Raw genomic sequence first — 72,089 nt, 5'->3', positions numbered from 1 at the left:
GATCTAGTTGAAACAAATAGGAAGAACAGAACATTAAAGGCATTTTTATAATCTCAGGGTTTCCCACAACTGAAAACTTAATCCAATTTTGGACTTTTGTCTCATTTTCTAAACAGGAGCTTTTCAAAGGTGACTGTACTGGGTGTGGTAAGCCAGCAGCATTAGTCTTTCTAATCACCTTTTGCTTCTGAGAAGACATGCTTTGGGGGAAACTGATAGAGGAATAATCAGATATCAGCTTCTAAAACAGTCTCATTACAGGAATTTGAGGGAAAAGGTGGAAAGGCTGTAAAATCTGGCTGAAGTCCTTGCCAAAACACTTAAATGATAATGAAACAAAGCAGCATTTAGTTTTTACAGATTAAATGGAGAAAAGAGATTGCAAAGACCCACTGATGCCTCACTAAACTGCTGCAGATATTTAGTCTGGCAATACGCTACACCTAATGATTAAATCAATTCCCTACTCCAAAATTTTTAATCTTGATCTAAATTGTGAAGAAAATGTAAAAAGAAAGAAGTGAATATTTGAATGGGGCCATTTGGTTTGTCCTGCTATAAGAAATAAGATTTCCCTAGTTGTATTAATTCAATTAAGCTTAAAAACTGCCCTGGGAGGAATACAAAAAAATTAGAAAATCTTCTTATCCATATGTAAACTAAGGTATTTCTATGGATTTAACAAAACCAAAAAAACGTGCTGTCCACCATATGGACAGAGATGATCCTTCATTGGTTTTGATGTGACACAGGAAAATTATTAAAAGCTGAAATAAATCTTTAAAAGCTGTTTCTGACAGTACAAAGGTATTTGAAGAGCTTTGGAACTTTACATTTGCTATTCATGGTTTACAATGGATCATTCAAGTACCTAAGTCCGAAATCCTTAATTAGTGGACATAGCCATCAGTTCTTATGCGGAAAAAATATTACTATAATGAAGAACTACAGAAGAACCACCTTTCACTAGCGCTTTCTAACTTCAGACATTTCGTGGGTAGCTGTAGGCAGGGTCACTTGCCAATGAAGTACATGTCTTACAATTGGCCCTGCAAGCAGGAAACAAATAACCCAGTTTTCACGCCTGATGGCAATTCAGTATCTGCTCGGCAGAAAGGGAATTCCAGCGGCTGCTTTATCCTCTTTTGTTCTAATATAGGAGCTGCCACGAAAACCCTCCCTACCACCCTCCACCACCTTGATGGTGCACGAAAAGTACAACTTCAAGTCACAGAGACCTAAGGAAAGCTGGATCCAGAGTTAATATATTGGTGGGAAGTGAGTAAAAACAAGTGGAGTCCTTAGGGGCATGGGCAATGTCCCCTTCCGCTAATGGAAAACTATATTCTGTAGCAGATGTCAGTTCCTCAGAGCTCTGTGGCATACCCATCCCACGGCAGTAGCTGAAAGTTACACCTAAAATCTGGAGGTCATAATGTCAGAGACTAAAATGCTAAGTCACACATCAGAGAGAAACACTAAAAATGGGTAAAAATTAATACTTCTTGCTTGATGCAAATAAACCCAGCGAGATTCTGGATTGGCTGACACACTACGCTGTTCAGGTGGTACCACTGGGCTACTTTCATAGCATTCAACAGAAGCTACTATCACCACACTGTTCTGCATATACGCCCCTCAACCCTCCAGCTACATCTTTGACTTGCTTTCATTCCATTTTAACTAACTGGAAAAAAAAAGTGTTAACATTCCAGTGCCTCCAAAGTGGAAAGGAAGATCACAGCTGTGACCTCTGGAATAGGACTTAGAAAAGCTGGCATCAGAGTCCCTTCCTCAGAGCTAGACTTCAACCTTCAGCAGAGGCACTGAAAACAGTGATTCTACATGAAAAACTAGTGCAGAAATGTATACACTTTATATACACGTGGAGCAAGGAGACAAACAGCATGAGCCTTCCTCTAGCCATCCCAGAACCGCACCTCACTTTCAGAAAGGCATTGGTCACTGGAAGGAAAGATTTGTAGCACAGGATACAACTCATCATGAGCAAAAGTGGGAATCCGAGCCATGACATTTTAATTTCAGACAGATTCAAAGGTAGTAGAGTCACTCTGTGCTGACTGAACTTTAGATAAGCACATCCTGTGCCATAGTTTTCTACTCATAACATTCCTCAGATTTTCACTGCAGTAGGAGGAAAGACAGAAAGAGAGAGGCGGGGGGAAAGAAGGAAAGAGAAGGGAGAGAGAAAGAGTTTGGTTTACAGGAGGTGTTTTATTGTGTCGATACCCAAAGGCTGGATTCAATAAAAGCTCCGTCTGGCTCTCACACAGAGCAGCCTCCTCTAAGACCTCGCAGCAGCCCTCCTCACCTCCAGAGCCAATTTTTAGAGGCTTGGGAGCGTTTGCACGGGCTTCCATCCTGCACTGCAGGGCAGGGCTTTGTATTCAGTCAGACCCATAGAAAGCATCTCTCTGACTTACACTTACTTTGGAGATTGAGGGCGACTTCAAACCCAGAGGACATGCCAAGTGTGCTTTAAGAACTTGGCTTCAGAGGACCAACTATTCCCCGTGTGCCGGAGCACAAATAAAGCCGAAGGAGTTGCTGAAACACTGCATGTGGAGTTTGCTGAGCCAGGCTCCCCGGCTTCACTTATGGAGAGGCCAGACAAGCTGTTTACGAGGGTCTCTTACGGCCTTACCGTCTACAAACATACTTCCATCCACCCAACTGAAGCTTCAGTCAACAGCTTTTTTTTTGTGGCCGAAATAGAACATAGCGTCGAAAATGCTCAGAAACACATAAAGCTCTGTCCCGCTGCCCTTATTTTCTGATCTATCACGTACTCGGGTACCAGGAATATAAGCACAAAATAAGAGCCTGGAAAGACAGTGAGATAAATGATACACTCATCAATAGACAGAACCAATTAATTAGATCTGGTAGATGTTTAGTCCTTTCTCAAGTAAAACAAATACCAGCTCCCAGGGACTTGGTTATTTCCTTGTATTGTAAGATTTGATCAATAAATCTTAGTTAAAATACTTTTTTTATTTTACAATCAAGCAGAATTTTAATTTTGGGGTAAGATAATTCCTTCTTCATTAATTCCCACATAGTCTTTTATCCTCCTGAAAGTTCATTTTATAGCTGGCATTTTGGCTTCCATTTTGTTTCACAGCAAAGACACACAGACAGACAATAACAGAAAAACCTATTCCTTTCTTAACAGATAACACTCGTGTCTTGTTACAGAATTTTCAGGCTGTAAATCAACTTGAAAAGCTAATTTAAGGATATTCACTTGCACTATTCAGAGCTGTATAAACATTCCAAATTCCAATTTTTCATAAAGACATATGCGAACATTTAAAAGGGATTTAAAGAGCCATTTTGCAGTTAAGAAGATCTAGATCTAGCATTTTATTTTTCTTCAATGAGATTATCATTTAATATTAATATACAGGAAAAATATTTCCAGTGCCTCTATGTATTTATGAGGTCCTAAGGGACAGCAGAATTCCTTTAGCCGAGAGGAAGGCTGGAAGAAACTGCAAGAATAAGACTGACTGTTGAAACATCAAATACAGGACAGAATTCGTTCATACACTGCAATTTCTGCGAAAGTGCTGTGGTGTTGGTTTTCACTGTATCTGCTAGTTTAATTGTTTCTGCCTGTTCATTTCTTTGTCCGCCGAAACCACTAGCCTAAGGGAGGTTTAAAAATCAAAAGGTAGGGCCGAGGTTGAACAGGAAATGAACACTGGTGTTGCGGCGTTATTAAAGTAAAAAGTTCAGAAGTGGCTCTAGGAACCGGCGCATTAATACACGCTTTAAGTGCCACCTCCCTCTCTCCCCGCTCTTTTTGTTGTTAGGCTGCTGCCGCAAATAAAACCGAGAAATCCGCGCGGCAAAGCGCCCTGGGTGCGTGACTCTGAAACGGTAAGGATGTGTCCTCGGGAGCCTTTCCCAGCCCGCCCGCGCCGAGGACCCCGCTACGGAAAAGATCTGCCTTTGATTTGGTGCCATCACAACCGCCTATTTCCCCTCGTATCCCTTACCCATGTGGGAGTCTGTGTAGACAGAAAACTCCAGCGGAGACAGAGAGCAACACGGGGATTTCTGCTTTCGGTGGGGGGGGGGGCGCAAAGTGAACTTCCAAAGTTCAGCGCTGCTCACCCTTGCAGGCTGGGTGCAACGCCAATGACACACTTAATGAAAATAAACAGAGCTGGCATTAGAATCCGTGCGAGGAATTTTTTTTTCCCCCCTTTTTTAAGTGCACTCTATCTTTCTTCTCCGCTATCTCTCTTTCCTTTTTCTCTGATCTCCAGGACAAAAGATTCAACAATCAGAGATTCAAACCCCAAGCAAGGAGGATATGTACTTAAAATACCACATGGCCAATAAAACCTATTTTACTACATCTCTCACCTTTAACAAGCAAATTGACCAATGTAAGCAAACCTGACCCAAAATCCTTTTATAAAATAGCCAGAAAAACCCAACCCTCAATTACAGCTATTTAAACAGCCATACAATTACCAGAAAAATACTCAGATTTTTTTTTAAAAATCGCAATACTGGGAGTTTCATTGCATAAACGTGCTCACTAACCAAAAGGTACGAGGCCAGAGATTTCAGGAATTAATTTGGGTTAATTCAAATGGCAAAGATGAGGTAGGCAAAATAACAAGCAATTACCTTTTCCTGCCTTTGAAGAACAATGAATTTGGGACTGGTCCAACTTCAGAAGGAGTGATTACAGATTTTATGCTCAGACTAACCCCTACCTTTTTAATACATATAACATATATATGTGTACACGCACTTTTTATGTACATACACTTATCTGTGTTCTATAACACTCTGCACTTGAAGGATTAAAGATAAAATTCAATTATTTATTACATACCCTGCTAATTATTTTTGAAGCTCTATAAAGAGAGCAGGAAAGCTACCCAACACAAGACATAATTAAGCAGAAAGGCAGCATTTGTGTGGTCACTTGGTGAATTCAACATGCAAAACGTTTATCGTTTAACCATTTCCTCTATATTGTGCATCAGGGTGGAAGGGTTTGAAAGCAAAGCAGAATTACAAATTTGACTTAAATATATTTTTAAGGAGGAAATATCTATTTCTATGAGTATCGACAATGACTTCAGTGGATAATAAGCAATGCTAAATAAAACATGTAGCTAAATAGGCATTAAAGGCCTTTTACATACTTGGAAGAAAAGAAAACAGTTTTTTCTTTTTTTTTTTTCCTCCTTTCTTTTTTTTTTTTTTTTTCATGCTGCAGACTGCAGGCATTTTGGTCTATCTCTGTCAAGTGCAATTCTTTCTTGATGAATGACAAGGTACGATAATAGGCTGCCGTTACCAGGGCAACCAGACAGCAGAGCTGTGTGCCTTGAATTTTGTCATCTGAAAATGAAACCAGAAGCAAAAGAAAAGCTGAGAATCTAGCGACAGATTAACTCGCGGGGGGGGGACGACTGGCAGGGGGAGAGAGCACAGGAGGAGGAAGGAGAGAGCAAGGGGGAGAGAGGGGGCTAGATTACAAGCAATTAAAATTACTGTAATATGTGGTAAATGTGTATCTGTGTGTGTCTGTATTGCCATTTCAGACATCATTTCTCAATACTCTTTTATCCCTCTTTTCCCCACAACTCGCTTTGTTCCAAAAATACACAAAAAGCTTTAAAAAAGTACCTTTCAGAGAGACTTCTCCAGGGCATCCACCTTTGCCGTAAGTGTCTTTGCGATAGCTCTTCACCCTGCTCCCCACCCAGTTCCTCCCAGTCCCACTCAGCCCCTAAGAGGCTGCAGCTGAGGGCAGGGAGCCAGGGCTCCTTTCTGCCCTTTATGCTGAGCAGCTGGCATAGGACCTTGCCGTACGTGAAGTTGTTCAGCCTGTGGCTAAATAAGACCCCCTCAACACAAGGATTCCCCAGGGATTTGTCCCATGTCTTCACCTTGGCCTAGGAAAGTCTCTGCCATGGTCTGTGAAGTCCTCCCAGGTCAGACCTGGACATACAGGGACTGGTTTTGGTTCATGGTGAGGTTCACAGAGGCAAAGTTAGGGGACATTCAACAACAGGTTGAAAGCAGAAAGAATGAAGAGGAGCCAGTTGCTAAATGCCAACCTGTGATCAAATTTTAAACACCAGGATGTCTGCATCTGGGCTTAGTTCAGATGTGGACCTTTCGGAGCTGAGCTAAAACTGTAGCAGTCTATCTTCTCCTTTGTACCCCCAAATTTGAATATAATAGAATCAAAACATATAGAATTCTTAGGTTTAGAAAAAATACCTAACCTGAAAAGCTCAAACTCCTGATGCACCGTAGAACATATTCACTGGCCTTCATAAGCACAACAATATTCATAGCTGAGACAAAAACTCTGCCTGCTCAAGCCGTATTAACTAAACCTGTAGCACATTTCCTCAGCAACATAACCCAAACCTTCATAATCTTCATGTTTAGAGCCACCATCTTCCATATCCTTCACAGATTTTTACAGATGTCTACTCTTACTAACCTCTTGGGTTACCAGACAGAACCTCGCTCCTACCATTTTGTGGAAGAACTGTCAAAAAATAAGCCTTCTGTAATTCCTCTGCTGCCCCTTAGGCAAAACTCCCCGCGATCCTTGCACAGTGTGGGTGAATCTTTAGGCTCCCTTACCTAAGAAGTAGGCATTTCTGCCAACTTTAAAGATGAGGACACTGAGGCAGAGGAAAGCTGCCTGAGTCAGACCCTCTGAAGTCAATGGGACTCTTTCATTGCACTTCAGCTGCTTTTGGACCGAGCTTTAACGGCCTCCCACGGCACTGTGAAATAGCACCTAGTACTCCTGGCTCACAACTTCAGGCCTCAAGAAGCCAAATTTCTTCCCAACAAGCTTTCTCTCAACATACTGATTTAAAATGTAGTTAATTCAATTAAACAAGAACGCAAAGCAATAAATGTTGCTTAACCAAAATTACTCCACCTTTGCACAGGGAAATTATACTCTAAGCATGCCAGTCGTAAAGCTGACATTCTTGAATAAAAATTCACAACTTATGCATGTCTTCACATGGGGAAATCAGTTACCTGATTTTTTAAGGTATCTAAAGTACGTGATCACCCCTAATGTTTCTCCATAGACATCCAGTATAATGGATTGTAGAAGAATGACTTAATTTTTTGGCATCTTGACTGTCTTTGAATATTTTCCATGGAAAAACGAAGTGATTTTTCTCAATATCATCACTTGCATGATTGACTTTTTTTTGCCATGACAAGTCCAGGACATTTCAGTTATCCTGATTTATTTTTGCTTGACTCGTATCTTATTACTGTGTCTACATGGCACTGAGGAGAAGAACCCCTGCTAGCTCTGGCATCAGCAGCAGTCTAGTTGCATCAGCAGCTTTGTTCCACATGGACTAATTAGCTTTGGTTTTCAGGCAAGAATGTTGCATTAAGTACAGTTATGCTAAGTTTTGAAGCCAGATTAATATCATCCACGTGTTAACACGTAGCTTTAGCTGACATCCTGCACAGGTACCAGGAAGCCAGCGACTGCATTTCAGGCTGAAGGAGTGATCTGGTTACTTCACTTGCCAGTCTCCATTCGAGAAAGTTATCACTAGCAAAATTACAAACTTGCCTTTATTGCAAGTTGCTTTCCAAACCCTTCATTTGAAAGCTGGCTTATTCCTTCTGCACATCTTTTCCATTCAGTTTTCAAGAGGTAACAGGAATCTTCATTAGAATTTGTCTGTTACCAACTGAATTTATAAAATCTGAAGGTCTTACTCTTGATGGTATCTTGCAACTCCTAAATAAATTTTGTCCAATGCAAAAAGCATTTAGATCTTTAAATTTCCTGTTTTTTCCACACTTTCTGCATTGTGAGAAAGAAAGAAAAGAAATTCTGCTTTATCTGCCTCACTAATTCCCAAAAATCAGGAGATTTGGAGAATATGGTAAAGTACAGCACTTCTCCAGTTGCGACATGTCAATTCTGTTTCTCCTCTATCTCATACTGTCATGTAGCATAGGTGTCTTTTGCTATATGGAAGATCCCACAGCCGAACGGCAGAACCATGAAAACCAAACTTTGGGAAATGCTCCTTTAAGCTTTGGGCATTCCTTATACCTGCCTTGGCTAAATGGAAAAGCAATCATAGTAAAAGAAAATATCTACATATTTGTCATCTTGACTAATTCTAAACTGCTTTTCCTAGCTCTGCCTAATCCCACAGCTGGGCAAGGCAGTATAGAGTATAGCCATCATGACTGTGCATCGTTTTAAAGATGGGGATGGAATTAAGAGATGACTCCTCAGTTTTGGAGCCACGTCTTAACCACTAGACTGTCCTACTGCTGCTTTACAGTCTTCCTTCTGTGCACCTCTGTGTTAACTCCAGCTAAAGCTGAATTATGGCCCTTCTTACGCCAGATAAGCCGAGGGAGCTGTGGAAGAGCAAGCAGGAGTTTACTCAGCCTCGTGCATCCATCAGCAACATGTCAGCTAGTTTCCAGTTGTGGAATCCTTATTAGCAGTGATGATGGAAGAGGCACATGGAAAAGGGCGGGGATTTCAAAACCCTCCATTGAGCACCGAGAGGTGACAGCTCAACAAATCACCTTTAGATTTGTGAACTCAGCAGATTGTTTCTGGAAGTTGTTGAGAGAAAATAAATATGGAAAACCACAATGTCATTTCTAAGAGTCACTTTTCAGAGCCTGACCACATTTTAAGTATCTGCTAAGTGATGTCCTTTCTCCTACCATGCTTCTCGCCAAAACCAACATTGTATCAATCTCCTGACAAAGACAAGTTTGATGTTGGGGTTCCAGACACCAAAACAAATAATACCACCTACAGCTCTTGTGAGTCACAGAACTCATGTGATTGTAGAAAAAAAAAAAAAAAAGAAATCCCAACTAATTCTTAGCATAAGAGGCTCAAAAAAGGAAATAACTCAGTTAACAAGGCTTTCCCCTTTGTGAATGATCTTGTATTTGAAGGAGAATGATTTATAAATATCCTGAAATACCACAAAGAACACATCTTTATATACTTAATGGATTTTGTATCTGGACCCAAAACCACCCAGCATGGTTTGACCTCATGGACAGTCTGTGGGAGAACTATCTGCTTGTGGCAAGGTGCACAGCTTCCCTTCATTTCCATGGAGTCAGCTCCTGCATGGTCCTGCATGTCTATGCTGTGGATGTGAACCAGCTCCAGCCCTAGTTCATATTTCCTGATACATTAACACGGCTGCACGGCTTCCAGACCACAGTCAGCTCAATTTGACCAGCTCTGGACATAGGCAAGAGGAGCTTTGGTCTCTTTGCACCTGCCTGTGTAGGTAAGTCCTTCTCTGCTGCTTAGTCTTTGTGGAGAGCCAACTCAGCTATTTCCCAGCAAGCTTCTCCGGCAGTCCTGCCTGAAAACACGCAGGGACAAACGCAGCATTTATAAAAGAAGACTGGGGAAAACAGTTCTGTTGGAGAGATGCAATGCTGCACTTACACACATAGCATCTGGGTATTCTGGTTACAGGTACATTAAAATGTATTTAAATGATGGTGTTGAATGAGAACCTTCCTAGTGCTTCTTACTCAGAGTGCAGTTGTCCAATGAATTATTTTGAAATTTGCTTTAGACTTCTGCTATAATAGGTTTTTGGCAAGCAACAGGACTCTTAAAAGAATCACTTTATCATTATGAGAAGATCATAAATGAGAGTTAACTCGTAGATACGGTCGCTTGCTAACCATCAGAGGTAATAACAAAATATAAGCCACTTTTAGATGGACTGCCAAGGAGGAAGCTACAGGGAAGAAAAAAAAACCACCCACCTGTCACCAATCCACAGTAGACCAACAAATGCAGGCAAAAGGCAAAATGTATTACACCCTGCAATCCAGCAGATCCTTTTTCTGTCAGATTGTATTGGCACAATAATTTTTTTTTTCTTTGAGAAAAATCAGAGAACTGTCTTGTGGGCCTCATCTCCAGTGGACATGGAGAACAATGTATTCCCTTCTCTGCTTCTTTTTTTTTTAATGTATTTGAAGGCAATTTTCAAGTTTCACTTTCAGCCTTCTCTTCTCTTGCATAAAAACCCCAATCTCTCAGATATTTTTTCCCAAAAAAAAAAGTCATTACTCATAAACCTCTAACCACTCTTGCTGTTTCTCCTGCAGAGTGGTTGCTTCAAGTCATTACTGAAGCACAGACCCAAGAGAAGACATTGTCCTACACCCAAGGCTCTGCTTGGTAGAGGGGCACATTTATTACTCACACACAACACACCAATATGATGACATTGCTGACTCACGCTGAGATAGCTGGTACTACATACGCACATCAAGAATATAGTAATTGTTAGTCTTTGCACGTGACAACGTGGCCCTTCCAGAAAAAAAACCAATGTCCAGCAAAGTAGTGAGCAAAAAAATGAATCAGTTGCTCATGGAAACATGCTAGTCTGAAAAAAACCTCTCAGATGCTATGGAGATGGGGACTATATTGATAGAGAATTGAGGGACTCAAGCTCAGTGACAAAGGAGACCAAATATTTGGAATGTGACAAGAAACAGCCTAGTCAATTAACTTATCTGTTTTCATAACACTTGGAGAGTCTGCTACATCTACACTGGCAAGTGGGTGGGGGGTTAAGATAGCTGTCACACTTTGATAAGTAGGCCACTCAGTTATGAAAGATTAAGGCCAGAGATGCGGATGCAGCTGGGTGTAAATGAGACTCCCAAGAGTGAAGATCAAAGTTAGTAGGGAAACCATAGTAAAGCACGAAAAACCAAACTTCCTACTAGGAATTTAAGCATGAAAGGGCCATGGTAACTTTCAGCTTCAGGGCCAGAGGCTGAAGACCTTATTGAAAGCTGTTGGAGGGCCTCTGTGCCAAGCTTAGATAGTTCTCACTGGAAACAGACAGGAAAAGAGGGGTTTCTTCATGTCCAATAAAAAGGATCAACTTTGCAGGCTGGGGAACTGTGCTAACAAACTAAGACAAGATACAGCTTTGATATTTCTTGGCATTTTTCTCCTATAAATATGAAGACCACAAGACTTTAAAAAAAGCCCAGAGGGTTCTTGTCTGCTTGTAGTCATGTAAACTGCTGCTCATCAGAGAGTCTTTCTGGCCAAAGAACTAAAGCCGTTTCCTTCCTGGCCCCATTTGTTAAAGATTTTGTCTCCGCTGCTTCGATGTATTACAACAGGCTGGGAGTTCGCAGGATGTAAGAGGTGTTGGGAATGTCTTCCACAAGAGGATGATATCTACGCTCTCTCATCTGGTGCAGCAGAACAAGGTGCACCAGTCTAAGTTTCATATCCTCTTTATTGCAGTAACGCTGCACACGCACTACTCGACAGTTAGAGCCTATAGCCTGGCACTGCTGTCAATACAGCCATGTTATTACCTCAGTCATTTCCCTCACTCCGCAAATGGCTCAATGTGAAATTTGGGGCAAATTGTTCCATTTCCCCATGCCTGTAAAGTGAGGGGTTTAATAATTATTGTATTTTTTCCCCTAAAACTGTACCATGGCCAGTAGATCCATCTTATCTGAACATCTGATAATCTATTGCTCTTTACCACATTGTAATGATTAAGTTTGTGGAAGTATGGTATGCAAGTAGTAGGAATGAGGTCTGTGCTGATGTTCTGGTCAGAGGGAACAATAAAGGGAACACTGAAGAGCTGGTTTGGCAGCGATACTTCTGACTTTTCAAATCCCAGCCTCCTTTAATTAACTTTTATAAAGCATGTGAAGAAAGAAGAGTGGAACATTAAGCTCTGCTCATGGATGCTCATGTGCTCTGATTGCAGCAGAGCTTCACTCCACTGCTATTTCCAGCAGCTACTGCTCACTGCAGCTTTCAGTGGAAGGGGAGTACAGGAGGCATCTCCCACTAGAAACGCCAGCACAATTGCACACGCTATCACCTCTTAATCTGGGTTTAAAAGCCCTGCTTAAAAAAAAAAAAAAAAAAAAAAAGACAGTTTAATGCGCAGTGGAGGATTTTGCACAGGCTAAGGGAAGGCACGGCTGCACCCTGCATCGGTGCTGCCAGGGTTGGTTAGCTGGAGGCAAGGACGATCCTGCCTTCCCTTGTAGTAGCACTACAGGGAGTTCTGCTGTCCCCACAGACACTCCAAGTGCCTCACCAGTGACCCTGCACTCTGAGGGAGCTGCACACAACGAGCTAATGCCGTCCAGCACCTACCCTTTTACAGCTGGAGTCAGAGTTTATTCCTGGTTTACTTTCCCCCTTTCCCGCATTTTTCTCCTCAGATTTCCCATTTCACTCGCATCTTTCTTATCAAGTCACTATGTCTTTTCATCTCCTATTATACCTCTCTTGTTTTGGGGAAAATGAGCCAGATGCAATAGTCCCCCTTCTCACACCTCAGCTCTACCCACTGGAAGTTACAGCAGCCTCACGCTCACAAGGGGTTTCAGCCTTGTCATTGTAACTCCGCAGCAATAAATTGAGCAGAACTAGATGGGGGCTTAAGTGCCACAGCAATTGAGATCAGGACACTTAGCTAGGCCTGAGCTAGTTAACCTCAGTAACATTTCAGCCAACATACATCGCAGGCACTTCACCATGATCTAGCTCAGTAAGAGCTCTGCACACTTACTCAGGTAACTAGGTCAGTCTAATTTCTGTGTCACTGCATTTCCACCCCAGAATTACCTGGCACTGTTAGCAGGGACATTGGCCCTGGCAGCCCAAGCCATCACCTCATCACAGCTTCACCTCTGGCAGCAGAGCCCAGCTCTATGATGCCTTTCCAGCACACTGGGCATCCACAGGCATCATCACAGGTGGCACGAGTTTGTTCCTGTCAGTTTTATTCAGTGCTCTCCCTCCTCCCATTCCTGCAGAAAGCAATCCCTAACTGGGTGCTCAAAAACATTTCAGCAGCAACTTCCAGGAGAGCTAGAATGATTTACATCAGCTGGGGACTGAACCAGATAATGTTTAGCTTTAGTCCTCTGTTTCAGAAACAATAATGTATGGATAATCCTTTTATCTTCATACATCTTGTATAAATATCTGAAATGTGTACAAAACCAAGAAGAGGAGGGAATTCATTAAGGTGGTCCAGGAGAATATCACTCTGAGAAATAAGAGACTGCTTAGGAGAGGTAAAATTATTGTACCTCATTACTTCTACTTCAGAAAGGGAGCGAGGGGAAACTAAACGTAAGGAAATTTTTCCAAACCATGGTAGTTCATGGAATTAGTATTAGTTTGTGGAAGCACAAACTTCCTCCCCAAGGAACTTGTCGGAGCATGTTAGCCCAGCTGTCCTAGAAATGCACTATAGTGTTTTTCTATATTCTACTGCACAATTCCTGATCGGACAGGTCCAAAGTCTGGAATCAATAGTAATCTTTTAATAGAGTTCAATGGACTTAAGGGCAGGCCCCATGTGCTCATTATTTAAACTAAATGAAGGGCAGAAATAGAGAGTCAAAATGTGACACTGGCAGTGATTTTAAGAAAATCCCCCTAATTTTTAAGAAACCTAATTAAGCCAACTTTTAAAGACAAAACAGTGCATGCATTGAATTTTCAGTTCAATTACATCATGTCACACTGATTTCATCTGGTTACCGCATGTTATTGGTGGGAATGTAACTTGATGCAGCTCAATACAGCTTGTGGCATACTGTGATTTATTACAATTTAAATTATAAAGCACCCAATGCTCCATTGACTGAATGTTCAGACATCTTTCGAAAAGATGGCAGTTTGTGCAATATTAGATGGACTGACCCATTGTTACTGAAGGGGCAGGGGAATTTCCCTTATCACATAATAATGCTTAATATTACCTCTGTGTTTCATTCTTTTTAAGTGGTTTGTGTAGACCTGGATGCGACAGGATTTTATTCATCAAAGGTGGGACTAAGTTCTCAACACACTTTGCTGGGTCTTCTTCCAAAGGAAAAGAAAGGCTGACTGGCAGGATAAATCAAGTCCAGGTCCCAATTTTGCCTGCAGTTTAAGGAAACTCAGGACATGAGTTCTGGTTTTGCTACGTTTTTCTAGGGACAGGTCACTAATAATCACTGCTGAGGAGCAGGAGGTGGACTAGAACTTGCCTAGAACACGCGCAAGTCTATGGATGCCAAGCTCTTAGTTCACACCATCCCATACTCTCATTAACTACCAGTGAGATTCTCAAAGCTGGAAAGTGTTTGGCCCCACATCTCTAGACAGACAGACAGGAAGTGGAGAAACTATGTTCCTTTCTTTTGTTTTACAAATATTTTAAAACAGGCTATAGGCCAAAACAAAAATAACCATGAAACTGGAATAATTCATGAATAACATGGCACAACAATAAAAGGTTGGGCATTACTGCAGTGGATTCTTTAATTCAGCCAAGAAGAGAAAGTGCTAAAATCAACACAAAGGGATCCCATTAGACCATTAGTAGATGAAAGGCTGGTTCCAATCGCTTTGGTTTACTCAGCTGGATCTCTTTAGGAACACTGAATGGTGAGGTGGGGCCTAATTCTCCATTTTTTGTGTTCCTAAGCATGGGACAGGGGCTGTGGGTGTGTGAAGGTAGGAAAGGAATTTGATGTGTGTGTTTGGAGAGATAGTAATAACTATTATGGCCCTCATATATCAAATTAGTCCATCTCTTCGGTACACCAATCAGAGGAAGTCTTGTGATGGCTCCAAAAATTTGTTCCTGTCTTGAGAACAAACTCCTCATCTTACATGAAAGCATCAGCAACTTCTGAGAAATAGATTAAATCTAGTTCCAAACTTCCTCTTGATATGGATAAAAAATGTCTAGGAGAATGGGCTTGACTCATCTCAGCAGGAACAAGATCTCCTGCTGATGAGTTCAGTGTTTTAACATCTGATCTTACTGTCTCTGAATCAAAATTATTCCTGGTGCAATTCTGACAATAACATTAGAGGCAGCTTAAGAAAGCATTTGTCCCATTGCATGTGTGGTTTTTCCATCAACCAAAGTCCAGCTCTTAGGAAAGAGGCAAGGCTCTGAAGGTAGCAGATATAGAGAAAAAGCCAAACCTCAGAAATAAACTCATAAAAAGAAAAAAAAAAGTGCATGTTTAAGTGCTCAGTCTTTTAAACATCTCTACTTTTGCATCTCCTCTAGCAGTAACAATGTTTGGTTTCATTGAAGAAACATAGAGCCACCAACAATGTCAAAGATTTCAAGAACTAATTCCCTTGACAAAGTCAGGGGGAGGGCCACTGGAAAGCCTATTACTTTTGTCTTCTGTTAAGCAGCAAACAAGGAAAAGCTGAGGTCCATATGAAAAGTTATTCTGGCCCAGATGATGCAAAAAGTAGGGGCAGGCTGCTACCAAAATCAAAGCTACGTTCCCTAACGGAACACCCCTCCCACTTTATCCCCTGGTCACAGCCTCCAAACCTCTCTGGGCTAGGCTGTTCTGGACCACGCGGTAGGACTTACATTAATGTACCTCCGCAGTCACTCCATTGACCCCAGTAGAACTGGAGCTCATGAAGTGCAAGGGATCCCAGTGTCCCATCTAAACTAATGCTTCACATGGCAAAAACCATGCTTTATTTTTCAGCTACTGCTTAGCTAGGGTATTCCTGCATACTTCTCCCAGATTTACTTCATTGCTGTTATATTTATCTGAAAAGAGCTGTGGCTATCAATCTATCCTGTAAGGCAAAATTTAGTGATAGAGGAGAATATGTGCAGAGTCAGTGAGGGTTTTGTTAGCTATTTAAAACAAAACAAAACAAAACCCCAGGATTTCCCACATATGCAGATCGGAGCTTTTTAGTCTTAAGGTCAAAACAAACTTGGCATCTGAAGAAGTCAGGGTCTAAATTTCACAAAAATTTGTATGTGCACCTTTTCCATATGACTTGCCTTGTTCAGGCTAATGTGAACTGGAACTTTTCTTTTTTTGGGGGGAAATCATAACCTCAGACACTACCCATATAATGAGAGCTGATTGGCATTGCAAACCTGGCTCTTAGTTCAGTTCACTGGGCCTCACAAGCTTAAGCCCAGGCCCGAGTTCAGATGCTGGAGTGGTGTAGCCTCAGAGGCTGTGAGCACTCAGCTGGCACCTGGACTTCCCGGTGCGGAGAACAAATCTTTTTTTTCCCCAAGTCTCAAGCTAAAGAGCAAGCAAATGGTGCAGATGATTAGGGAGATTGTGTTGAAATTAGCCTAACGTGACCCAGTAAGTGTAAGAAAGCAGATTCCCTGACTAGGACATAAAATCCTTACAGATGTAAAAGCTGTTCAAGCTGCCAAATGTAGTGTACTCAGGTCTGAACATCCGAAACTGCTTTACGGAGAGAGAGAATGGGGGGTAGGAGTCAGCAGGTTACAGTGCCCGCACTAAGCTGCTGAAGGCACAGCTTTACCCCTCCACCGCTGAATTACCTGCATTTGAGGGGTCCTCATAGGTACAGATGGAAACGGCTGTCAAGGAAACATTTTAAACTAAGGGTGCATTGGGCAAGTGATTGCAGGCACTGTGATTTACAGCTGTAGTAACGGACTGGATCTCAGAAAACTGAAATGCAATTATCAGCTCCGCCATCTCAGGCAAAATGCTGAAGCCAAACTTTCTCACCAGTGCTTTTCGGTTAGGTTGATTTTCAGAGGTGTTCGGCACCTTCCCGTCCCACAAACTCTGCGGAGAATAAGAGAACGTCAGCCTTCTGAAAAACAATCTGTCTGTACTGAAAGCCAGTCTCCCCTGCCCTGCTTCAGGAAAACAAACAAACAAACAAACAAACAACAGAAAAACCCAACAAATTATATTTGAGCCTACTGTGCTTGATACTTTTTTTGGACAGTTGGGTTGAAAATGAATAGTCTTACTCCATGTCATCAGGAAAATGAAAGTGTGGAAAGGAGGACGCAGAGGTTAAAAATCTTGAAAATAAGAGACTTGATTCTCTGCTGGTGTTTCCCCTCATGTGAACAAGGAACAGAAACATTTCCATACCCACCTCACAAAAGGACTTGTGAGAGTTAATTCAGCTCTCTGCAGAAAGTGCCTTGAGATCCACAGACGGAACTTGCTGTAGAAGTGATGCGTTACTAAATAATGAGGTACGATCATATGTGAACAAAACACACTCATATATTGTTCCATATGTTTTATAACATTAAGCCCTGTGTTGTTTTCCAACAGACAGATTCCAACCTGGAGAGGATCAAACACATCCCAGAATATTTTGTTTTTTTATTTCTGAAGTGAGGAGATAGTTCCAACAACAGTGTTGTCTCTTTCAGGTATTGAAATCAAAACAGGAATTAAAAAAAAAAAAAGGAGGAGGGAAAAAAAAGAAGGAAAGGTTTCACACAGCACGTGCCAAAGGAACATAACTTCTCCCTGTTCTCCCTGGACATCTGTCCCTGAACAACACAGGAGACCTTGGGGTTTATATCTCAACTGAAAAGATAAATGTGGAAAAACACCTCCCCCGCTGTCCCACTGCAGTTTCGTGTATGGACTTGGAGAGATTCCTCATGAGAAACACCAGTCTAAGCTTTGGTTCTGCCACTGGAGCCTCCTTTTGCCTATCTCCAGCTCCCAGTTTGCACCAACTAATACAGAGTCCTCCATGCAAGCACAATAAATAGAGGCTTGTGCCTTTGGGGGCTGAATTTGGGGAAAGTTCTGCCTAAAATGTGGAAAGAGGAAAAAAAAAGGGAGCAATTCTATTTGTCTTTGCAATGCCAGTTTGTATGCCATGATTGTAAGAAAAAGAAGCATTTGGCTGCCTGAGGAATATGGGGACTTCAGATTCTCATTGAATACTTTTGGCAATTGTACTAAAATGTCGTGTTTTTACTGGGTTTTGATCACTATTTTTAACTCTTCTATTCATATATTCCAAAAGGAACTGAATGCTGACGTAAAGACAGCAAACAGAATACCACTAATTCAAAACCAGGGCTTCCCTCCTCCTCCTCCAATTATGTTTCAGCATTTTTCAAAATCCACATTACACCCCAAAACTACACACAGGATGTTAGGTCTTCCGAAAAAGATCAAAGGGGGATGAAGAAGAACAGGAATTATGCCAAAGCTGTACTGTTATTTCTGAACTACCTATGAAATGTAGGAGAAAGGAATACAGATTATGGGAGTTTTTAGTGTATTTTGGCCCTCAACAGTGAGATGCAACATGTCTTCTAAATCACCTTCCCCTGCCAGATATTTGTGAAGTGACAACGCAACAAAACGAAAGATCTGAAGGCAAATTTTGATCAGTCGGTGTGTGAGGTGCTCCACGAGCCCACCAACCCTCTTCCCAAGATGGAATTCTCCCCCCCGTCCTAGCCCCAAGAAGAACCCAGCCCCAACCACCCCATCCCCTCTTGAAGGAGAACTAGGTGCTCTAAAAGGAAGGGAATGCCCTGGGGGAAAGGGGTAATCAAATGAGACAAACACATAAGTAACTGATTTACAGATTCACCATTTACTGGATTCCTTGTGAATAACCAAGTACGTTCTCTGCAAGTTCAGACATGATACAAGCACACATGCACAGGAAAAGCAAAGTCCACCGATTATTTTTTGTTCCTTTCCACTTTTTATCCTTTGCGGAGAAACTGGAACCCAGGTGAGTCTCAGATTTATCCAGAAATGAGTTCGTGCACTGAGACAGGACTCTTCCCAATCCTCAGCTCCTGAATGTCTGATGCTTCACAGCATTTCTTGCATAATTCATCTTAAAAGTGGAGTTACCAGCAGGGCAGTCAAGTGAGAAGTACATAATGGCCTGTGATGATCAGACGCAGCTTCCAGGGAACAGAAGCCATCGGTTCAGCTTCTTGCAGTAGCCAGAGGGAGCTGTTTGGAGACTTCTCAGGAGTTGACTTAGCTTATCCTTCTCTTTACCATACAGGAGACCAAAGGGCACCCCTTCTGTCCTGTCTTCCAAAGGCATACAACAGCAAATAGCACCAGTTTCAGTCAGCATGTTGGCTGTTTGACACGAGTAGTCATCATCTGAGAGTCAGCAGCAAGAAATAAATTCTGCCAGAGCTCATCTGCTCCTTGTTTCTCAAAAGTCCAAGCCATCATTCAACAGTTGCTGCTGGAGACTACCCCTTACTTAAAGGACAGCATGAGAAGCACATATTGCACAGCAAAGCCTCTGTTCATACTTTTATGCCCCCTCCCCCAACTTCTTAAAGAACATACAATTTATAGCCAGTGTACCATCAGCCCACTGTTTGTAGGTGGAGCTCTGTGAGCATGACACCATTGATCAAGGATACAAGGGCCAGCAAATAAGTGATTCTATACGTGTCAGACATTTCAGTTCAGGCGACTAGAGATTCACCGACTACAGCGTGGGAAGAGCTGTTAAATAAAAACAATTGCAGTAGACTCAGCCTTCCACAATCACTTTGACTACCATGTAAATCAGAGACTCATCTTTCATCTTGAAAAATATATATATATTTTTAAATTGGTTGTAATGCCCTCATATATCAAATACAGTTGCCAGAGCATTGGGTGAATGACACAAAAACAAAAGAGGAAAAATGCATGACTTGCTGACAGAAGTAACATACTCTTTCATGATTACATCTGGGTGGACACGAGAGGGTACTCTGGCAACCAGTAACCTTATTCACAACCTGGAGAGTTCCACAGAGGAAGAATGTATGCTATTAAGTACAGCAGCCCTGTAAACCAGGAAACATGAATTATTGCTTTGCTGATGACGTACTGTGCTTCCTTGGGCAAACCACTTTTTGGTACCTTTTCCCCTCATGCTCCATCTACCTTACATAAATCAATCCCCATCTCTTTGGAGCAGGGAAAAGTCTCCTTCTGTGTACTAGGGACACTGCCAGATCAGGCGCTGTGCAATTTCAGGGTGAGCCTCTACGTTCCACCTGACATGCGTAACAAAGAATTACAAACCGTAGCATCTTACCCCACAGCATTACTTGTCTGGGCAGTCCATGGGTCAATACGCACCACAACTGTAACACAGGAGGAAAGTTCAGTTTGGGCCCAGAGAAAAAGCAAGAACTAGTGCTGTATCTAAAAGACTGATACACATCCCCTTCCATTATTTAAAGGTTGACATTTCACTTACAACAGGAGACGTTTAACTGCCTGGCAAAGTCAAATTTTCAGATATGCCTTTGTTTGGCAGAGGAAAAAGTAACCTTGAATACATCCAATACAGAGACAGCAAATTACAGTTTGTAAACGCATCACATAAACTTGTGGATACATTCAGATCAAGGCAGTATAATGAGGTATTCTGAATAATACAATGAGATATTCTGAGTAATATTTGATGCACCTAATTACTGAGAACACACCTAACGGAGTTTTCCAGCAGCAGTAACAATGCCCTGCAGGTAACTGTCCATGCAGCCTGCTCTCCTGTATAGGATCCGTAGACTGGCAGCCTGGATTGTGCTCATGACCACATACAGTCACCGATTCCAGCTAAAAAACCCTCATTTATCTAGGGAAAAAGTGTTTGAATGGCATGACAGTCATCGTTGTCCTACTGAAGACAACAACTCGACTGACGAGAGTGGAGTTCTCCCCAGTTTGTACCGCTGGCAAACGAGACAAGGCTCTGGCCTTGAAATTGGAGTCCACGTTACACCAGAGGTCCCAGACCTCTCCTAGATTATGCCAGGCATTTTTCAATGTCGAGAAAAGCTGAAAACAGGCAAATCTAGGTCCCCAATTAACTCTATAAAAAGATCTCGGACTTCAGCATTCATTCACCAGCTCCAAATCAAAATGAGTCAGCCCCATCGCTCTCAACCCAAGAGTGGCTCCTAGCTGATAATTTCATCTTTTTAATGGATCACTTATAATAGATCTGGCTTTTCTGAAGCTATGATCTTTTTCCCTATTGTCAACTAATATTGGAAATTCCAGCTGTACATACTCACTTCCTCTAAATACCTAATCACCTTATGCAGAAAATATTATTTTGAGAAATAGCCCAATTAAATCTGCAACTATTTGTAACCTTTTGGGTTATGGTATCAGGTGGTGAAACAGTAGCAACATTGTGGAAAATAGAGGATCTTTGGGAAATGTAGCATATTATTAGATTTGATGAGATCCATTTTCTTGATGGCTTCTGAAAGATCTTTGTGCTAAGAATATCATTGAATTATTTAATTATCTCTACTTTTGTGCAATAAAGTATGTTGTCATATCACACACCCTATCTTGCTGTTGCTGTTTGTACTTAATGATGCCTCTATAGTTAGCGATTTCCTTTGTTCTCCCTCTGTAAGTGGGTTTTGGTGGTGCTGGAGAAGGAGGGGAGCAGAGAGGGACGGCAAAGCAAAAATATCAGTTTTAAACCAAATTGTTACATGTGGGAAAATCTTTACACGTACTTATCTCTAGTTCCAGTTCCCTGTGCAATATGCGAAACGCGTTTCGACGCTACAGCAGACCCATATTCTTACTGCTAACGCAACAAGGAACGTTTTCCAGAGGAAGAGGAAAGAAACTATCGCTTCAAAAAATTTAAAATCAGCAAGGAATGTTTCTAACAAGGAAGAGGTAAATTACGATAATTACTCTGACTGGTAGGGTCCTTAAGCATTACTAATTAGCATTTATTGCCTGGATTATTGAAACAATGTGTGTGTTCCCAAGAGTGAAGAAGAACTGAGATGCTCTTTCCTTCTGAGCCCTGGGAAAAAGGCAGGGCAGCAAGAATGCAGTGCAGTTGGCAGAGAGGCTCTTCTGCCAAGCATCGCGAGCAGCAGCCTTCTGCAGAGCTGCAGACACTGGGAAACGCGTACCTTTTGTACGCCCACAGTCTGAACTTAACTCTACCTCTGCATTCCACACTACTCACAGAAAAGGGAAAAAAAAACAGCACAAAAGGAAAGTGGCCACTAAAGTATGCAAAATCATTTGACAGTTATTAGAGAGTAACATTTACTTTGTACGCTGGGCAGTGCGGTGTCTTCTCTTATTATTGGAGTTGGGTGCAAACATACTATGAATAAACATTTCATTACTTTAAAGTACTGAAGTATGGTCAAAGATTTCACCTCAGAGAAATTAAAGAGTTAACAAATCCAACAAAAAAAGAGGTATATTACGCCATTTTCAAACAGCATTTTGACTGGGTTGATATGACTTTGTGAAGAGGCTGCCATCAGATTTCAACCTAAGCTGCATTTTAATATCAAGGATTTATAATGTGAATGAAGTTTTGAATTAGAAATCAATTAGAAATTAATCAATCACCTAATCAGCACTACGTAGTATCTCAACTATAATTTGGTCTCTGGCCCAATAAATCCTCAAGTGCTTTGGAAATGATTCAGGAGAGAAAGGCAGGAAGAGTATTCTCCATTTTTTTTGAGCTGCAGCACTATGCAATTTGAGGTACTGTTAAAACTCTTGAACTAAAAGAGCAACAGTGGAAAACTGCAGAACGCCTTGGACCTTTTTTACCTTTTACTGCCACCAAACCCCACGCCTTTCAACTTGGAAAAGCAAGTTCCAACTCAGCTACAATGAGGTCAAAGTCACAGGGCTAAATGCTACAGTTGCTGCCCAGACAAAACTCCTAGACATCTGAGTTTTGCAAAATTTGCATTATTTTTTTTTTAAAGCAATGTTTAAAAAAAATGCCTTACTTTGTTTCTTTCCTCCTTTTAATTATTTGCATCACATATTGCACAGAATACTTGGGAACGTGTTATACTAAATGTCACGATAGCATATTATACGTACATTTAATTGAAACTAGTCCCAGTCTGGTATTTTTTTTAGTGCTGAATAAGATCTTCAGTCCTTACTAAGCCTGACTTACTTATTCTATTTGTTAATTAAATTAACGCCTAGTATTTATTTTCTCTTCCATTTTCCTGTTCAGATTTTTAAAAATGTCTTTTTGTCCCCAGCTTCCTTTTATTCCAGTGAAAATGTACAACTACAGAGACTGATGAAATTATCACTGAGGGATCTATGTAACGCTAAGGCAAGAAAGCCTTATAGCTATATGCATAAAGCAAAAATAAAACCAAAATGCAACACCCCTTCTTTTGTCTGCAGAAGGCAAAAACGTTGCAGGAGTTGTTCTGGATGGATTTACATTTGCTCACAAAGAAATTATTCCAACTGGATACTTATAATGTAATTAAGCTTCAGTAACGCCGACATTTCTTCGGATCACACGCACAAATCCGGCTGAGAAACCCCCCTGAACCCGCACGCCCTGTGCTGGTAGGCTGGGGAGGGGGCAGAGAAAATGCGTTCTATTCCAGGAGTTATTCCCTCTTCTCGCCTTTTCCACGAGGAGAGGAGGGTGGGGGGGTCCAGTTTTTAATCTTCCCTCTTGTTTTAATTCCTGCCAATTGTTTTTTATTTTATTTTATTGGTTTGCATTTTGTTTGACTTTATTTTATTTCACTTCAATTTTTTTTACTTTAATTTATTTGACCCTATTTTATTTTAATTCCTTTTGCTTTATTTCACTTTATTTCCTTTTACTCTACTTTATTTCACTTTATTTCCTTTTACTCTACTTTATTTCACTTTATTTCCTTTTACTCTACTTTATTTCACCTATTTCGCTTCCCTTCATTTCGCTTCCCGTCTGTGCCGTTCCGCCCGTGCGCAGGCCCTGCCCTCTCGCAGCCGCGCTCTCCCTTTAAAGCCGCCAGCCCCCTAATTGATGTGTCTGGGCGAGTCTAGACTGGCAGTGATTGAACCAGCTCCCAATTAATGCTCCTCACCGCGCCGGGCGGGGAGGGGAGCCCCCCCCAACTCCCCCCCCCCGCCCATTGTTTTGCCGCAGAGCCCCGCGCAACTCCCGCCCCCCCCATCTCCCCCCCCCCCCCCCCCCCGCGCTCCGCACCGCGCAGCCCAGGCGGAGGCAGCGCGGAGACAATAGCGGTTCTGCAGCCTGCGGGGAGGGAGGGGGAGCTGGGGGGGCTCCCCCCCACTAAAAAAAATAAAATAAATAAATAAAATAAAAACCCCACCCTGGGAGAAGGGAGCAGCGCGGTGGCAGCCGACGCGGGTGCGGGAGAGATGCGGGAGGGAAAGGTACCGCGGGCAAAAACCCCTGGCAGACAAAAGCCGGGGGGCTGGGGGGGGGACCGAGATTAAAATCAGCTTCAGAAGGAGAAAGAAAGAAAAAAAAAACCACAACCGACTTTTTGCCCGTGTGAGGCGGAGGGAAGAGCCGGACAAAGGTGGCTGGGCTCTAGCGTGCCCTATTCTGCTTTATAACGGCCACCAGGTAACCCCGAATAAATGCCACTCGGAATAACTTTCTCCCTTGGAAATTAGAGGGCTTTCGGAATAATATACAAAATCAGAATTTACTGCTTTGCTGGTATTTTTTTTTTTCAACGGAGGTAAAATAGTCAATGGAATTACAGCGTCAATAAAAAGAAGGTTAAAAAAAAAATAAAACAAGCAACCTTTTCCAGTTCAATAACTATTAAATAACGGGAACCAACAGACATCTCCTACGCTATTAAACACCAAAATGTTACACCAGCAATTCATTTTTGGTGCGTTGTGGTTTAAGCTAAAGCATTTGCATTCAAATATCAAACAGTAATTCGGTGCCGTAACAAGGTACAGTAACTTCATTATAAATTGCCTTGCAGAACAGAGATAAGAAATACAGTTCCAACCATAATTAATTTTACAGCGATATAAAAATCTAATAAAGAAAAAACAGCAGCAGGAAACACGTTTAACATTTCTGATTTGTCATTTACATATCATTTTGACTGGAAAAGCAGGAAAGTTTTAGGTTCTAGAAAAGGACTAAGACAAAACTTCAGCATTTGCTCAGAACTGCTTTTTAGTAGTTTCCAACCACTGGTACATGCAACCGGTTTATCCTTTAGCTTATTTTTCACCTGATGATCCACAAGATCCCACACATCTCCTGGCTTTTTCACTTTTTCCCCCCCTTTTTTTTTTTTTCTTTTTCTTTTTTTTTTTTTTTTTTGTGTGTGTGTGTGTGTGCGCGCGCGCCCATAGAGCACATTTCCAAGATTAATCGTTCAGTTTTAAACTTGGGAGCACGAGGCATGCTGGGATTTCGGCTGAGGTCAAGCACCAATGTACCGAGCTGTTACTGTTACGCTCTCAGGGTACTCTGTGTTGCTCTCAAGAAGGGGAGGGGGGGAAAAAAAAAAAAAAAAAAATCAGAGAGAGGGAGAGATGCTCTATGCAGTGGCCTGCAGCAAGGCAAATCTCTCTCTCAGCATGAAAACACAGGCATGTATATAAATATAGCCACATATGTAAATATATACAGAGATATCTAGGGTTTTATTTACCTGCATACATATTCATACACACGTATCACCCGTGCGTGTAGCTGCACACACACCTCCATGGCCATATTTACATCCATCCGTATCGGGGGGGGATCTTATCTACACACGCGTATACAATAATGCTGTATGTGTACACACGTACACCCCCATATCTGCATCAGCTGAAAAATTATCTCTTGACTGTACACACACAGAAAAAAAAAAAAAAAATCTCTCTGTCATACAAACGCGAGCTTTAATTTGAGAGATTTTTACAGTAAATGGCCATCACCACCGCCCTGCTATTAGCCCATCAGCCCTAAGGAGGAGAGATACACTTTTTTTTCCCTTAAAAGGTCTACTAAACGCCATCGTATGTGTGTGTATACGTCTACATATATACACACGCGCGCACACACATATACAAAGATAGAGAAGATATATTTATAAAATAAAATAAAGATGTCAAAGCACAACTCACAGCTCCCAAGAGCCTAACCCGTGGATTTAAAAGCTAAACATCACAAGTTAGGGTCTCAGGGATTGAGAGGGGCGCAACAAACTATTTCTTGCAAAAAAAAAAAACCAAAACCAAAAACAACAACAAAAAAAAAACAAAACCAAAAAACAAACAACAACAACAAAAAACCCAGGGATCTAAAATAAAAGATAAAAAGGAGAGAGAGGACAAGAATAGCAGGCAAGTTCAATTCACGGCTCAAAATTACAAAAAAGGACACACAGGTGGAAGGAAAGAGCTTCTCTAAGGACCCTCTGTTGAGAGAATACATTCCATTTTTAATCGTTTATACAAAAATGACAAGGCGCGGCAGGTTCCTTACGGCTTCCAACAAGGTCGCCTGCGACCAGTACGTGAAAAGTCTCCGCGTTTAAATGACGAGGAGGACGAAAGGAGAGGGAAGCCGGGGCAGTGACGGAATTATTTTCATTGTTTCAAGGAAGAGGGACGCAGGAATACGAGCAGGAATATGCGGGCTGTCCCTCCGGCCGGCCGGCACAAAGCGTGCCGAGCATAAAGGCGCTGCCTCCCCGCCCCCTCCGCCAGCCCCGCGGAGGAGAAAACCCCGAGCCGCCACAGGAGAGGGGGGGAAAATTAAAAAAAAAAAAAAAAAAAGAAAGAGAAAAAAAAATCAGGTAGAAACTCACCATTTGGAAGCGGGGGAGGCTCCGATCTTCAGCGCCAAGAGCAGGGGGAAAAGCCCGGCGGTGGGGAGGTGGGGGGGAGCGGGCGCGACCCCCGGGCGGGCTCGGGGCAGGGGCTGTGCCCGGAGCGGGCTGGGGGCCCGGCGGGTTTTGACACCCGAGCGGCAGCGGGCGAGCGAGCGAGTGCGAGCGTGCGGTGTGCGCAAGCCGGGGGAGGGAGGCGAGGGTGGGTGTGTGCAGCTGGGCAAGCCGCTTGCATTTTTAAAACATTTTTTTTAAAAAAAAAAAAAAAGGGAATATATCAAGGAAAAGAAAAGGGGGGAAGAGGAAAAGGAACCGAATTCCTCCGCAGCTCCTCGCCTGCCTCCCTCCGCGCTCCCACCAATGCCGCTGCTGGTGGTTGTTGTTATTATTATTATTATTAATAATAATTATTATCAGGAGAAGGGGCCGGGGCTGCGGCCCGCTCCCAGCTCCCGCGCCGGCCGCGGGCTGTCAGCGGGGAGGGCGGGCGCGGGCAGCCCCGGGCCCGGGCTGCGAAGGGAAATCTGGAGGAAAAAAAAAAAAAACCCGCTTTCCCCGGGAGAGGAGGGTCCCCACGCTCCCCGCACACTCACTCGCACACACACACACACACAAAGGGCTCCATCCTGCACCCACTCCTCTCTCCGAGCACCTTGTGCGAGCCCAGCCAATGGAAATTTTCGCCGGCCATAACCGAGAGCAGGATTTCGTCCCCGGCTCGCCGCCTCCTTCTCCGCTCTTCTCCCCTTCCCTCCCTCCCTTTCCTCCCTCTTTCCACCCCCCCCCCGCCACCCCCCACCCCGCAACCACCACCCCCAAACAAATCCGCACCCGGCTCTGCCACCGCTTTGGGCCCAGCGGCAGAAGCGGGGGAGAAGCCCAGACGTACCGGAGGGCCCGGGTTTCAAAAGGCAAAAATATCCGCCGCTCCTCGCCCGGCGCTGCCAGAGCAGGTCCCCCCCCCGGCCCCGGAACCATCATCGCTCGCTCCGTCCTTTTCTCACCTCAGGAGTCTCAGCCCATTCACCAAAGTCCTTCCTCGTCCAGGATCTCAATTTTTTTTTTTTTTTTTTGCTTTGGTTTGGTTTTTTTTTTTTTGGTTTGTTTTTTTTTTTTTTTCCTCCTTCTGGATCAGCCAGTCCCGACATCATTAAACTATAGTCCTCCTCTTCCTCCTCCTTCCTTCTCCCCCTCTCTGTCTCCCCCTCTCTCTCTTTTTTTTTTTTTTTTATTTCAAAAAGGGGGAGTGGGGGGTGGGTGCTGGGGAGGGGGGAGTAGACATAGCTGCATGAAGTGGCTGCCTTTTAGAAAGCACATTTAATCTTTACTGGCTCCCCTAGGCTTCGATGAAGTAGAAGGGAAAGGAGAGGAGAGGGGGAAAGAAAAAATACAGGCAAGGGAGGCTGTTGAGGGACAGCAAGCATCAGGCTCAAATCAACGACCAGATGAGAATGTACTAGACCACACTGCCCCCTCTCTGCCTCTCGCTCCGGCTCCGTCTCTCTCACACACTCTCACTCCTGGAAAGCCTCCGTGTCTGGTTACAGACTCTTTTGGATCCTTCCCCCCCCTCCCCACCCTCGCCCTTTGCCAACTATCCTAGAGATTCCTCGCATGCCTACTTAAATCTTTAACAGAATAAGGGCCCGGCTCCCCCCGCCGCCCGCCTCGCACACACGCACCCGCCCCGCTCACCCCTCCCCAATCTTCTCTTCAGCTCCCGGGAAAAAAAAAACCCGTCGCCGCGGCTGCCCCGGCCCCGGCGGGCAGCCGGACACCGGCCCCACGCCCCCTTCCCGAGGGGGTGCGGGCTGGGGGGTGCGGGAAGGAGGAAGGAGGAGGGGAGCTGGGGGGGGGGTGGGGGGGGAAGTGGTGGGACCGCAGCCCTTCGCCTAGCATCCCTCTGGCTGGATCTGGATTTTAAAACAATAAAATCCACCGCGGCTCTATCTCGGTCCCCCCCCCTCCCCGCTCCCCCCACCACGCCACGCCGCAGCCCGCCCGTGGAAATCTCACGCCCCGCGCCTGCAGGGAGGCAGGCAGACTGCCTGGCTCATGCCCGCGGTGACTTTAGAGCTGACAATCTCCTCTCCTCGACCGCCCCCCCCCCCGCTCCACACCCACCCCTCTGCTCAATGGCAGCACCGCTGCCTCTCGCACCAGCCTATATTTGCAATATGTGCTAATTTACCAGCTATATGCCCTTGGACTGCAAAATGAACTCATCAGTCAATGCTCCCAGTACCGGTGCCCCCTCTCTCCCTCACACACACCCTCCGCTGCAGACATGTTACTCATTCTCCAAGCATTTCCTCTCCCAATGTCCGTCAGACGCATATACACTTCATTGATCAAACCAAATCCCTTGATAACAATAAATAATAATACAGACAGTTAACATCAGCAGGGAGCGGAGCGGAGGGGGGGAGACAAAGATGACGACTAAATCTGCATTGTGCCTTAGGAGGCCGATCCCTGCATTTTCCAGGGATGCACCACACAATGCGGAGCGCAGGTATGCCCCCCGAGACACAGTGCACAGCCAGGCCTTCCCCCAGACCCCCACCTTCCCCCAGGCAAGGGGGCTGCGAGCAGGGGCTCCCAGTGCCCAGCACCTGACTCCGCACAGGCTGCGGGAGGTGGGGTGGGGTGGTACTCGCTATAGAGGAGGGGGAGCACCTAACCCAAAATGCAGAAATAAAGAAGGCAGCTGCTTTGTTACGCTGTGCGCTGCACAGGTGCTTCAAACTTGAAGGTACCTGAGGGGTGCACCACAGGATTTTTGGAAACACCTCCTTAGCCCACACCGAAATCTGTTCCCTTTGTATGGAAGATGGAGAGCACCTATGCAAGAAGCCAGGTTAGGAAGACAGTCTATTCAATATCTCTCTGTCACATATGCCCGGGTATTTCAAGGGCTTTAGGGCTTCTGTGGCTCTGTGTTCTGGGGCTAAAATAGGGGAGGCAGGAGAAGCTGCCTCTCGGCATCATGGCTAGTTAGACATCTTGTGCGGGTCTGGCACAGAGAAAGTGACTGCAGTGTAAGTGTTCAGGAAGTTGGGGAGGGTGGGGCTATCTAGAAAGCTTTGACTCACTAGGGTAACTCCCTGAACACAGGAATTAAATTATTACTCAAAGCAAGCCACATTTTGTGAACAGCAGCCTTAGAATTAAATTCTGCATGCATGCAGAGTCTGAAACAACTAAAATAAACATATGGAAATAAATAGACAATACATAATTAAATTATTGGGTGCAATGCAGAAGTCCCTGGGTGATAGAAGAGGTGGGATTATGCAGTGAAGTCAGTCCAGGAATCCATGGATACAAATTTTTCTTATTTATACCGACATAATCCTGATTGTCATCAGCCTAGATAGGGGAAGAATCAAACCCTGTGTACCGAAGGATCTAATCTTCGGGGAAAGTAGACTGGATTAGAGGGACTGTATCAGCCGACCATCCTTTCACTCCCCTTACAGATTCCCTCACCATCGCAGCAGAGTGCAAGATTTTGCCATCACACAGAACAATTTACATCTATTGTCTTTTTCACGTTCCGTTATTTTCCTTCCAAAAAAATGTTTGACTTTTTTTTTAAAGTTTTGTTGCAAACACATAATTTCTTTATAGAATTTAACTGAGTCTTTAGAGGATACTTATTTCAAGCAGTTAACACCTGACCCCAATTTTTGTGGGTAATTAGTGAGCTAGATAACCACACAAAGTGGGTAATTATTTAGTACCCAAGGGTACAGTACAAGAGGGTAGAGGCTGGCAATGTTAACAAAAGCACATCTCTAATTATTGTATCTATACTGGTGATGTTTTAAGAATAGTTACTCCATCTAATGATCCATGATAAATCAATAAACTATTTTGCTTCCCTTAGCATATACGCGTGGCCTAACCAAGGGCAGGGTGTGAGGGCAAAGCCAATCGAAGCCCCAGCGGCGGGATATGTAGAGGCCCCAGGACAAGCACGAGGCACCCACTTGGAGAAGGCACCGAGACTGGCAGTGTCTGTTCTAGAGCAGCAGCAGCAGAGCCTAAGAGCCATCACTAATAGCTAACAGGTTGGTTGAGATGACTTGAAAAGCCATGTAGGAAAAAGCTTGTAGAGTGTGCCTCAGGGTCTGCTTCTTGCTTAGGTCATGTGGCCGGGCTGATGGATCTCTGTATACAACAAGAACCCTAATCACGTTTTAACCGAGTTCGGTCTTGCTTATTGAAAATTGCTTTGAAAGCCGTACAAATGAGGCATTTTGTGTTTATGGAAGGTCAGGGACAAAATGCAAGAGAGTAGCATGGGGGGGGGGGGGGAATCATATTTGATGAATTTCAATTATCTGCCATCTCCAATATGTAACGTTGCAAAAAAAAAAATAAAAAAACCCAAAAAAACTAAAACATTCTCCCATGGAAAATATTAAATCCTCAGTAGATTTTTTTTTTTCACAAATTTAGGAAGACGGAAGAGATGGGAACTATTTTGAAATAGAAACTAAATAAGAAAGATTCAACTACCAAAAAAATGGTTTTGATGATCAGAACCATGTGAAAAGAAGTGTTATGCTGGAAACATCCATAATCTTAAACACAGCGGTCACTATCCACTGACCACTCTTTGCAGCATTACGCACACACTTAAGGACATCATCAAACCAAGACATTACGTTCAGCGGAAAAGCACTTTCCTTTTTTAATTGCTTTTATGAATCATCACTAACATCCGGACACTTCATTTACTAGAGTCCAGTAACTTGTTTTGCAAAGACTCATATTCCAAAACCTAAGGGCCTCCAGGCTGGCACAAAAAAAATAGAGGCGTCATTCTCATTTGATCATAGCCATGTTGCCAACTTAGCTTGCTGCTTTGGGATCATTCAAACCAGGCACTACAGAAGAAAACACAAATGGCAACACTACCTGGCACTGTGACCACCAGGAATTTGAAATTTAAACAGAGAAAGTTTGAGGGGTTTCCATGACTCCTCATATTTCTCTTTTGGTTTTTGGTTTTTTTTTTTTTCCTTTTTTGAGTGAAATAAGCACAACTGAAAAAGGCCTCAAAATTGTTCACATATTTTAAAAAGAAGCCAAGTCTCTGCAGTCCATTTAGTCCTGAGCATGCCTGTTCATATTACCAATGCGAATAGGTTAAGAAAGAGGAGAAAAAAACCAAAACACCAGAATCTGGGATAAGTAGACACTTGTCCACTCTGAACTGCACCAGAAGACTGAAGCTTCTTTCATGTGCTACAGGCCACTTAAGAATCCAGCAACCTATAATGTTTGGCTGCTACCATGCTGAGGTGGGTATAAATAAACTGGTATCCCCTTCACTAATCCTTTTAGGGACCTGGTTTGCAGGAAAAGTTCTTGCAGGAATGGAGTGAGAGGAAGTTTGCAGAGAGAAGCTGGAAAACAGAAAGGAAGAATGAGTTTAATCACAGAGACGGGTTCAAAGAGACCTTGGTAGGCGCACAGTTATATCAGAAAGCAGAGTAAAGACAAAGTATTGCTATTTTTTCTGAGTCTAGTTGGAATTAGCAATTCAAAGGATAAGACGCATAGCAAAAGGGATGCTCAGCCAGAGAGGATGCTTTAGGGACTTAAGCATTAACTATAAAACCTTAAGGCCTTTTTGAGACAAGTCAGTAACTTCATTCTAGACAAACTATACAGAGATCGTTTAGGAAATTGCTTTAAAATAACAGTTATATCTCAGCTATATGGCCAGCATATATGATAATACATGAGAATAGTTTATAAATGAATAAAATGTCTTCAGTGGAGCAAAAAGTATTTACTAATACAAACAAAGAATTCTAATGATGTGAGGAAAGGTACAAATTCATAGCATGGGGCACATCCATGGAAAGCAAAGTTGGACAAAGGTGCTGTGATTTGGGCATTACCAGAACAGCGCTCTATAAAATCAGGAGTTTCACAACCAAAAGCTTCTCATTTGAACCTACTGTTTGGCACACCGTTGTCCAATTTCACATCAAGACAGTGATAAAGACACTTCTCTTCCTACCGTGCTTTCCTGTAATATAGAACCATCACGATAATGCTTACCGTGTCCTTGGAGTGTTTCAAGGGCCTTGGAAAAAAGCTGCTATGTCCAGATTACTTTTGTTATCCTCATTTGATACCCTGTTAGTCAACAGAGAGGATGGAATGTGGTTGATGATCATGTAAATCCCCTTTTGTCACCAACAATTCCTTTTAGCCTGACTCGCCCACCAACTCTCACCTCCAAATCCAACAAGGCGTATGTTAGCAAATTATATCACCAAAGCGCTATCCTGACAGCAACACAGCTTAAAAAGTGGTCGTATTTTCCCTCCACCCCCCAATTCTGCTAACAGGTTTCTCAAAGATATTTGAGCTCCAACTGTATCAATCCCTGCATAATGGAGAACAATTCAAACAATAAGGTGAGAAAACCATAAACCAATTCTATCCCAAGGTGAGTAAAGCAAGCAAAAAGCAAAATAAGACAGTGTTGTTCACCTCCTGGTGAACAGGGCCCGGTGAAAGGCCCGGGAATTCTGTGCCATTCGGTGCCCTTCTTGAAAACCAAGTTTAGGGAAACGCGAAGAGTTCAACAAAAGGTCAGTGGATGTGACAGAGGGATTTGAAGAGAAAGGTTACAGAGATTAAATCATCTGGTATCAAAGAACAACTATGAGAAGTGGGAACACAGTACCTAGAGTTATGTGTGTTTTGTCTACGGGGAGTTAGCAATGTGCCCTTATCCGTGAGTTCTCCTATACATACCAGATTTAACTGAACTCTGAAACTCAAGGTGAAACTCAAATTTATGTGGGTGAAGTCACGGAAAAAAGTATTACATCTACTTTTGCATGATTTGCCATTTCCATATCACATAAAGCACCTGAAAACCCTCATATTTCACATGGGTTCAGGTCCACCAAGTAAGACTCGATTCACTTAAAACACAATGAAAGCTCCAAAAACTTCACTAAAATTTCAGATAAATCTAACCTGGTTTGGGCTGGTGACATAACTTCTTAAGATCTGAGTCTTCATACTGAAAGTGATAAATTTTGAAATACTTCAGTTACTAAGGGGTGGAGCCATATTAATACGCTAACCTACAAGGCTGCTACAAAAACTTTCTGTCTGGTCCGCATTTAATGCTTTTTTTTTTTTTTAATTTACTTGAGATTTCAACAGAATCATTGCATGAAAAAGATGGTGTCCCTCAACCAACTCTTTTTTTTTTTTTTTTTTTTTTTTTTCCCCCTGAAAAAGCCAGTTTAAAAAAATGCACGCCGAGGCTGTTCAATTAGAATCTAAGCTGCTGAACCTGGATTCAACTTCGGAAACATGCATAAAGTTTAGGGACATTCTGGGAATCTGACCTGGCAGGAAAAGTAGAAAATTAAATTAAAATTAGAAATCCATGCGACTAAGAGCAGAGCTAGAATGAATTCTCTTTCAACAGGCCAGAAGTGCTAGGGTCACTCTGTAACAGAGAGATTGTTACTCAGTGACTGAAGGGCAGAGCCTGCTACCTGCGCTCCACAGATCTATTCCCATCTCCTCCGTGAATTCACCGGGGACCCTCAGCCCTGCGGTCTATTTCTAGTTGTCCCCGACATAAAACCAACACAAACGGGTAACATAACTATTGCACATAAGAAAGGAGTCGTGACTCCGAGCCTTAATTAATGTTTGTAAAGAGCCCTGAGAGATTACCAGGACCTGAAGAACCTCAAAAGCACAGTCGTCCTTAAATACATCCCAGGCCTCCTGTCAGACTCTTAACCCTTTTCACTGACATTCTTTTTAAAGAGAGGGTGAAATTATTTAAAAGATAAAACAAAGAAATAAATGTTTTTCAGGTTTTCTAGTACTCCAGCCACAGTCTGCAGCTGATACAACTTAAAAATAAAAATAAAAAAAATTAAACAACACATGACAGCATATTTCTCTCAATAAAAAAAAAAGTACTTGTCTCAGCCACTGGTTAAGAATTAAACCAAAAGGTAGGGCACCAAATATTTTCTACAGTTGGCTGGTGAGCCCAAGCCACCAATCCCTGCGCAGGGACAGGGCAGAATCTGGCACAGAACCGGTCGGAGGAATCCCAAATCAGTGGTGATGACAGTGGCAAGAATTCAAAAGATCAGTTGCTATTCCCAGTCCTGCCGCTCGACGTGCTAAGTGGCTTGGGCAAGCCTCTCCATCTCTTTGTGTTTCCTCTTCTGCCTGCCTTATCTATTCAGACTGCAAGTTCCTGGGGACAGGGAGTCTCTTCTCACTGGGTACCTACAGGATGCCAAGCCATCCAGGTATTGCTGTCAAAGAAATAACAGGCTTGGGCACTTGAACACAGGGAAGTCTGAACGCAAGTCTAGTCGCCCTCACCTCTTGTGAAATCAGACACAGAGGTCTAAATATACGGTAACTTGTTTTCAGTTGGTTCACTGGTCTTGAGAGGGTATGAAAAATTAGAAAGCCACATATCAAGAGGCATGTGACAGATAGCATGACTGTCAGAACACGAGGAAGATGCAGCAACCTCCGAGGACTTACGTTTGGCCCATCAGACGCTGCTCAGGCTCTGCGTGCCAGAAATAGCACGGGACGCAAGCGCAGCCGCCAGTCTCCCCGCTCCTGGTGCGAGTCCGTACTTCTGCATCACTTAGCATCGCAGTGCAGCCTCCAGTACACCCTATGCTTACGTGTAGTTGTTCTTACAATGCAAAAAGACAGTGCAACATTTTTATGAGACACAAAATGAAGAAAACAAACAGAACAGTCTGAATATCAGATTACTTATTATGCTAACAAATTATATTCTTTAATTAGGATTTTTAAAGTGTAATAATAACGTTTTCAAGTTGATTTTTTTTGTATAAAAGTAGTATTAGTGTATAATTTTTAACTCTGTACAGCTAGTGCATCTATGTGTCAGCATGGAGGCAGCCCATGCGAAACATTTCTTCACAGAGATATGCTCACTTGCAATTCCACTACAACACGCAACATGACTGTCTCTGAACAATCCACATACAATCAGTTCCTCAGCCTTTACAGTACCCCTCATGAGGAAGAAGGACCTCTATTTTATAGACAGTGAATAAAAACAAAGGAAAATAAGTGACTCATCCAAGATCCTATAGGGAGTCTGTAGCAGAATTTCAGGGTCTGCACCAACAGCTTAATAAAAAAAATTAAAAAAAATAATGTTCCACTATAACGGTAGAGGCTGTGCACAGTCTTCACCCCATTAATAATAAAACAAGACAGGCCCCATGAGCTGAACACAAACAAGAATCCCTCACAGTGGAGACAATTTTAAAATTACAAAGCTAATTCACTTGCTAAGAGAGATCTGAACCCATGTTTCCCAGGAACAACTCCTGCCAGTCACGACAGCAAACACCTATTCCCTGGGTGCCTGCGACCATGGAGAACCACAATTCTGACCCTGGTGCACAGAGAAACCCCTCCCAAACCAGCCTATACCTGGGATGGTGCAGTAGCAGCATTTAATTCTTAGGATTTGACCGCACAGGTGGCCTCACACTTCCTGCTAGAACGGGCTGCCCACACAGAACCAACTGCAGTGGCAGGTCCCAAGTCGTTATTTCATCACTTTCCTGCTTAATTGCCATTTTTAATTACTTGCATGGGAACAACAAAAAGTCAATCTAGCAACGGAAATCCATTCTTTGAACAAATTCTGCCTTTTTTTCTTAGACGCAAACTATTGCTACATAAACCATTCCTGATTAATACGGGGCCCTCATGGGAAAGCCACTGCCTGTCTACCGATTTCATTTCCTACGTGTTCTCTTCTTCAACTGACAGTTCAAGTCCCTAAAAAGTAAGGGCAAAAGATCCCTTATTTTATCGTTACAAGATGACAGTGTTTTTTTCCCTTGCTATTTTCTTTCAGGAAGATATATTAGCACTACATTTGCTCCTCCATGCGGTGGGATTTCTTAAATAAAAACATATGTTATATACGTATGGACTTGGAACCAGAGCCGCATTAGCCTATTAACTATCCACATTTGCTTCAGACTTGGCCAGCCACCTAGAAAACCTGCCAGGACCTTTCTGGCAGCCTTTTCCCAACAGTTCCAGGAAAACATGGACTATTCAAAGAATTTTAGGGCCTCCCAGCTTCGTTTGTCACCACTCCCCTTGCCCACTTACAACTAAATCACAGGCAAATTGCCTTAAAGCTCTATTAAAGATTTAAAAATGGCCTTCTCCACAGTAGGGTATCTGAGGACGAATCTGCGTTAATATATAATGCAAAGCCTGCGTTCATATGTAATGCAATGTGGCGTGAAGCAGACCAAGGGCTTCGCAACGCGTAAGGGAGTTGCTTTACAAACTTTGAACTTCCCAAGTGAATTCTGTCCTCACTGGAGTTTTTAAAGCTCTCTCAGGTACCCAGGCAAAGGAGAGGTTCATTTTGTCCCCATTGCTACTCTAGCACATCACCGTTGAGGTTTCAGGCCTGTCTTACACAAAAAGCAAACACAAATGTGCACAGTTACATCAGAATTCACTGCCATGGGTCTCAAGGCACTGCAGGAGCAATGCTGGGAGCAAAGACAGGACCGAATGACATGAATCTATAACAGAGATTCAGAGGAAGATTCATGGAAATGGCAACTGGAAGTATTTTCTTTGCAACCTACAGCAGGATCTAACTCCTTTTAAATCCATGACAGGACAAAGGGAAAAATCCTGCTGTCAGTTGTGTGAACTAAGTTATTACTAACCAAGAGCAGAAACTGGTCCATCTCACTTGCAGAGCTCCTCTGGTTTTAAAATGCAAGGGAAGCATGCTTTAAATAATTTGAAGAGGCTTTCTTTTTTTTTTATTACACAGAAAAAGCCTCCCTGTGATTTCAGCTGTCAAGTAGTCTTCCTTAATTCCTAGCACTAATTTATGGATTAAACATTTAACCCTTGGCTTCAATACGGATTGAGAGTTGCTCGTTCCTGAGAGCTGACAGCACTGCCACGCTGAGCACCCTCACATCCCTGCCCTCACGCTGCACTGGACCCTCTTGACTCCATTTTGGTGCAGGACGGACTCTCTGCACACAGTTTGTTAGGCTTGCATCCTGTTAGCCTAAAATTTATCACACACTTCTCTTTGCTCCAGATAACCTTTTCTGGCTCTTCAACTCTTCAGTCACTGTTGGTTTGCAACTTGCTATTTCACAAACATATTTACAAATTTCTATATTAAATGTTAGACAGCACCAGGACAGAATGTCTTACGAGGTCCTCACCTCTTCTGAAATACACAGCAGTGAGCTGGTGCGCATACCCTCCTGAGAGGCTGCGTGCACCTTGTAATGAGATTGTGGATATGTATTTTGCAATTAAAAATTGCCCTTCTGTTGGAATATAAATAAAACAGAGCATCATAGAAGCCCTTGCACTAGCAACTCCACCAGCAGAACACGGATATCCTCCTCTCTCACTCAAGAAGGAAGAGACCACAGTTCTTTAATTCTGATGCAAAGTTCTGAGTAGTCACTTCATGAAATGCAGCCACCGACACAGGGCTCCTGTGGATTATTACAGCACTGTGGTTATAGATTGCTGACCAGTGACTTCTGTCCTAGAACCGTACATACAGACATGATTCAGCAGGCTAAATACATCGTTACTAACATAAGAAGTAGTGGACACTGGTTTTATTTTTTTCCACTGCAACCCACACTGTTTAACATCTCATTCAATAATTATTCTCACATACAAATGAAGCGAAACATATGACTGAAATAGCTTAGGGCCCTTATAAAATAAGGTCTCCTTTCACATTTCAAAAGCCATTGGAAGAGCAATTTCCAAAACCAACTCAAACCACAAGATCTGTAGCAGAGAGCAATCGTGTCTTGCCGTCTTCCCTTCCCGTTTCCTTCCTGGTTTTTATCTTTTTTTTTTTTTTCAAAATCCTGTCCTTCAAATCTAACAACTTCATTTATGAAAAGAAATGGAAAGCCAAGGGGAAGCTGTGGCTCGTGACTGCAAACGCCACTATTGCAAATCACTCTGATGCCACGACTGCTATTCCTTGTCAGAAGAGATGAGAGGCCACTTCAAACACAAGAAAAACAAACTCTGAAATAAACCCACAGCAGTGGCATTAATCCGGGAATGGGTTTGACCTGCTATTTACAACAATTCCTTAAATCTCACTTAAGCCAAGGAATACAAAGGGCTTGCCTACACTCTTCAGGGCACTGACTGCAGCGACCCCAAATCTAGACCAACCTGAGCTGCTGCAGCCCCCAGTCTCCAGCCAGTACCATCCAGAGTGCCAGCTCACCACATCCCACAGCAGTCACTGACAGCTTGAGCATACCTGCATGACATGCTCTTGCACGGCAAGGACCAGCTCTAACCTCACACTGAAAACTGGCTGTGAAAGCAGAACCAGGTGTAACCCTCCTCACAGTTTCTGAAAAATTTATTACTTCTGGTAATACCAGGGTTTCAAGAAACATATTGAATGAGGAAGGAAAAGGTCACAACATACATTTAGATGCAGATCTGCAATACAACTGACCTGGCTTTTGTACACAGCCCTCCTAAAGATATGCTACCTGGCCTTGGCCATTCATCTTCCTCTGCTTTCATTTCTGGACCATGGTATGCAATCCTTTCCCATGGCACACTAACACTAAGGAACTGGAGGTGGACCATGCCCTTGGATAATTATTACTGATACTGCTGTATTGCAGCTATCCAACATGTAAGCCCATGTGAAGGCCAAACATCTATCAATCCTTCTACTTTTATTTGTCGGTGGCAAACTATGTGCTTAATCCTTTCCAGGAGACAGATACAGACTGGGTCAGAATCCAGACTTCTCTAACATACCTTCTCCAATAGTGACAAGTATTAGAGGCTTTGGACAACCAAGACCTGTCCTTTCTGCTCGTTCTTCTCTGGTTTTGAATTGCTGTACTTCATCCCAAACCTTGAAACATGAAACCTAAGCTCAGTTCTAAAGTCATCATAAGGAATTACCATAATTCTATGTATGGTTATTAAAAACATAAGTATCTAATCTCTTCTAGACTTCCAAACTTCCCATTAATTTCTAAAAGCAATTAGGTTCATTTTTTAATTAAATACTGGTGGAAACGAACCGCTTTTCAAAACATTTTCAATTTGTCATCATTTAATTTCACTGCATGTCCTCTTGTATTCACTTTGTGAAACTATGAGAATTTCTCAGTCTACCTCCTGATTCTTTCTTTTCTTTTCATTATAACGTCAATTTGTTATTCCTTTCTAATGAGAATGGTTCCAGTATATCAGTTTCAGATTTCTCCCTGCTTGGGACCATTTTTGCAGGCACATTTTTGAGCCACTCCTCCTCTCCTTAGATGTGGTAGTATAGCTCCTATGCTGCATGCATATTATATTTGGTCCCAAAAATACGGACAGTGCTCACGTGCATCTCACATCAGTATTGTGCAGGGGTTTATCCTCTCCACATTTATAAAAGGATCAAGCCCTAAAATGGTCATAAAAGCTCCCATTCATGGCTTGAGCTTTATATCTGTACTGGATCTAGGAACAACAGGCAACAAGGTCTAGTTGCGTATCAATAATTCAATGAGAAGCAAACAGAAGGAAAAAAAAAAAATAATAAAAAAAAATCTGTCTTTACCAACTATTCGCCTGACTGGTTATGGCTTTTTTGGACGTTGACACTTGGATGTGTAAAAAATGGTCCATTCACAAAATACTCTCACACTACAATTGTTAGACATGACATTTACACGTCACTGTTAATTATAAATGACTTGATCCTGACATTTCATTAATACGTTATGAAAGCCATAATGAAACCCTATGAGCTGTGTGTCACACCTGTAACAAAGATAAGCTTGGAGAAATCACAATCTTGTCATCAGACCTTGGCAAAGGGTGGAAGGAAAAATGGCAGCAGGGTGACTCACGCTTGAAGCGGACTTATCCTCAAAGGTGTAAGGGAGAATCCTGCACCACAACATTTGCTCCTCTGTGGCACAACACAGTAGTTTGGCCACTTGAACGTGGGAACCTACAAGAACGTAGATGGAAAACAGAAATCAAGGACTCTGTGTTGGCTATACCTACAGGTATCCTGCAGCCACCGGGCTGACACCTCTTTCCCCGTAGGTGACTGACTTCATCCTTAGCAGCAGTAGCAGCTTCCTCCTGCTTTTAAGAAAATAATTGCTTGGAATATTTCTAGCCAGTAGCATTTCATTTGCAGGACACCTCAGACAATCTTGGATCACCTAACTGGAAAGGAAGCTGTTTTCTACGAATTTGAGAAGGAAGCAAGAAGAGGTGGTGGCAAGGAGGAGCCACTGCATATAACACAGAATACAGAATTTCAGTCTCCTTCCATATCTGCCCCAGAAACCTGATTCTTGAACTTATTTAACCAAGAAACAGGGCCATGACATTGCACAAAGAGACTAACATCACCCTATTGCATGTAAAAAATTATTTGCTCAGGGATAATACATTTTATATTTTGAATATATAAGTCTAAATATACGCAACTGGGACTGCCTCGAGCATCAGCGGAGTCAGGGCAACTAGAAGTTTTGTCTTGTTTAAAAAAGGAAGGAAAAAAAAAAAAAAAAAGGAAGGTTGGTTGTTTTTTTTTTTTTTCCTCAACTAAAACATTTTGGATCTTCCTCTGCTATGTGAAATTTCCAAACATCAGATTTCCTTTCTGTTCTAGTTCAGACCGAAAGCTTTTATCGCAAGGTTAAATCCTGGTATCCCAACACCACACATATACGAGTTTGCCTCTGACTGAAGTCTGAATGGATACACAACTTATCTCAAAAACTCACACTGGACATGTTGAACTTCACCTGGTTTCATATCTAAGCCACCAAGCTATGAAAAGGGAAAAGTAAGAATGAGAAGGAAAAAGTCAGAGATGTGTGTTCAGATCTCTGCTCTGGCCTCAGACTGGTCATTTCCAATAGAAGAGTTCTGGTCTATACCAGCTAGTTCTTTTATTTTCCAATTGCCCTGTGCATTGTCATCGGCATCTACCTCTAATGGAAAGGAGATCTTTTTCCCTTATAGGTTATCCTTTTTGACTCTAACACACACAAAAAGAACTTCCTTCTTCAGTAATTTACTATTCCAAAAGGAGAGAGTAGCAGCATTTCTGTGGTCTGGGCTTTGAATCCATGCAATGAAATTGTCTTATTTTTAACTGTCTGAGCAGCTTTCAAGTAGAAGCGTGTTAGAATCCATATTAATTTGTGCAGCACCCTATCATCATAATAATTTAGCTCACAAGGTTGCTGTGCTTGGAATTCCAGTTATGACATGAATTCTATACATTTTATACAGATTTATAAATGGCATCAACAGAACACTTAGGGCCTTATTCATTAAACAATGAGTCATTCTGGCATTCCATTCTATTTCATCCCAGTTCTTACAAAACTTTTATGTACAAATTTGACTGTGCTTAATGCATCTGATTTAGCAGCAGAAGTGTTGCAGCATAGTTTCAGCTGAGTGGGGATACAGACGAAAGGCACTGTTTAAAAAAAAAAAAAAAAAAGAAAAAAAAAATCCCTCTAATGGTGAAAGTTTCCGAGTTCAGCTTCCTTTCCAAAGGAACAGCATCCAGGTCAAGAAAACAGCCCTTGCCTCATTCACACCACGAATTTTCAAAATAATTTCCCTAATGACTTAGAGTTTTCATATGGACTGTATATATTTGTGTGTGTGTTTTAAATGAGAATTGAGTTGAAATTTAAAAGATTAAGCCAAAATAAGACCTGTCACTTACCTTTGAGGAATGCAGCTATATTATAGATAGTGGTTAGCAGTATGCCTACACAGCAAAATATAGGACCATTGTTCGGCAAAATTCTAGCTTAATCTAGGCAGAGCACATAAAAACAGCAGTGAAGTCATGATGGTATGGGTTTTAGCATGCTCGAGCAACTAGAGTACAAAGTCTTCAGGGACACGCTGGTTACCAGCCAGTGGGAATCTGTCTGAACTGTTCTCATTACTTCATTCAATCCAGTTAAGCCAGGTAAACTGGCATATGCTACAAACTGCTCTCCATTTTATAGTTTGGACACCTCAGCACGTATCACTCTATTTTACCTTCTCCTTGCCCTTTCAGCCTTCTTCCTGACTGATGGATACATGGCTGTAGTTTCTGTAATTTCTGTAAAGCTTGCTGGAGCAGAATAGTCTTGCAAGTCACTGCTCCTCTATCAAAACTGATTTGGATTAGAAAATAGTCTCAGAAGTTGTTGGGAAGAAAGAAGGCACAGATACACAAACGTACATAAAGCAAGTGAGCACACTAGCTGTCTTTTCGTTGGAAACCATTCCAAGACCTCACCATTCCTCAGATGTTTGCAGTTTTCCTCATTACGTATATAAGCATCATTGCCTATTTTTGGTCTTTATCCTTAATAAGTCATGGTAAATTTGGAATCCATTTTACTCCATATTCTTGTACATTAGGACACTATCTACGAAGCAACCACCATGCCGAGAAAAGCACAATACTATCTGCATCCATTGTCCACAAGGGAGAAGAGGGATGCGTGTTTAAGTGTACCACCTTATTTTCATTAATTCTCTCACCGTGACATTTCTAGTACTTCACTTGATGTTGCAGACTTAAAGGGACAAAAACAAGATCAAAGTTTCCATTTCATTATCGTAGGACAAACGATTTTCTGGGAGGTGGATTGTTTCTTTTTTATTTTACATTCCAGTGGAAATGTTCTCTGAAAAACAGTTGTTATTTCACCCACTATTCACAGACTTAACTGAATAAAAACTGGGAATGGAACAGTAATGGAAAACAAGGAAAACAGGACGTTTTTGCCCGTTCATTGCCCAAGCCGAGAGAAACAAAACTGGCAATTCAAGGAACTGTTCAGAGTGAGCTACCTTCCTTTTGCACCCTCCTCTTTTAATCTACAGCTCATGAGTTGTTCCTGTGCTCACTGCAAAAGGTCCATTATTGTAACACTGCCATATTCTCCTGGAAATCTATCTAAATGGCATATGATAGAAGCCATATGATAGAAGCTTAATTACATAGAGGGCATATGGAAGGCATATGACATAAGGACATATGGAAGGCATATGATAGAAGGGCATCCGAGGACATATGATGGAAGTCTAATTAATTGACAATACATTCCTCATCAGGGGGAGAGCTGGAATGCTATTTTGTTCAGAAGAAAAATATGCACATTGAATTATGTTTATTGTCAACTTCAATGTACCACTGACCATTCTCCTTTTTAATTATTATTCCTTTTTCTTTGGAGCAAGACAGATAATTTGATTTACATATCATATGATTAACATACTTAACATAACGTTAAGTTTGATAGCCACAAATGTGTGTGTTACTATAAATAACTGCTATTTTTGAACCTTATGAAGTTCCCTTACGCCTGTGCAAAGCCCATCTAAAATGCTACCACCAAAAAAGAAAAGACTATTCTTATTTGGGAGTTACTGCCACCCATTCGTAAAGCTATTCCTAGAGAAGTACTAAACAGGTAAAAAATATCAATCCTTATGGAACTGCTCTACATTGGCTGTGAGTCAATGCAGCTAGTGAATTTACAGCTGAAAACTTGCACTTCCATCTGCAAAAAGATTTATGGGGGTGAAATAAGGTACTGCCTAAAATGTGCCAAAAAGATTCCTCTTTTTTAACTACCTGCCTGTGTTTAACTCATGTGCCCTCACGAAACACAGAAGCAGCGTTGTGTTAGTCCTGATACTTGCCTTCTCCTAAGGAACCGCAGTTATAAACCATGGTAGTGATATCTGTAATCTCTTTGAAAACAAGATGAAATAAAATCCCACTAATCCACTCTTTGAATAACTAATAATTGAGCACCGGGTAACACTCGAGAAACCTACAGCTTCTCTTTGCATTCAGTAAACAAGGATTTGCAGATATTAAAGTTTTTATTTTTAACCAGAAAAAAAACCAACATTTTTCTGGGTTATTAGGCTACCTTGAAATATTGTTATCATTTTCACACTTTCACAGTAACGAAACTAACTCTATGCCTACTCTTTACTTTTATTCTCTAACTTAGGAAGTTCACCCGCTAGCAAACAGTCTCTCTTCTTTCTGGGAACTCAAAAACTCCTGCCAGAATTAGTCATATATATATCTATATATATATATATATGTAGTCAAGAGACTTAACATAGCTCATGTTCTGGGCCCTGATCAAGCATTGGGTCCATCATCTTCATCCAGGGGACCTGAACCAAGATCTTGACTCTTGTGTTCAGACTTTACTAGATAAAAGGCAGACTTCCAGAGGGTTTTTTTAGGCCTCAAATAGTTAGGGAAATAAAACTGTAGATTTCAATAGCAGCTGGATATATTCGTTATATTCCCTGCATTTTAGACATGTAAGACACATTAGAAATGTGGTCTTTTGGCCCGAATTGCTGGTGCACCATGTGCCCATTCTCCGCACAGCTCCTCTACAAAATCTGAGGTGGCTTCACATCTCCTTAATCAAAACCACTTCTACTGGATGTGTCCAGAAGCATCAGCCTTTGAAACATCTAATTTAACTGTACAAGCCTAGGAAAAAACCCTTAAGAATCACCATTTTAGCTGACTGTAATCACTAATGGATATTCCCTGAGGACTGTGTAGATTTAGGTACTTTCACAAAAACCCTTCCAGGCTTTATCTGGAAGCATCAGCACCAGCCTCCTACGCTTCCTGAGAGACAATGAGTGTGCCAGGCCTCATAGTGCCACAGGGCACAGCCTTTTTTAACTCCTAATGTCGAACTAACTGAACCAGTCAAAGACTAATGGAAAGGGAAACCTGCTTAAACATCTCAACAACAGACACAATACAGGATGTCTTTCACGTTACCTTTGGAGACTTCTGATTGCTGACCACGAAGGCAATAACACTGGTATGTTGCCATGGTGTTTTTTAGGAATGTTACACATTGTGCTGCTCAAATGCTAATAAAGGAAGACAAGCATTACTAGTCCACCGAATTAGCTAAAAACTCAATAATATAGCACCAATAGGTAAAAAAAAAAAAAAAGCTGAGAGAATGAACATTTCTGACGTTCTAGAGAGGCAGAAGAAAATAAAAGGTTTTCCAGCTCATCTTACCTGCTCTTTCCTTTTCCATGTGTCCAGAGCAAACACTGCTGAGGAATTATGGTCACTCATCACGCCGTTCTGTGCAAGACCCAAGGAAAGCTAGGAGGTTGTACAGTTATCTCCCTTGGTGTAATTCTAAACTATACAACCTACTACCTCAACCTGGATGCATGCAGTCAAAATTGCCGAAAGCTACCCACCACTTGACAGCCAACATAACGTCAGGGTTTCTAGTTAAAAAAAGTCCTCAGAATTCTCAGTGCGCTAATTTAGAAGTAATAAGTGCTTTGCTGGGGGAAAGACACCAAAACCGAATCCAGCTCCCCACACCGCGTAAGTTGAGACACAATTAGCCATGGTTATTGCTGCTAGACACAGACAAGATCACGGTCACTTTTCACACCAGAAAGAACTTTCTCCCTGGCCAGAAAAATACTTTTCTCCCTCCACTGCAGATGCATCTGCACTACAGCACAGAACATACACATACCTTTTTTTTTTTTTTAAAGCACTTAAAGAAGGCTTTGGATTAAATTTATCCTAACATGTATTTTCCTTTTTGAACACATATAACGTTGACCTTGGAATACACACCTTGACTCCTGAACATTTAAAGAATGATTGAAGAAGTGGGGTTAGGAGAAGAACTGCAAAAAGCGTAAAAAGTTCTAAGTAAATGTTACCTGTGCATCAATCCTTCGTTAAGATTAACTATTTTAGAAATGCAACACTGAGCCTCTCTCAGCAGTCAGAATAAGACTGTATTCCCTTAACAAGGAACACATTACGTTTTTAACTTGTATTAGTTCACAGTGAAACAACCAGGATGTTATCATTGTGACTCATTCCCACTACCCACCAAGGTATTACTTAAAGCAGTATGCTGCCTATTTATTATGGCTTACAAACAGGGATTAGCATCTCAAAATATGCCAGTGCAGAGAGTGGAACTGAATCAATCCCAAGATCCTGCCTCTCAGGTGAATGCATCCTCAGGCACAGCAGCTCTGCGCTGGAAGGGGATTACAAGGGAATCAGACTCTAGGAATGAATGCTGAGCTGTGCTGAATAGATAGCATCTCGGTTGTTTCTATTTTCTTAGGATAAAGTAGAACTGCTGATTATGAAAAAGCCAGTGCGCTACTTTTACATTCAAAATCTGACTACAAATAAAGCAAGGAAGGTGAGAAATAATACCACTCTTTAGAATTCAGCTTGCAACGGCAGAAGAATATTTGAAAAAAACCCAATCTTTCTGCAAGATTTAAATGTTCATGGCGTTGATGGTATCAGTGTAATTTCTAATGACTCCACATTCAGTAAAGTTTACTTTGACCTGATAGGCTCTGTGGAAATACAACATATTATTTTAGTTAATAGCCCAGTACACTACCCTAACAGCAGAGTTACTGTTAACCACTTTACTAGTTAGAACAGTGATCCAGCCACAAATCTGCAGAAGGAAACCATGGCTCTCTGGCCCTGTACTCTTAGCAGGACCTGTGCTGCTGTCTAAAAGCATCCTGAAACCATCCCAATTCCTTGATGCATCATTATTTTTGTGCACTGAACATCTGTCTTCTGACATGAAATCCAATGATGTAACCAATGTAGCTCTATGGAAGCAAATGAATCTGTGTCCTTGTTTAGGGTGATGGAAGATCTCAAATCCCACCCAATTTCTATGGGAGACGTGACTCCCTTTTAGACTTTTGAAAACATCCTATTTCACAGTCTGCAGCTATAAACTAAACCATTTCAGTATCACATGATTAGGCTACTCATTTTTTTTCTACAACTTATCCTTGCAAGTGTCTTCCTGTATCTCAATCTTGTCATGAATGTTAGATATTACATAATCAAAAACATTTAAAATTATTATTTATATCTGATCAGTCAAATTAAGGAAAGTACTGTTAACATTACCACTGCATTGAGACTAACACAAGCATACCTCACAGACTGGGTAGTCATAAGCACAGCTGAGCAAAAAACTCTCCAATAGTTTGCTCTAAAATTGAAGGTGGAGAAAAAGTGTTTTGTTTCACTTGTATCCTCAACTCAGGAAAGGTCCTTTCATAGATATATTACAATTAAAAATTTCTTATGAACAAATTCCTTACTCTCAACTTGTGCCTAAATAACCCAAATTCTTCTCGGGTTGGCAAATGCCACTGTGACTGTTTTGTTCATGACTCGCCACCTCTCCTTGCTGCTCTTCCATCGCAACTTCGACTTCCTCTTCATCACCACACTTACAAACCCTTGAGCTGTCAGCTCCGTGCTGGCACTCATTCAAAGAGCATTCTCGCTCCCTCCCCCGTCACTATATTGAGCTGGGAGCTGTGCCCCGCTTGGCACACGTGCTTCCACTGCAAGCACCAAGACCTGCTGCAAGGTGCCATGGCAGCGTCCAAGCATGAACCTCCAGAAGAAGGTCCTCACTGAGAAAGCATTCTCATCCAAGTTCCCACACATGCCACTGCCTCTCTGCATAAATGTGACAGCAAAAGCAAGGCTTACGTAGACCTGTATGCTGGCTTTACAGAGCAATATAAAGAGACTTTAAGAGAAAGTATTTTCTAAATACTAAAGCAGTTTCCGTCCCAGGGTCTGATATCTAACTCACTCTCTGGTCAATTTTCAGGCACCTCCGCAGCCTGTTCCACAGATTATCCTGCTAAATTTCCCCCATTTCTGAGAGCTTGGCTTCAGAATTAAAGGTATTTTGTTCCCACCACTTTAAGCTCAGACAAAGCTTGGACAGATGAAAGCGTATTTGCATCCCAGAGAAACTGTAACTTCAAGTAGAAAAAAGTGTCGCGCACCTAGTCATTCCATCAATTACTATCTGCTAAAAAGACTATCTGCTGCTATTACTAACATGAAGTATTGAGTTTAGGAACTGAGATCAAATATTAAAACCGAAGTAATGTAACTGCTATTACTTCCGCACCTCCACAACACCCATCCATGGCCAGCTCTGTGGTAGCTATCTATGTACTACAAACATCCTCCTAGGAGCAGAGCAACAGAGATCCACAGCCCTAGTGTCTATTAAGACACTTTCTTTTGGTGGCATGAATCTCCATGTTTGTTTTCTGGTGATTTTTGTCAATTATGTCTTTATCCAATTAGCACAATCATACCTAATTATGTAATTAGGGTAAATATGTAATCTAATGACAATGTTCAATTACGATACGTATCGATGTCATAAAAGTGCCTATTAAATACTGCGGTAGGGAGGACTGCGTTGCATGCAGAGCTGTGCGTTCCTATATAAGTTTATGTGCCCCAGTGCCTATTGTTTGTGAACCCTTTTAGGCCTCCCGCTTTTTCAGAATCACAGAAATGATTTCACACTTCTGTGGACAAAAGGAAATCTCTGTCCCAGCCCAACTAGTTTTATTTTAAAGCAACAGTGTAATCAAAAAATTGTGTCCCTTTCCTTAGCGTAACCCTCTGATTTCTGAAATACAGTAGCTGAAGTAAACCTGAAGACGACTGCTGTCTTATCACAGAGAAGACAGAATTCATGTTCAGTGAATACTTATTTTCAAATGGAGAGGAAATGTCATCACAGCAGTTCTTCCCAGACAAATCAAGGGTTTCTATCTCTGAAGTTAACAACATCCCATGCCACTGACCTCAAAAGACATTATATAAAGGTGCAAGCTTCAGTCTGGTCTAGGGAAGAATGCAGAAGTTATGCAGAAGTATCACCAATTTTGCTGCCTGTTCCCTTCACAGACTTCAGGTGTGAGAATTCAGAAACCTGCTTCCTCAACTTTACAGTATATGAAGCCTAATTTTATATTTCGCTTCCTCAAGAATGAGGAGAGAATTCAAATCCAGAAGTGATTTTTGAGGATTGAATGGCGGGAATATTCCATTCTTTTAAAACATGTTTCAATGCAAAGCAGTAATTTAATCATGATGCACAGAAAAGCAGGGGTTCAGAGGGCAGAATATTCCCAAATAATGACACGTCGTAATCCCCTGCAGCTATACCAAACACTCTGTGTGCAGTGACAGACCACTCCTATTGACTTCACAGATATGAACAAGACAGTCAGATACCAGCAATGGAAATTCCGTACAGATCTGTTCAAGAAAGCTGAATTCTATTTTGTTACGATCATCAGCAAAATCATCAGCTGAGATTTGTCTCTGAATCTTTACGGATGTGGACGATGTGTAAGAAGGAAGAACCGCCCTTCACTTTCAGATCCCAGGCAGGCTACTGCAGGGCTAGCCAAGGAGAGGGTGGAAAGCAGAAAATACTCATGAAGCAAACATATTTCCTTAAGTCATTGAGGAAAAAAATAAATACCGAAACCCACAAATTATATTGTTCCAGCTTGAGGTCTGAAATCTTGCTTGCTAAATTTCAGCCTGGAGTGATCTTTTTTACAGCTGACTTTCCCAAACCTCAGACAGAAGAGATTTTACAATGGAAATGCTGACATGGTTCCTACTGGTCATCTCACCCATTCAAGCTTTACTCGATGAAACTTTGTTATTAAAACTTGGTTATGAGGAGGAACCTCAAGAGGTTCAAAGGTTTACTCTAGCTCAGAAAGCTCTCCTAGAAGTCTGGCAGACACGCTGAACAGGGCTGGAACTTCAAGAATCTGTAAAATAAGGAACGAAGTCTCATCTGGGCTCAGCTGAAATACAGAGCAAGTAAATATTTGGAAAGCTATCCAAAATTTTTCAACACATTACAAAAATGGTCTCTGCCTCAACTTTTAGCAAGAGTTACAGCAATCTGAAGATTTACTCAATATTACATTTCAGTATCTGGTACTTTCTAGGGGAAGGGTAGCCATGCTCTCACTCCTGAACCACACATAGCTTTTGTCAGGAGCTGGAGCGCAGCACCAGCTCTGTGTTAGACAAAACATGACGTAGACACTCTGTGCTGGCTCTAAGGGTCGATCAGGGATGCTGGTGGGCACGGTGGCACAAGCTAGCAAGGGCTATGAGGTTGATGACTCTAAATGACCCCAAAATCTAAGGGTCTTTTGCTTAGCCTGGGCCTGCTTTGTAATTGAGCAGTGTGCTATGCTTTTGCTGTGAAGCTCGGTGAGCCCCAGTTGAATGCTCTCGTTTGAGATTCTGCACAGCATGATAAGGATCCAGAGCCAACATTTGTTTCACATGCACACTGAAAAGTAAGGGAACTCACACGTGATTGCCAGGAAGCTGTACCAAAACTTGCCGCTTCCAGGGTGGCATGGTGAGGCTGTATTTCATCATGGTACTGCGTATCTATGACCAAAGGCTTTGCAATCCAGCTGGAGCACATCTCCTCCTTCAGATTGCCATGGCTAATGCCATGTATGTAATGCTCCTAAGGTATGGAGACTTCCTGGCTCAAGGGCAGGTGTCTGTCTTAGCCTTGGATTCCTCCCCTAAGAACATCCTCTCCTTATTTTCTCCCTTACCGATGAAAAGCAAATAAACAAAGAGGAAAAAAAAAAATCAGATTACTGAAACAGTTATTTATCTGCCTTTTAAGAGTATAACCAGATTTGATTATCTGAATAAGAGTATTTGGATATGGTTCAAATTCCAGGGTACACAATTACATTCTGCTTATCATGAATCCCATTTGCCACTGCATATGGTTATTCTAATTACCCCAATGCTATTGTGTGCTCCTCTGCTGACAAGGGCTCACTGTGCTCCACACCAGATGAAAAGAGGGAAAAGGGGGAGCACACACATGTAATAATTTTCATACCCCAGTGGATACCGCACAGCATGCTTGTCTGCAAGGGATCTTACAGGTGCCTTCAGTGAAAGATGTCAATAGAAATGAAAGAGAGTCCTGTTATTTTGAGGGAGAAAGATATGATTTACAAAATCTGGAAAAAAAAAAAAGGAGGAGTTTACTTTGGAAAAGCTTTGGTTTGCTTCTTCAGACAAGAACTACTGCTCCTGGTTTAAACCATAACTCTGGTCAAATGAAACATAACTGTAGTAAAGCCTCCCCAGATACAGATATGGATATGGAACCAGTTCCACAGGATGCATTTTTTTCCTCTTGGGAGCAATGAATCTGCCTACTGCTAGAGAAAAGACTGCATTAATTAAGGTACCAATTTTTTGGAGGGTATACTGGGACTTTTTAATGTCCTCAAGGCCTCCCCTGCTCCTTTCTACATGCAGGTGCTCTGGTTTGTTTCCAGCTACAGTAACTGCCTTCTATTTCCTTAAGGTCCCCTGCAACATCAAACTGGGTGAAGTATTCAGTCCTTCCTGCCCGTGGCAATTTTGCAGCGCGTCTGTGCACTGCTATGCAGTCGCTGTGCCTCAGCGACAGATGAAGAGATCTCCGTGCACTCTGTACGGCACTTGGATCAAAGCTGCTGCATAAATGCAAGCTCCTTATCAACAAAGTAAAGAAAAAAAATTCATAAGAAACGCACAGGTAGAAGCTCCACAGACTCCAATTAGTTTTTTCCATCCTAAAGGGACAACACATTTCAAGGTTCTTCACATCATTTTGTCAGACTCCAGTTTCACTCTAAAACTTAATGAAGTGCAGCGAAATACAACCGACAGAAAAGAAATACAAATGAATGCTGAAAACACAATATGGTTCTTTTCAAAAGGCTGACCTGAAAAACAAAAGGGTGGGGGAGAATATTGAAGGCTGTAGTTAAAAAGGACAGGGTGTAGTTTAACAAGAAACAAACCAAAATAAATTTTAAAAATTAGTAAAACATAAGAGAAGGAGGGGAAAGGCACACGAGCTCGTGGCAGGAAGGCAGAAGTTGGAGCCAGGCCATCCCAAGTACTAACTTCGGCTCAGAGAGCGCAGCCCTAGCAACGTCAAGCAAACAGGTACAGCGAGAGAGCGCTTCAGTACGAAGACCCAAATTACATGTAGCACCATGGCAGAAACCATGGCTACGCTATGCTCAGAGAAGCGCCGACTCTGCCCATGCCCATGCCGGCATCCTCTCTGCAGCCACGCTGCCGCACCTCTTGCTGCAGAAGACAACAGCACTCAAGAGGCTTCCTTGGGCATGTTTACCCTGTCCCGTACAGCAGAGGCCACAGCGTCTCCGAGCTCACATCAGGCGGAGTTGATCCATGCCCACGCAGTGGCACAGCCTCCCTTTTTCTTTGCCAAGCACCGGAAAACCAGAAGCAACCAGAAAACATGTTTAGCCTCAGAATATAATGCAACGGTTCTCCTCACAGCAGCACAAGGCCTGCATCTTAGCCCCGTTCCTGATGGCACATTTCTGAAGTTTGCTTTCCAAGTATCCAATTATGTTTAGATCAAGACTTTCACCCAAAGACAAAAAGAAGTTGGATATTGATTAGCAGGTCCTGAAATAGTCAGTGAGAAACTACATTAAAATATTTTACAAAAAAAAAAAATCTGTTTCCTCTTCTTTGATTCAAATATTGATTTTCTATTCCAAAAATATGCTTTCAAACCCAATGGAGGTATCTCATTTTGTGACACATATGCCCATCTCCCCTGCCACGGGCTTTTGGCGCACTCAAAGCAACATCACCTGAAGTGCTAGCCTCTAGAAACATCCGTGACAAATTCCAGGCTTGTCTCAGCCTGATGTCTCCAAATGGCTTTACAGAGAAGAGACCACCAGGCAGAAATATGTATCATATTGGGAACTGGACTTGAGCAGCTCATTTCTCTTTGGAGGTTACACTCAATGAGCCAATGCTTCCTTTATAGCCATAAATATAGGAACCTAATGCAGTGAATACTCACAGCATTTATTTATTTCTTTTTAAAAAGAACAACACAGAACATTAACAGCCCCTCTAGGAAAAACAGATTTTCCTGTCACAACTAGATGCAATCTCATCCTGCGTCTATCACAGCCCATGATGAAACCATACTCATTCCACCACGGATGAAACAACGTCCACTAGCAAAGCCAAAGTGGAGGCAGGAACCAGCACCATGTTCCAGGGGAGATCTTGACTCAAGGTCCATACTCTGGATAGTCTCCCATAACTATGGCCTTGCAGCACCCTTGCTTGAAAGAGATTTATCCTTCCTCCTCCTCAGCCACCTCTTACTGTCTGTTTTTTGAAGAGCCAAAACATTACTTGTGGACACGTGTCCAAGGCCTTTCACATCTACGTAACAGACCAGAATGGTGCCACCCAGCATGAGTGCAGACCTGAGAAACAGCTGCGTTGCACGACAGAGACAGCCCAGCAGCAAAACTTCTTCTGGAAACCACACACCTACTGCACTGCAGCTTTTATACCTTCGTTTCCTAGACACGCTGGGGAATACTGACCGCGGGTTCCCATACCCAGATGCGTGGTCACATAGAATACCAAACTGTGCAGTTTGTTTTCTTTTTTAAAAGACAGTTTCAATTCACGGGGAGAAAGAAGAGTAGTTAAGAGTGAAATTTTATTAGCAGAAGCCTTCTTTGACATCGTTTTGTGCTTCTATAGTAAACAGAAAACACACAGAAAACCCTTGAAATTCAGCAAGGAGGAAAAAAAAAAACTTTTTTGGACTGCAGCAGTGTGCGTCAAACCAGCCAAGTTCAAAAACTGAGAAATTTAAAAGTGGAAATGCAGACCAAGTCTTTGGTAGAATTAACAGCGAAAACTGCTGGAAAGAAACAGTCAGACATTATTTTGAGTTTACAGTCTAGTTATTTTCATCTAGAATTTGTATATTGGGGTTTTAAAAAATGAGTTCTTGAAAAATAATTGTTCCACTTTCACAACTTAAAAATGTTAGTTTTACGCAGCAGGTTTTATACTGCCTGCTTACATGGTGAGTTTTTTCCCTGCTCTGCCAGTTCTTCGGAGTTTACAGCATGATTATTTTCCTTTAAAAACTATTTTTAAAGACATAAATACCATGAAATTGGAAGCAGTAGGATTCTACAATAAACCAATTTTTGAGAGAGAATAAGAGTTGGAGGGCAAATACTCTCCTCTGTTACAGAGCTGCTACCACTAAGCAAAGAAAGAATGGATTCACGTTACTTTATAAATTAAACTATTTTATCTGCTTCCCAACAACCTCAGAATTAAACAACCTACGAACGCTCCCTACCACGTCCCATCGCCAGACCTATGCGTACCGTAGCTGAGATTTAATTTCTTCAGTCTGATGTCAAATAACTCCCCCGTCCCATTTTACTCAGGCACAAAATGAGTTGCTGGTTTGCATGAGTGTATTTTAACAGTAACCAAAGCTGAAAACCGATATGACAATTGCAGAACAAGATTTGCAGCTCTAATTTTATATTTCTTAAAACAAAAGAAGGGAGGCGGGAAGAAGGCATTAGATGAAAGATAAAAACCAGCAAAGTTGAAAGCTGTCAGTTTAGACGCATGAACACACCACTTTGCGTGCTTGCCAGACAGACACATACCTATAGATACAAGCTTGTGTGGAATATGACCACAAGTTCGGATCTACGGGTTTGTGGCAACAGGCAGGAATCTCTTCTGTAATTTGCTAGGTTTGGGTTTCGGGCTTGTTTTTAAAGAGGAAAACCATTTCTGCAAACAAAATTTCAGAGCTGTTAGTAAGCAGCAGCCTTCATTCTCCTCAGCACCTTAAAACCCCTCCTTTGGAGGATGAGGGGGGAGAGTTGCTTATTGACTTTGTTGTCTTAGCTCTGCTGCCACAATTTCCTTCACTCCCACGTAACCCCTTGGAAAAAATCAGCAAAATAAAACAAATTTTAAAGCAAACAAAATAAAACAGATCTGCGTTTCTTTCCCCTAAGTACTTTGCTGGACAGAATGAGTGACGATTACATAGTACTGCAGAATTAACAGCCAACATCAGTGGTATATCGCTAACACTGCAGCACATGATCAAACAGCAAAGTTTTTGGATGTAGACAGAGTTGCAATACACAGGCATACCCTCACCCCGCAAAAAGTTGTCTTGTTTCCATTCTGGCAGTTCGGTTAAAATAGACAGAAGAAACAACTGCGTAAGAGTTGTTTTAACTTTCGGAGAAGTCATTACTGGTCTGGGGTTCTATTTTAACTCTATTTTTAAAGGAAAAAAAATCCTTTCACTTTGCTAACCAATCTAGAAATTTCCCCTAACTCCAGCTCTCTGCTGTCTCACTGCACTTCTTCCTAAAATGACAGAGACGAATATAAAACTTCTTTAGGATTTTTCTAATAGGTCTTGAAAATCAGTCGTGGAGCAAAGGCTTGCCACTGCAAGCAAGAAGTGTCCCCTCATTCCCCCGAAGTTTCCAAGTTTTCTTTTCTGCATAACTAACATTTCCCATTAATGAAATTTTATTGGGTGGGCAACTGGTGGGGAATTTGGACAAAAAGCAGTCTGGCTGTAAGCTTCACACAGAACTGGTGAACAAAATCAGTAAGATTAATTGTTGCCTTAAGTGTCACAAAATTTTCACCTTCTACCAATTTTCTTTCTTCAAAAGATAAACTAAATTAATGTAAGCTAATATTATTCCCTATAAAATGAAACAGTCAGCACTTGGAAAATAATTTTGCTATTTGGATGCTTTTAGAAAGTTCCCCTACTTCTTGTGTAGGTTCTTAAAATAAATCACTTCAACCTTTCCAGCCTGGTAAGTATGCAATTAAAACACACAATTTTCCTTTATTGGAATTACTGCTTGGGCTGGGTTACAAGAAACTCTCGTTCCATCTAGCAAGAGAGATGTTAAACTTTCACCATCTGTCCAAAGGTTATCTAAATTGATCATCTAAATTTAGATTCCTATGCTTATACTTCGATACCTACCTTAAAAGTGTCCAGCTTTTCCAAAGTTTTCAGCACCCGAAATTCATACCAAGAACAGGAGCTGCAGGGGTTCAGCATCTTTGAAAAATCAGGCCAACTTTTACGTTGGAGCCTAAATGCAATTTAGGAGCACCCAGAACTCAGAAAGCTCTAGCCCTGCAATAACTGTGCAGCAGTCAAGGCAATGGGTCAGGGAGCACGTGGTCCTGCAGACAGAACAGAGTCACATCACGGACAAATACACGTATTGTGCACTGCTTTGGAACCGAACTGCAAACGGAACATAACAAATGTTGCCCTACCAAAAATAACCCAGGCCCTCCAACTACAAAGCTCATTTATTTCAGGGGACCTAAGATTAAAATTCACATTGTCTTCTGACCCCTCTAATAGAGCCTAACAGGCACAATATTAGGAGCCAGTAACATTGCTGCTGCATGTACCAGTATTTCTTACAATGACAAGGAATTTTTCCATCAGACTTCTGCATTTCACTCTCATGCTATAATGCAATACTGCATAGCAGAGTATTTTCTTTATGAGTATATTCACTTTGACCCTAATATTCTTTACATCAATGTACGTATATGAAGGTACGCTAATCTGCATGTGTCTGCTGGCAAAGAAATACTTTTTATACGAGAGGAAAAAGGTCATGATCTCACTGAAATACACATACTTTGTGGAGGTTAAATTTTTACTAGGTTTCCCTAGTTCTAAAACTTTTTTTTTCCCCCTTAATAGCTCCCAATCACATTTTCTAACCACTGGGATAGTTCAAGTCCTTGAAGGAAACCGAGATGTAACATTTGGGTGGCCTGTACATACCTCCTTGTGGTATGGGACACGTGTCCTCAATTCTGACTGGTCTGAATGGAAGTTGCAGGCACCCAACGCACTTCAGCAACTGCTCTTTATTACTGAATTATTGCAGCTCTTCTCAGAGGCAGAACTGAGCCAGACCTTCCAAGAGCCCATCACATGCTTGTAAGGGCAGCTGTTAGGTGCTGACCCACAGAGAAAATCCGCCCTTTATTTAGTTGCCTGAACGAGGGCTGATCTCTGCCGCAGGTCTGGCCAACCATCTCCTACTGCCTTGCTACCTGATTGGCTTTCACAACACAAAAGGGAAGAACGAGTGTTCGGATCCATCGCCATAGCTTCAGTTGTTAAAAAAGGAAAGGGAGAAAAAGAGCACGCAGCAACAGCTCTCTCTAGAAAAGCACCTATGTATGCCAAATAAATCACTCGAGCAGGTCCTCACCGTAAATCTGAGCGACCACTTCAGCGTTCCTGCGAGCCCTGGAGAAAGGCAGCTCGGTGGCACCGAGATTTCTTTTAGTGGCACCTGTATGCTGTAAATTACAAGTACCCAGGAACCAGCCTACTCCTTTTCATGCATTTTGGAAAACAAACTTATGGACAATTTTTGAGACAGCGAACTGATAAAGGCAGCAGCAAATTAATATAGTTTTGGTTTTTGAAAGATACGAATTTTTTGTTTTAATGAGCACTGCTTTTTCACAGATGAACTGCACTTATATCAAATATAGTCAGGGAGATTGAATGAGACCCATAGATTATATGAGTTCTGGGTTTTGAAACATTTCCCTATATTGGTTAATCATACAGCTATTGTATCTTTTGAAAACCTGATGAACATATACACAGTGGCAGAAAATCCATGATAGGCAAACAAATCAATCATCTTCACACTGTATTTGTCTAGAACGCTACAGTGAGAAATTAAAAGTTTCAGCCTGTACATTAAGGATCATGTTATTTATATTAAGGACTGTGATATCCTTAAACTAAGGACACTTTGCTTCACTATTAATTTTACAATACGTCAACGATCACAGGATCAACAAGGCTTTGGTACTAGAACCTGGGTCAGCCCAAAAAGTAATACACTTTCGTTAGTGTTAACCCAGTGTAAGACTGGCATTTTATAGATTTATAGCCAAAGGAATATAGAAGGAAACATGTAGAAATAAAGTCTCTAAAGACATAACATTGGTTTTGGTCTGTGGGTGGTATTCTTGCAAACCACAAAGCATAAATGCCCTGGCCCAGGAAAATCGATCATTATGGAATGCATTGTGTGCCTGAATAAAAAGCTGTTTGCAGCCATTTCATACTTCTGCCACGAAAATAAGACAAATAAGAAACACGACTACTAAATAATTCCCATTCTTTTCCCCCACTCCTTCCCCCCAGTTTTAACCCCAATCTATTTAGGCCTACAAATATATATACACATTTTATATACATATATATATATACACACACACACACTCTCTCTTTATCTTAGGTTTAAAGATCTGTATTAATAGATTTCTGTACTTGAAATAATTTAAAGAAATTATAAGGAAAATGAAGATACTGACTGGAAAATGTATGAGAAACTAAATTACCTCAGTAGCAGCATTTTACAAGATTTCTTATCGAATGTGCGCTGCCATATTGCTAGGCCCAACTCTTCAAGGGACGTATTCTGGAAGACAAAATATTTATGGATATTTTCATGGCATATTTTCAAGAAATGGATTCTACCTTTATATATCCAGAGCCTATAGCTTCAGAAGCAAAAGACATAGACATTCTCTCATAGACAAGGTCCTATGAGAGAATTACTCCTCCCTCCTGATATCCCAGTTTTAAATATATTTTTTTTAAGATTATTTTCCATGTTACATCTTGGATCAATCCACTCTTGCCCTCCCCCACACAATGAGTTAAATCTGTGGAAATAAAACATTTCTTGTAACACAAACATTTAAGAAGTTTGCCAATTCTACCACCACCAAAGCGATTAAGAAAAATAAAGCAACGTGGAGGTTGCAACAGCAAATGCATTCGCTGCTAGTTAGTAACACACATCAACTTCTTAAACTGATTAGTTATCATATATAGATCCTTATCCAATTAAAGTTTGATAAAACAGAATCAAATAGGAGCATCGTTACCTGCTTTTGAGAAGGTTCACCAAGCAAGCATTTTAAGCTTTTTGACTCTTTTAACACTGATACAAGGAATAATTATTTCTCTCTGCCGATGCGATTGTTAAAAGAAGAGAAACCCCGGATTGTGGTGGCTTCGTGGATGCTATTCTTTTTGCACCACAGCAGGATTCTTGGCTGCCAGTCCAAGCTGCTTTCACTTGCCAAGTTTTAAGATGCCGGTTTTGCCTTTCATTTTATTGTTCCTTTCGCAACGTTAAAGACCGACTTAAAAAACCATGCACAGCTGCTATCGGGGAGGGGGGGGAATTATTTGAATTTTGCACAAGAATAGAGATGAGGAAGGAGCGCGTTGTGATGTAACCACAACGACACCCACAGAAATATTTCCAATATTGGGGGGGACGGACTCACGCTCAAAATCCTGCCGTTTTCCTACAACACAGTTGGGATCTAGCGTAAGATAAGGAAATAATAAAAACATCCAGACCTATGATCGACTGTAGTCACATTAGAGGTGGAGGTTGATACTTTTCCCCCCCACCACCTATTTTTTAAATCCACTTTCTGCGGCTTAAGACGATTCTTTCTCCTTGAGGATTTCTTCCAGGGGGTGCAGGGTAGCAGAGGTTGGGGAGCAGCCTAACAAAAGGATTCCCCCTGCAGACAGGCTCCTACCCCACCCTTCCGCTGCTTCCCTCTGGTAGGAGTGCACCCATGCCCAAACATCACGGCCTTTCTTTTGACGCAATGCCACTGCGAGGAGACTCAGCATCACGGCGCAAAAGCTTCCATCAAAATGCAGTACGGGGCTGCGAATTCTTTCATCAAACACATTCATTTATCGTAAGCGACTAATTTTATTTTTTTTTAAAGAGACTGTGCAAAAGGAAGATGAGAAAAGATTTTTAAAAATCCCCAACTTCTCTGCATATACGTTGATCTATTTTATTTTACTTGATGTAGCAATGAAACTATTGGGACTGATACTAATGCTCGAATACATTTAAATGAACAGACAGCAACAAAAAGTTGTTTGTGATTCTTCTCAGACTTCAACTAGCTATTAAAAGCGTTACGGTGGCTTACGCTCAATCTACATTATAAAGTATAGAACGATATAACTCGTCCGTCTGTGGGAGAGCATTCAGACACACACACAGAGTCAGTCTGAACAACTAGCTCTTGATACAGATGTTGGAGGGACATACACTTCATATCTGTGTAAAGAAAATTCCCACTCAGCCCCGGTTCCTTGCGATACCCGTGCAGACCTACACGCGCACAAAACGCACGCAGAACAGTCAGGGTGGCTGGGGACGGCTATTTTTCACAGCACATAGGTGACTGTTTATACAGCCTGCAAGCCAGAAAATGGAAGCTGTTTCAAACATACAATAATCAAGGGTGAAAACAGCCCTGACACCAGCTGTTATATGTGCAGAGGTTTACGGCTGACTTTACAGCAGAACTAACCGCAGCTAGCAGAGGATGAATACACCCCCGTATTTCATATTTTAAGAGAAAAAGAGGTAGACTACCGACAACTTAAAGTTTCTATGAAAACCAACAGTCTTAAACAAAAGCAGCGTGAATTAATAAGGGGGAAAGAAAACCAGAAGCTTTGTTCTAAAGTGGAAGCATAAGATGTGAAATTTCAAAATCAGATGGCTTGGTCTGTGATTTCTTTCATTTAAATGAATTGATCTGTTGCTAAACTGCTGCTCTTGTGCCAAGAAACTTTTAACTCTTTCGGCTCAAAACTCCCCATGTTCTGCTACTTTCTCTCTCCTCCCAAGCATACTACGTTAAATCAGAAAGCAGAAATTAAAAACGAAGTGGGAAATAAAAAAAAAACAAGAGCGTAAAAAGAATGGGGGAACTAAACCCGCAAGCACATGCAGAACACAAAAGAGCCATGATATGGAGCGTATCGGTGCTTCGTTAGAACTTCTGCTGTATAAACAACGTGCTGCTTGTTCTTACAACGCTGCTAAAACTTGGAAAGGAGACAGAAAGGCCTTCAACCTTCACAATTCCACGTACAGCAAGAACTCCGGGGCAAACCCAACAGAAACAGGGCTAGCAGCAAGAAAAACAACAGAGTCCCTGACCTAATTCATTGCAAACATTCACTTACCGAGAATGCCTTAAGCATTTCCAATAGAACCCCCTTTCCTACACATGTTCACCTATGTGAAAAAGAACAAAAAAAGCCAACTGAAAAGCTCTCAAAAAAACCCCAAAAGATAGCTGCTTTGGTAAAATTTGGGTAAAAGTTCCTAGTGCTTTTCCATTTTGTTTTGGATTTGTTTTGCCCACTTAAAAAAAAAAAAAAAATCAAATTAAAAAAATTGAAAATAGGTATGTCACAATTAGAGATAATTCCAGGGGGAAAAAAATACTTATGTGTAGAACAAAAAAAAAACCAACTAAAAAAACCAAAATAAAACCCGAAATTTATCTATCTATATATCTCCCACTTTCCAGTTCTGCTGCAGTTCCCCCTAAACTGCTGCTGCTTGCTCCAATCTGCTGCCTGCTTAACAACGGAATGACAGGCAACATCTGTTTGTATAGAAGCCAAGATCAAGCCTTCAAAATTTTTTTGGCTCAGTTTATTTTTTTTTTTCTTCCGCCTCCCTCCCCTCAGAAAGCTTTGAAAAAATAGAAGTAAAAGAAAAAGTAAAAGCGCACAGCAAGATTTTTGAAAGCAACTCAAGTGAGGCAGCAACTATTTTCCCTTGAGTTATTTCAAGGTAGAGTACTTCGAGGATAACTCTTTCCTCTCTCTCCACCCGCCGTCACCTCCTCCCCTGCTCTCCCCACCCTACATCCTCTCTCTTGCCCCATGCTATTAATAAAGTATCACAAAAACTGGAAAAAAAAAAAATTCCAACGTACCTTGATCACTAAAAGGCCACTCCCTCCTATGGGGAGGGAGTGGGTTTCTTCAGTAGGCAACTAAAAAAAAAAAAAAAATTGTAACAGGGAGGGGAATAAAGGGACGGTTCAGAGAACAGTCTTGCCACAATCCTCTCACTCTCTTTTTTTTTTCTTTCCTCCATTTTACAGATTATAAAAGATATTGTGCATATTTTGAAAATAAAAGAAATTGTTTTGAAATAAATAAATACGCAAAAAAAAAAAAATACAGCCCAGATCCAAATACAATTCAAATGACTAACAATGTCAGTCCACTGCCAATTCTGTGGCAAATTGGGAGAAAGCACAATAATTCCACATGCTGAGATGTGAACAACTGGAAAGAAACCAACTCTCTAGAAGTCACAATGAAAACTATTACAGTGCCCCCACCCCCAGCCCCACTGCCACCCCTTTCTGAGTCTCCCCCTGTACTCTCCTCCCTCCAGGGGGGGGGAAAAAAAAAATTAAGCCACTAATTTAACAAAAGGAAAAGGAGAAGGAAAAACAACAAGACCATCAACCGAAGCTATTTAAAAACTCAGGGAATGTTTTATTCACTGGTGATTTGGGACAAGGCTCATACACACACATACACCCCCTACATGGAGGAGAAAAAAAAAAAAAATCAGACAAGTTGCTAAGGAGACTTGTGTAAACTCAGAATACAGGCACATTTCTGGCCTTTCCCCCTATATTCCATCTCGTATTCCGATCACGCACCACTGCGGCACGATTGCACCAATGCACTGCATTAATCTTGGCCTTAAACGGGCTGACTGGCAAAGCAAACCGCGTGTATATATCATCTTCCCAACTTAACAAGTTAAAGGCAGAGAGGGTGGCGGTGGGTGGGGAGGACTGGGGGGAGGCGGGAACCTTCGTGCTGAATATAAAATATAGGAGCCGAGCTTAGTAAGGGAATTTTAAAGAGGAAGTGTTATCCAGGCGTATATATATAAAGCTGCAAGCCTCCCTGAGCTTGCTCGCGTCTCTCTTGCTGCGTCTCTCCCGCTCCTCTCTCTCTCCCACTTCTAACAAAATCCCTGTCCCCTGGCAGATGTCTGAAACCCTGCCAGATCTAACAATGTCCGAACCACTCTCTGCCACCAGACATTCGGGGCCGCAGACTGGCTCATTCTCTCAGCACAGTGGGGTCAGATATACATATTAAACAACCCTTTCTTTTTTTTTTAATTTTTCTTTTCAGTCCCCGATGTGCATGTTCCTAAACCATGCATTTGGAGATAATATTTAGAGATAATATTCTGCTTTCAGGAAAGGGTGGATGAAATCAAAGCCTGAACCATTTGCAGAAGGTGACTGTCGCTGCGCAGCACAATCCATTCCTCAGTAACTGACAGTGCATCAGCTCTTGGCTGGGACAAAATGAAACCTGGGGTTTCTTCTGTTCCTTGTTGTTTGGCTGCAGGAAATACATCTCTGTCTCTCACAATCTGAAATCCTCTCCCACTGATGGACAGCCTGGTACAGCCATTCAACACCTGCCTTTTGCTTGTTTTGTGCACTGCATTTCACAAGACAGGGATTTCAGTCCTCATGTGAAGAACCCAGTCATCTACACATTCAACAGCAGCACAAACAGCAAAAGCCCATTTCATGGGCTGCGCCTTGGAGCTACTCCTAGCGCGCTACCCCGCTCTCAGGTCCCACTGAGGCAGCGTATTCCAGAAGGGAACCCAAAGCACCCTAACGAGCATCATCTTCACTTTATACCCAGGCCAGCGGAAGCAAAGGAGAGGTGACCCATTGGCTCGGCCTCAGAGGGTTTCCATGCCAGAGCCAAGAGGAGTCCCTGCTTTCATCTCAGCACAGCCAATGTCACAGTGCCACCCCATCCAGGAGAAGCATCATCTTGCACTGGGCATATAGGGTCAATCACTCACTCCCTGCCCCAGCACTTGCTATCCACGTGAGGGACTCAAACCCCATGCTACGGCAGGGGCGAGGGTGCTGAACAGCCACACATCCCACGGGCTTTGTCTCAGCTGCAACGTAAGATGCAAATGGGTAACTGTGACTAATGCTCTTGACAAGGCATAAGGAGGGACAATATGGAAATCCGAAAGAAAAAGTATAGCTGGACTCAGAGTATCATGTGGAGAAAAGAGAGGCTGGTCATCAAGAACAACTCTACTGGTATCTTCCACTTAATCTAATGGCAGTCTCACTCGTAAGACTATTATCACAGCACCCGGTGGGGCCGGCCCTGGCAGTGTGCTTTCCTTTCAGCTCCAAATGACAGTGTGAGGGCATTGCTAACAGAGGAGAAAATTACGAAGTTCTAATCACTAAATTTGGGCTCCAGAGCAAGTGAATCTGTGGCACTGCTCAGAAGTCAGACAATGAAATATGTATTTTAAAAATAATGGTGGGTCTCGCAGTGGGTTAGTGCTCAGGCGGCTATGGAGCCACCCTGAACCTCACTCCCCGAAATTCAGAGGTGTTTAGCAACGCCTCCACTCATCATTTCTCATTCCTCTTCTATAGATATACTGGAAAATGGAACATTTGACTCACCTGACTGCTTATCTTTGTTTGGGAAGAACCACCTGAAACAAAAATACCAAATGAACAAGTTAAAACCATTCATTTAAGAGAAAGGCTTGGCTAAAATTAGGAACCATCACAAAAAAAAAATATTATTTCTCATGTACTAGTTTTTTTCCGAGTTAAACAAAAGCACACAAAATAAACATTTTCCTTTCCCCAGCTGGCTCAGTCCCTTTGAACAGATAGATGCTCCAAGCCCAACAATTCGGAGCAGAAGCACCTGCCTGCAGGACACCAGGTGTTCACGTCCACACATTTACAAATGGCTGAAATGGGGTTTAAGATGTTGTTGTACCTTAACTGCTTCTGAAAGAGGTTATCACTTCCACAGCACAGCCAGGAGCAAGGATCATGCTACAGCATCTCGTAAGTGTCAATGAAAAATCTGTCATTTTAACTTAAAACCAGCAAAGGAGATGGTACAGACCTAACCAGACACTGCACTGGATTAGGGACCACTCACACACTTCTTTCCCCTGGGTGAGCTGCAGCGGGGAGAGCTGCCTGCAGACATTCAGACCTTCAACCAGTCCAGTTGAACTGGAAGAGGACCATTGGCCTTCACACATGAAATCCAAAACACACCGGCTACTAAGAAGAAAATTAACTCCATCCCTGCTGAAACCAGGGCACACCTCTAGTGAGCCATCTGGAGTTTGCCTTTGAAAATCTCATACCGCAAAGCAGATGTACCCAGCTCTGCTGAGGCTGATTTAGTCATTCATCTCTGAGGTAGATAACCAAGCCCCAGGCAGCCCTGCCTAAGGGAATATGCTCGATGCTGGGCAAAGACCCGAGAACAATGAGTGCACCTACACTGCTTCTGTCAAAACCCATACTGACCACAGAGCAGACAATCACGTGCACAGCCTGCACACACAACTTGAGCATTCTTCCAAGGAAAATGGAATCCAGAGTTCTCAGACCACTAGACAACTACTAAATAATCCATGAGGCCCAGTAAGACAGGCTATTTGCAAGCACCAATATGGAGAGAAAATTGAGAAGTAGTAAGACAAGGTAGAAGAGGCCAAAATATGCTAAAACCACTGCAGGTGCAGTACCAGGTACTTTACATGCTTTCCCAGTTCTGGGCCCTAAGGTTTTCAGAGGAATTTATAGTGTTGAGGTTGACTAAGCGGGGCTACATTTTTGTTTTGGTTGCAAATTGGAAGCCACTATTTTCATCCTCAAGTCCCCCAAAGCATCTGTTTCTCTCTAGCTATTCAAGACTTCCTTTTATAAGACCTAGTTAGAGCTATATCATTATTTTTAAATGTTACTCTTTGCAGTCACACTTCCATTTTAACATCATTACATGTGTCATTATCTGTGTGTTTGAACTGTGTAATTTGAAGATGAGGAGATAAAATCCTTGCAGGGGGTTTGAGAGTTACTTCCCCTTGAGCAAATATTTTGGGATAATACCTACCATTTGGTACAAGCCAGTGCATCCCCAATAAAAGGAAAAGCAATCCTTTTACATGTCACGCGTTAAAGTCACCTAGAGAAAGAAACTGTTTGGAAGCATCCAAAGAGTAGGCTAAACTCCCGGCAGAGAAGGAGAATGCACAGCTTGTTCCTAGCTTGTAGTCAAGACACAGGCATCTAGAAAAATCTGTACAAGTATCACTTTCTTTCACTGGAAATACTGTATTCACAGTGAGTTCTGCTTCTCCCAAGGAGTAAAAGACAATAAAAAATAAAAGATATATAAAAGATATATCAGACTGTTTCATGGTTGGACTGTAAGACAGAAGACAGTATGTCTTATTCAATGAGCTACATGGAGTCACAATTACAACAGACCTGACAGAGTAGTAGTTTTGGACCACTTAAGGGTTCATATAACATGACGTAAATGCAACTCAGGTAATTTAATTTAGGAGGCCACCTTCCTTTTGCCATTTCTGCAACTGACTTACCTTGCTGGCTTAATGGCTGTGGGGATTTTTTTATTGCCTCTTCACCACTGTCCCCACGCAACAGTTACGTAAATGAGATCTACTCCAATCTCTTCCTATAGCAGGCGAAACACACCCTCTTGTTACTTGATGGGCTAGGTACATCATCAGGTTCTGGGAGACTGTAAGGCACCAGTCGTGGGATGGTACCACAACATAGCCCAAGCAGGAAGAGACCGAAAGTCTCAGCCTCTGGGTTTAACCTGAGAGACAGATGGGTGCAGGAGTGATGTCTAAAACTGCATTTGAATGGGAACAACCAGATGCGTCACGCAACCAGCAACAAGACATGTAGAATTTCAGTTCCTGACAAGCCCAAATTTGACTTAAGACTGTGTTGGACTTGATATTGTACTTGGAGTAAAAGCTTTTTCATTACCAAAGTGCCACAGCATGCCAAGGGAACATTTATCCAAAAAGCATGGAGAGAGTTGGGAGGTGTGTCAACCCATGGACAACCATCTTCATGCAGACTCATCCCACCCTGGGTAACATGGGGAGGCATGCAGGGTGCTGAGGCAATGGCGAGTGCACATGCAGCCTACCCAGGCTGCCCAGCCCTACCCGGAGCTGCCACTGCCTGCCACGTGCCCCCCGGGGAGAACGCGTGCACGCACCTACGCATTCCTTCTGCATTATTCCATGGGAGGTTCATTCCTTTGGCCATCGACTCACCGAGCTCCAAGCAAAGCAGCCCTCTGAGAGTCAGCGCAAAGACAAAAACCTTGACTGACGTATCATCAGATTTGAAAGACAAATGTAAATCATGGGAGAAAGATGTTTTGTTAACGCTGCTGTCATGTTTATATGACTCCAAACCCTCAAACAAGAAACACTACACCCCAAAACAGGACAACTGCTTCTGGATATTATTCTAGACAAACAAATCTACAAGCAGGTATAAATGAATTTAGTATGAAATAGATTATGTCGACACATCTAATGGAAGTCTCCTGCAATTGCCTTTCCCTCTCCCCTTCTAACATGAAGCTGGCAAGTGTCGATATCAGGTACCAGGGAGACAAACCTTAATCCCAGCCTTCTCCATCAGATTGTGACTGTCATTTGCAAAGTCCTTCTCCAAATAAGTGGATTCCAATAATCGGAACTGCTGCATTAAAAACTTTTTAAAATACAGCTATGCAGGCATACAAAATTGATTCTTCTTGGCCAGTCTTTTAGTGTTGCTCATGGACATTTATTCCTTGGGCATCTAACCGAGCCCAGAGAAAATGGACCATACATTCATTTCCCAGTGTTGCTACCCCTCAACCACTCTGAACAACCAGGCTGCTTCTTACTGTCATGAGGTTGAGAAAATAGCATTAACTATTGTGTCCTTCAAACTTGTCAGAGCTTTTGTGCCCTTACTTCCAAATTTTAAATGGTTACCCCTTGTAGGTGGCATGGGGCTAGAGCATTATTTTAACCCTAAAATTAATACTTTCAGAAAATTACCTGCATCATCCATCAGGAGCTTTCAGTATTGCAAGTTCGCTACTGAAATCGTAGAGCAGAGCACGATGTGTTACAGGCAGAGGATGTGAGCACAGAGAGAAGGAGCAATTTTCAGAAGCTGACAGAGGAAGCGCACAGCAGAGCCTGGAATTTATCTCACATCTCTTGGTTCCAGTCCAAATGCTTAAACCACAAGATCATCCTTCAGGCCTAGGACACCAACAAAATCTTTGGCTCTCGTATTGTAAGATCCTTGAAGCATTTTCAATAATCGTTTTGTAGCAGAGGTGGCCTCCAGCCTAGGACAGGATCCTGATCTGACTGCCCAGTGTTCAAAGAAAGAGACAGAGTTTGGGACCTGTCTGTTGGAAGACAGCCCACACAGTTTTTAATATCTGATTTGGGCATTTCACAACCCCGGACATGACGTAGCACTCCACATATTTCTGCTTCAGCTGTGCTATGACAGTTTGCTGAGATCTGAAAATAGTGAAAGAGATTTTTCCAGATACAATATCTTACTGAGAGAGTGACCCTTGCCACTCCTTCCCTGTACAACTCCAAAAGGGAAAAAAAATGAAACAATCAGAACTTTAGGAAAACTGTAAAGTAGTGAGTAGAATTTCAGAATAACTTGGAAAGAGAATATTTAAGCATAAACCAGCAAGTTTTCTTGGAGAAGATCTGTGGGGAGGAAGAAAGGAGGTCGTCTACTGTCCAAAACATTGCTTTTCAGTAGGTATAAAAATACTGTAACTCCATTTCCCTTCAACACAGAACCAGCCAGAAAATAAAGTGAAACGTTGATTATCGTAGCAAGAGTGACGTCTAGGGAAGGAAAGAAGGAGGGGTAAGAGACATGTGTCTACATGCTCCATACCAAAGCAAGGAGGGTTGAAGCGAAGCAGATGCACCTCTGAAAGCAGCCAGTCTTACTTGGGGGTGGGAACCCTCATGGCCACTTGTCCATCATCTCTTTGGCCTGAGACTAGAGAAAGGACAAGTGAAACAAATGGGGTCACAGTTTAGCACGTATCATAGAGCCACCCAACAGGGAAAACACCTGCCTCTTTCAGCTTCAAACAACTCAAAGAGAAATTGTTCTACCTCTTCAGCTTTTTGGCTGCGTGTCCCCTTAGCGTTCTAAGTGCAGTGAGTATTTTATTTCATCTCCATTTTCTAAATCTAGGTCACCTCAACCCGTGGCTCTGCTGCTAGTGATACCTCTATGATTTGCCACAGCCCGGGCTTGAAGTAAGCCAGCAGCACTTTAGGAAACGTTAAACAGCAGGCAGCATCTAACTAGCAAATGGAGGGGGCGTCCTATAACCCAGCATCTTCACAGTCACTGAAGGATTCGGATCACCTACCTTCAGCGATGCCTCACTTGAGGAGAAAAGCCTTTCAGCCCACAATTAAAAGCCAAGAAAATTCACCTCTTCAGCTGCTGGACATAGCAACGGGAGAATGCATCATTCATTACCACTGTGCTGTTCCAATATGGCTATAAAATTTGGCTATGGTAAGAGGAAATAGCGGTGGAACAGACTGAGAAAGTGGTTCACACACTGCTGTCAAACTTTCTGGAGATATCCTGATGTCTCTCTTTGAGACACTTGCAGATCTAAGACCAGCATAATTGAAGTAAAAATGTGAAATCCGAAACCAGCCCTTGCAGTTCAAGAAATGTAGTCTTTTCCCTTTCCTTGCTTGTGTGGGATTGTCCCTTAAAAATACCTAAAGGATGAACATGTAGAAGATGGTCTCATTTGTCATAGCGATGTCTATTGTCACAAACCGGAGGAGGGAGAAGTGCTTCAGACCTGCTTTAGATTAGGAAGAGACAGGAGAAATAAAAAGAGCATCTGACACCAAAATAAAACTATTTTGGTCACTGCCATCTCCTTTATTCTAAATGAAGCAATTGTGGGCTACGTTTGTTTTGCATTCATAATTAGCAGACAGAACAGATGGCAAAGGCGTCGCTTAAAGCCACACGTCCGACAAAATAACCCAGGCTGCCAGTGCAATTTTTCACTAGGAACAAGGAATACTTTCCCCTCTTCTTCCCATTGAAACATATCCCAAAGAAATGAGGCCAGCAAATGTTTGCATCAAGTAGGGGATTCACCACAAAAAGGAATCCATTGTGTTTTGGAGTGTGTTGATTACTGGCTGAGTGAGGAAGAAAAGGGCAATAGCACATGGATTGCTAAGAGAACAAAAAATAGGAATGGAAACTAGTGATACATCGCCAGCAATGTAACAAGGGGCGCAAATAAACATATACTCTCTGTTCCCTTCAGTCTTGTGGTTCAGGCATAGGCTGGAACTCAGGACATCTGTGTTCCATTTAAAAGATAGCTGACTAGAACAATCTTTATCTGCAAAGGTACCTGCTGTCCCACACCCATACCTGAGTCCTTCTGTATTAAATGCCCTTACCCTCCCAATACCTTCCTCAGTTTAAGGATACTAGAAAACTCATCAACAAACAAGCAAGCTGCAAAGTTTAATGCATCCCCCACTACATGCAGACAGTTCCTAAGCACGGCCAGGAGAGACTATTTCACTAGAAATTTGGAGTGTGAAACACGTGTCTGGTGCTCCCATCCTACTTCCTCTGCCACAAGCACAGGCATGAGGAATGAGATAAAACCAATCCAAACCACATACTACTTGCTGAAAACATTAAAGCGCTTGGTCTATTGGATAGTACTAGACTGTATTTGGGTTGTGACACCCAGAACACAGGTATGTGAACATCTCAGAGGCAGAACTTCTCTGGGGAATCTCTCCTGACAGTCCATCTTGTGTGACAAAGTCCCTCTGTTAAGTTCTTAACCTCCTGTAAAGCCCCAACAATTTAACCACAGTGAGTATCCCTGTTTGTTGGAAAGAAAAAAGACAGACAGATACTAATATAGTTTTGTTCCTTTTATAGCGTTGCGAGGTCCTCCGACACCCTTGCTGAAGGACTACAAGAGGATTTTGGCATACCATTCTCCGAGCACTATGGATAAGCTGTTCCTAGCATGCATGACTGAGCAGTATCAGGACACAGACTGATGGGCAATATAATAAACATCACAAGCCTTGCCTCTCTCATACTGCAAATGTGCTGGTAATTGTGAGCTTCCATAGCTACTGCAGTCTCAAAACCTCCTCTCTGATACTATTAAGATGCTAATAATAGCGAGTCTTGTCCAGCTATTGCAGCCACAGGCCTCCTTTCTCAGACAGTGCAAACGTGCTATTAATTGTGTGCCTCAATAGGTACTGCAGCATAGAACTCTGCTCTCTCATAATAATGAGGCTCAGTACTACTGGAGCCTGCCAGCTGATCCTCAGCAAAAGAACAACGCCTAGAGAAACAGCACCGATCTGCAGGAAAGAGCACAGGCTTAGGGAAAAAAGGTAGGAGTCTAGGAAACAGCATAGACCTAAAGAAAGAGAACAGGTCCCTACAAGAGAGTTAAGTCCCTAGGAAGAGGTCTGTCCCTAGCAGACCTACGACAGACCTCAGCAGGACCCAAAGCTACTATCTCCATCTCTGGTCAAAGGACAGCCTCTCTGGGAAGGAACACATTGGCTAAGCCCCATCTATCTGCTAGGTGTCTCCATTAGGAGAGGATGGACAGCCTGCCTTCATGCTCACCCTTTCAGCAAGACTCATGGGATCCTGATGATGCTTTGAGCAAACCCCTTAGCAGTTCTCCC

The 72,089-nt window shown here is 42.2% G+C and overlaps 2 long non-coding RNA genes across 3 annotated transcripts; both read right to left on the bottom strand.

Moving 5' to 3' along the window:
- Positions 1-18,471: 18,471 nt before the first annotated feature.
- Positions 18,472-28,046, bottom strand: LOC147597884 (uncharacterized). The gene is made up of 2 exons (XR_015261046.1): positions 27,400-28,046; positions 18,472-20,012 (listed from the first exon to the last, which is right to left on the bottom strand). It is a non-coding gene; the product is annotated as an uncharacterized LOC147597884 (long non-coding RNA).
- A 3,141-nt stretch (positions 28,047-31,187) lies between these two features.
- LOC147597883 (uncharacterized) lies at positions 31,188-64,949 on the bottom strand. 2 transcript variants are annotated; one of them, XR_015261047.1, is made up of 6 exons: positions 64,915-64,949; positions 58,903-58,982; positions 40,505-40,608; positions 35,085-35,244; positions 32,595-32,672; positions 31,188-31,930 (listed from the first exon to the last, which is right to left on the bottom strand). It is a non-coding gene; the product is annotated as an uncharacterized LOC147597883 (long non-coding RNA). The 2 variants fall into 2 exon arrangements; XR_015261048.1 differs by lacking the exon at positions 64,915-64,949 and adding an exon at positions 59,455-59,571.
- Positions 64,950-72,089: the final 7,140 nt, after the last annotated feature.

The sequence above is a fragment of the Chlamydotis macqueenii genome, chromosome 24 (assembly GCF_036417535.1).
Source record: "Chlamydotis macqueenii isolate bChlMac1 chromosome 24, bChlMac1.mat, whole genome shotgun sequence".
Lineage (NCBI taxonomy): Eukaryota > Metazoa > Chordata > Aves > Otidiformes > Otididae > Chlamydotis > Chlamydotis macqueenii.
Note: the sequence above shows the minus strand (reverse complement) of the source record. Positions and strands in the feature narration are given on the sequence as shown.